Raw genomic sequence first — 54,182 nt, 5'->3', positions numbered from 1 at the left:
GAGTGTAGAGTTCTAGTCTTGTGAAAGCTGCTAATTTATTATAGACTGTTAGGAAATACAAGTTAGTCAGTCATCTTTAAAGTACTGATATAATTAATTACAGGAATAAGCCTTATTTAGGTCCTTGTATATGTTTTCAAAGTCAAACTTAAAACAAATAATGAGAAACAAAGTTTGTCTAATCACACTTACCTAGGCAGCCCTCATACTTCAGAGATCTGCAGAATATGGCATTTAAATAATGATTAAAAAGCTTATTATATTAGACAGAGACTCTGAGAACCTAGTAGTAACCCAAGGTCTCCAACGAAGATTATGGGACACCAGATGTCTCCACCTGGATTACAACGACACTGACCACTGGGTGAGATGCCCCAGTGCAACACCTGCTGCCAGGACCCGGTCCAGACTGTGGACAAACAGCAGGATCTTGGAGAATTGATTGCACCACTTTTTCCTAGACAAAATAAGGTTGGTCTTTTCCATAGGAGGAAAAATATTCACCTTATGGGCCTGGCTAAGACTGTAAGATTGCTGTTCTGGATACTTCTGCCTCCAGTGTTATGGAGACCTGGGTATGACTAACTGTATATGAACTCTTGTTCCTGTCATTTTTTAATAGATTTGGAAACTGTTTGGTCTGTACTCAGATATACTTCATTTATCTTTCTGGGATCTCTGATAGTATTAATGGCTAGGGCAGTTATAATGTCAGTTTAACAGCAAAAGATACCCAGATTCTTCCACAAAGCTATAGCCAACTTTTTATTTCCTTCTAAAGCTACCCATACATGGTTCTCTGGACAGCAGAAAAATATACATGATTCTAACCAAAATCTGTTGTTTTTGCTAGAACCTAAAGGTATTGTTGCGGGAGGTCCTTCTGTTCCTCCAGCCAATAGCTGCTGAGATACCAGTCCATTGGGGCGTGGTCTCTCTCCCTTTAAAAAAGCGACCACTTCCCTTCTCACTCTCTCTTACTTCCTGCTCCGCTTGCAGGGACTAGACTCCCTTCCTGATTGCGCAGAGGGCTGTTGTCTGGGACGGTGATCTGTAAGTTTTTTCCCCTTTAAATAAATAACCATTCTATTAATCATAATTCTAAACTGGTGTGGGATTGTTTTTGACTTACGCCTTCGCCTTCATCTGGCACCCAACGTTTGGTTTTAGGACCCCTCCTTCCCCCGCTCGGCTGCCTGCTGCCAGTTCGACTTGGCGCGAGCCTTCCCTTCCGCAGCTGCGGCCTGTGCCTTGTGGCCTGTGCCTTGCGGCCTGTGCCTTGTGCGTGGAGCCAGCAGTTTAATATAAATTATCACACAGTGGCTTTTCTTGCTGCAGTTCTTTATATTTTCCCTATAGACACCTCAGATTGACTTCAAGTCCCCACATACCCTATCGTTTGCCTCCCCACGTGGATTTAAACACCACAGGCCTGTGTAGTCTCTACCCATGTGGTTTGCTCTTTTCTGAGTGGTTTTCAAATCTCCCTTGCAAGTGCAGCTCTTAAGTGGCGCGAACCAGAGCACGCGGTTGCTGGTTGCTGAAAGCTGCAACCCTTCAGGGTGACTCTGTCACATGGAAGCATACACGGCTTCTGGATTACTCTTCTCTACCCCTGGATTCTGGGTTTATGGTTCTGTGTACGGAATTGATTCAATTACATTTACTTTGTTGAGCAACTTGCATTTCCCAGTTTTTAACAAATACTAGGCGGACTATGAAACAGGACCCCATTTTCGTCGTGACTTGGCAACACCGCCACCTGCTGGATAATAGGTAATATGACAGTTTTCGTTTCCAACATGAATTTTACTATTTTGGTTACCAATACAATGGGTTATATCATGCAAGGTTTATATGACTATGGGGATAACTTAATTTACTGGTTACTAGGCTTCAGTATTCTTTTGCATATTCTATCATTTAGGAAGAATATGGCACTCCTAAGAACCATACAATCTTTACTAGAAACTCATGCAGGTCAGGAGATTCAGGATTCAAAAGAGACAATAATAAAAAAGACTTGAAATGCTTGAAGAAATTATTGGAGCTGGTGAACAGAGTAAGAAGGCACAAGGACAGGACACAATGCCACCACCAGATAGTAGAACTGGCTTACCCAGGATTTTAGCGACATACCCTATACTTAATTCTGACAAAGCGTCAACTTCTAAAGGCTCAAAGGGAGTCAGAGAAGCTAGATGGACAGCAATAGCAATGAATGATCTAAAAGAAATTAAGCAAGCCATTGTTAATTTTGGCTTGCACTCTGCATATGTAAAGGAAATGATAAGGACTTGGGCTTCTAATGCTAGAGCTACCCCCCCCCATGATTTCTATCAGTTAGCATCTGCAGTTTTAGATAATGGACATTCCTTGATGTTTGGAATCTATTTCAGAGAATAATCCAAGCATATGGAACAGCAAGGAAGAGCAAAAGGTGTGGAGGTTTCCCAAGATCAAATTCTTGGTGCAGGAGAATATGCTGATCCACAGGTCCAAGCTCTTTATGACGATGAAGTACTGTGTCTATGTCACCAAGAAGCTTTAAATGCTTGGAATAGGATACAAGATCCAGCAAAAAGGGTTGAATCATATACCAGAATTAGGCAGGGATAGAGAGAACCCTTTATTGACTTTTTGCAAAGATTAATTAAGGCTCTGGACATAGGGGTAACAGACCCAGAAGCTAGACGAATACTTCTTGAATCTCTAGCTTTTGAGAATGCAAACATAGAATGCAAAAAGATAATTGGGCCTTTAAAGTCTAGATCAGCACCTATGGATGAATAGATTCAGCATACAATGAATGTTGAGACGTTTAGCTATAATAATGAATCTTGGGTAGGAGAAGCGATTTCCAAAGCAATGAGGAGACATCAAACTGCCAGATGTTTTAATTGTGGTAAATTAGGACATTTGCAAAGGGATTGCAGGCAAAGAATTTCTAGGAATAATATCTCTTCTGGTAATGACAAAAATAGGAGACCTCGGCCTTCAGGTGTCTGTAGGAGATGCAGTAAAGGACAGCATTGCCCCAACGAATGCAGGTCAACAACAGACAGACAAGGCAACCTGATACCATCGGGAAACTCCTTGAGGGGCATCTTGCAGGCCCCCAAGCCAACAGTGGCCCAGTCATTCCCAGTCACAGTGGAGAACGTGCCTCACCAAGAAAATTAAAAGCTCCAATTTCTGCTGTAAAAAGTAATACTGGTCTAAATGATGAATTACGCGTGGAGGATGAGTAAAAAAAACCCAGTAGGACAGAGTAAACATATATTTTGGCAGACTTCTATTAACGATCAAAGACCAAAACTAAGAGTCTGTATAAATGGCACTATTATTGAAGGCTTATTAGACACAGGTGCAGATGTAAGTATCATTACTCCATAATCTTGGCATCCGAATTGGCCTCTTCAAGAGGTAGATGTTCAGTTCCTGGGAATTGGAACCCTATCTCGTGTAAAACAAAGCACAAGATGGGTTGAATGCATAGGGCCCGAAGGGCAAATAGGAAGACTAAGGCCATATATGGCCAATATTGCCATCAATTTATGGGGCCGTGACCTGCTACAGCAATGGAATACCCAGATTAACATTCCTGTAGTTCCAGGAACTCATAATTCTGGGAAAGATATGATGATGTATTATAGAAAAAGGTCACCAACCATTCAGGCTGTACAAGAACACACAGCAAATACCAAACCATTAGAGGTACCAACAGCCCTACCTTTAAAATGGCTAACTGAGAAGCCAATAATGGATCAAACAGTGGCCTCTAGATGAAGATAAATTACAGGCATTGGAACAGCTGGTGCAAGAGCAACTAGATGCTCACCATATTGAAGAATCATCTAGCCCTTGGAATTCTCCTGTGTTTGTTGTAAAAAAGAAATCTGGTAAATGGAGAATGGTGACAGATTTAAGAGCTGTCAACAAGGTAATTCAACCTATGGGCCCACTACAATCTGGAATTCTTTTGCCTTCTCTGTTACCAAAAGGATGGCCTCTTATAGTTATTGATTTGAAAGATTGTTTTTTCACTATACCATTATAAGAAAAGGATGGAGAAAAATTTGCCTTCATAGTTCCTACTTATAATAATTCTCAGCCTAATAGGAGATGTCAATGGACTGTCCTCCCACAGGATATGCTCAATAGTCCTACATTGTGCCAATATTTTGTAAGTAAACCATTGGAAATAATTCGTAAACAATTCCCCAAGTCCATAATTTATCATTACATGGATGACATCTTGTTATCTGATTCAAATAAAGATACTTTGGAAAAGATGTTTGAAGAAGTAAAGAAAGTCTTGCCTAGGTGGGGATTACAAATTGCCCCTGAAAAGATTCAAAGAGGAAATTCTGTTAATTACCTAGATTACAGAATAGGGTTAGAGAAAATTAAAACGCAAAAGGCACAAATTATGAGAGACCGGTTAAAGACTCTTAATGACTTCCAAAGATTGTTAGGAGACATTTCCAGTCTACGACCAGCTGTTGGGATAACACCTGATCTAATAGTTCATTTAAACAAAACCTTAGATGGTGATAAAGATTTGAATAATCCAAGAAAACTGACAACTGAAGCAGAAAAGGAACTGACAATGATTGAGGAAAAATTACAGGAGGCACATGTGGATAGGGTGAACCGAAATCTTAGCTGCATCCTAGTCATATTGCCTTCCAGAATTTCTCCTACAGGGATTCTAATGCAGAGGGAAGATATTATTTTAGAGTGGATATTTATACCTAATAAACCAAGTAAAAAATCAAAAACTTATGTGGAAAAAGTCTCTGAATTAGTTATAAAAGGTAAGCTGAGACTTCGTCAACTAGCAGGTATAGACCCAGCAGAAATTATAGGTCCTTTTACTACTGAAGAAATAAAAAAGTTATGGGAAGACAATGAACCATGGCAAAGAGCTTGTGCTAATTTTTTTGGAGAAATTAATAGCAACTATCCCAAAAATGGTAGACTTAACCTCATAAAGAGAACTTCTTGGATTCTTCCTAGAATTGCACGTGATGCTCCAATAACTGGGCCCATCCGTTCTATACTGATGCAAATAAGTCAGGGAAAGCAGGTTACAAGTCAGATGAATTGAGTAAGGTGGAACAAAGCCCTTATAATTCTGTCCAGAAGGCAGAATTATATGCCATTCTTATGGTGCTAAGGGATTTTAAAGAACCTCTTAATATAGTTACAAATTCATAATATGCAGAAAGAGTTATCTTGCATATTGAAACCGCTGAATTTATACCAGATGACACAGAGTTGACTTCATTGTTTATCCAGGTACAAGACATAATCAGGAACAGGCTTTGTCCGATGTACATAACACACATCCGGTCCCATACAGGTCTGCCTGGTCCTCTAGCACAAGGCAACGCTGAGATTGATCAATTATTGATTGGAAGCATATTGCAGGCCTCAGAATTTCATAAGAAGCATCATGTCAATAGTAAAGGCCTAAAGAAAGAATTTTCCATTACATGGCAACAAGCTAAGGACATTATAAAGAGATGTCCTACTTGTTCTTTCTATAATCAAACACTGTTGCCTGCAGGGAGTAACCCAAAGGGTACTAAGAGAAATAATCTGGCAGATGGATGTGTTCCACTTTATGGAATTTGGTAAATTAAAATATGTACACCACACCATAGACACGTATTCAGGTTTTCAATGGACTACTGCCCTGAGCTCAGAAAAGGCTGATTCAGTAATCACACATTTATTGGAAGTTATGGCCATCATGGGTATATCTGCACAAATAAAGACAGATAATGGTCCAGCATATGTATCTAAGAAAATGAAACGCTTTTTTGATTATTATAACATAAAACACATTACAGGTATACCAAATAATCCTACAGGTCAGGCAGTTATAGAAAGATCAAAATGTACTATAAAGGATATGCTGAACAAACAGAAAGGGACCGAAAATACCCCCAGAAATAGATTACATAATGCTTTATTAACCTTGAATTTTCTTAACGCTAATGAGAAAGGAACGACAATGGCAGAAAGACATTGGATAATGAAAAAGTCTGCTGAACTAAATCAACCGATTTATTTCAAAGATGTGCTGGCCTCTCAGTGGAAGCCAGGAGACGTGCTACGTTGGGGAAGGGGTTTTGCTCTTGTTTCCACAGGAGAAGAAAAATTGTGGATACCATCAAAATTAATAAAGTTTCGATTTGAAGAGGAGAAACCTCTTGGAAAGGAGAAATGACAACTCATCCACAATGATGATATTCATACAGGTGGTAAGAAAAACATATAGAATGGGGGCAGGGTTCTCTTCTTATCTCTGCAGGAAAACACTCATCTTCAGAAAATTCAAGGGACCCTGGATGTTTGGATACTGACAGTTGGAAAAATACCTGCCCAATAGAAAATATCAAGAAAACTGAATAGTTTGTGTAAGTAAAATATATTAAACCGTATTTCTAAATTTATAGAGCTGGTTTTGAAGTTGGACTCTGGCTCAGTCCCTCTCCAATTGCAAGCCTGTTAGTAAGAGAAAAACCCAGAGTTTCTGGAGTTTCTGTCTCATGTCAAGAGCCATAATATGGGACAGAAAGAAATATGAGTTTAGAAAACATCTTTGCTTTTCTTCATATCTATCATACTTTTCATTGAATATATCTATCATGCCTTTCATTGAATATATATATATATATATATATATATATATATATGTCTATATGATTAATGTTTAAGTTTTTCACAATGAACAATGAGTTTTTCCTGAAGTGACATTTGAAGTTTCCAGGAAGAAGATGGGGCCCCATAACAACAGCTCCACCTGGTTGATATGACGTCATGATACTGAAAGCACTACTACAAGACCTGTTTTGGGTACCAACTGCACAAGACAGTTCCAACTTGGTTAGCTGAAATGGTGCACATCTTATACAACATTTTGGCCAGACCTGCACAAAATACTCAGAGACTATTTGCAATTTTAAAAGACACTGATCTTGAAATTTAACCATCATTTTACTTTCATAGGATCCCCCAAAAAGAACGTCGCCCCCATGACAGCTGGAAATAATTCTAGAGAATGAAGTCCCCTCTCCCAGTAAAGTTTGCCCTTGGGTTTAGGGACATCATTTAGGGGTTGATTATAATTAATATACGGTTGAGGGTTGGGGGAGGAATTTTATAAGCTCAGGAATCATTTTGGAAAAATAAAGAGGGATGATTGATGGAGGAAGGTCATTGAAACTGCTTGGCCCTCATTGGTTAGAAGATAGGTGGGAGGAGTAAACAGAACAGAACACTGGGAGGGAGAGGAAGTGAACTCAGACTCCACAGCTCTCCTCTTGGGAGCAGATGCCTCAGAGAGACGCCATGCTCCCAGCTCCCAGGCAGATGCACGCGATGAAGCTCCGACCCAGGATGGACATAGGCTAGAATCTTCCCGGTAAGTGCACCTAGGGGCGCTACACAGATGATTAGAAATGGGCTAAATTAATATGTGAGAATTAGCCTAGAAGAGGCTAGATAGAAATGGGCCAAGCAGTGATTAAATGAATACAGTTTGTGTGTTGTTATTTCGGGCATAAGCTAGCCAGGCAACTGGGGTGCTGGGGACGCAGCCCCGCCGCCCTTATTTACTACAAATGGTGCCTGACGTGATGGACTAAACCCACTTAAAAAACCTGAGAAGGCTTAAAAATAAGGGAGAGAGAGTTTAACACAGATTTTTGCTGTTTGTTGGTGGCGTGCTGTAGAGAGATTTCCTGATTCGGCAACAACAGCAAAAAAAAACGCTGTGTCATTTTAAAGCGCAGCTTCTTGGGGCTGTGCTGCCAGTGTGAACTCTGGCTTTAAAGCATTTGTGGCACTCTGCTTGCTAGAGGCAAGCAAGCGCTCTCATCTAAGAGAAGCTTCCTGACTCAGCTTTAGCTGCAAAACCCTGCAGCTCATTAAGAGGTCCTGCCACGAAACACTTAAATGGTGTTGACGAAAAGCTGAACGCATGCTTTTCGGTTTTCAGCCGTAGCAGGAAAAAAGCTGCGCCGTTTAAAAATGCCGGCTTTCTGGGCTGTCCTGCCAGGGCAAACTCTGACTCTTTTACGCAGGCGGTTCGTGCGGTTTGCAAGCACAGGCTGCTGAAGCTCGCTTGCTGGCAGTGACCTTGAAATGCCATAGACTTGTGGCAGTAAACATGGCTACAGCCAGTACCTCAGCCATGAGGCTGGAAAGCTAAGGAATGGACTGGATCTAGCTGGCAAAGCCACGGCTTTAGTCCTACTGATATTACTTGGTACATTAAAGACTCATGTGGTCAGAAAAAGAGAGATATACATGTAGTATATATGTAGTTGCTTTCCACTCATGACTTGGCCAAGCTATTTATTATACAAGACCTAAGCTAGTTAGAATAGGATATTTGTATTTATTATATATAATTTTGTAGTAGGTTTAGAACTCTCTTACTTAAACAAAAGGGGGAGGTGTTGCGGGAGGTCCTTCTGCTCCTCCATCCAATAGCCGCTGAGATACCAGCCCATTGGGGCGTGGTCTCTCTCCCTTTAAAAAAGCGACCACTTCCCTTTTCGCTCTCTCTTACTTCCTGCTCCACTTCCAGGGACTAGACTCCCTTCCTGATTGCGCAGAGGGCTGTTATCTGGGACAGTGATCTGTAAGTTTTTTCCCCTTTAAATAAATAACCATTCTATTAATCATAATTCTAAACTGGTGTGGGACTGTTTTTGACTTATGCCTTCTCCTTCAAGGTATGGGTCTATTCTTGCTGTTTACAGATACCCATTATCTGATCTTTTTCTACAGCATGGGTTTTTCTTTAAGTAAATAAAATTTAACTTCTTTTCTTAGTTTAAACTTATTTCAATAGATTCCACTTGGCTGGCAGAAGCATCTAAGCATCAGTTGCTGACTACAATCTGTTCTGAATGGCAGCGAGCCCTGGACTTCCTGAAAGCTGATGTGGACCAGTCCAACTGTTATGAACATTCCCTGTTCCTTCAACAAAATCTGATAAGTGCCTCATTGTCTGAATTCCCTCCCTGCCTTTGGCTAGCCTTTCAACCTGCTTGGGCCCTGATAACAACGCCCCATTATCAGTTTGAAGTAGTTGTGGAAAGGAACACATCGTTTCATGCTCCCTGCTCAAAATAGGTTGAAAGGCTGAGACAAGGGGGCAACTCCCTGGCATGGGGAACAAGATCAACCTATAGTGCCTGTTGATATACCAAAAAAAAAATAATAGCTCCAAAGTTGTCATTAATAGATCTATTAACTTAGGTAGTTCTTAAGTCCCAATAAAACCTCCTTAAAACCACGGCATTCAGGACCCAAGATTGGGTCCTGTCATCAGTGCTTGTGAAGGGGGAAATGTAGGAGCCTGCAACGATAAGCTAAATATGAACAGATCACCCAAAGGAAGTTCTTTACTTCCAACCATTATCACCTGCTGATGTAGGACTCAGCCATCAATAAGTTTAATGGAGGCCTGAGTCTCAGTAGTTTACCCTGAAGCAATACCTGGTTGCAGGAGGAACCACAAGCTGAGATTACCTGAGCACCACCCAGGAACAGACCATCCAAAGGAAATGCCTAATGTTCCAACCATTGTAGATAGGATCACCTGCCAGTACACACTCACCAGGACACCCCTAGACAAATGTCAGTCAATCAGGGGTCCTGAACCTCAGAGACCCCTCACCTCCACCTTTACTACTATAAAAACCAACTCTAACTGAGCTCTGGGCTTTCCAATTATTCCAATACATTGGACATGTGGAAAGACCAAATTTTCAAACATGCATGAAATAAAGATTCTTTGCTTTTACATATGGGACTCAGTCTCCTTGTTGGCTTTTGTGGGACTTCGCAGATTTGAGCATAACAGTGCTTATCCCTCTTATTAGGAAAAGCATTTTCAGAGCATCAGCATGGAGATAGTTACATCATTTTCATAGGGTACATGGGTCTCCAGAACCACTTACAGCAGGGGAAAGGGGGCAGTTTGGTTTTGGTAGATTTGAGACAGTTTATGTTGGTGGTCAATTTGGAGACTCATCTCTGGGCATATTTGTGAGAGGCTTTTTGGATTAGGTTGGGGTGGGAAAACCCACCTTAAATGGGTTGAAGTCCCAGGGGCGGTGAATCAAAAACAAGAGGACTTGGACTGCTTGTCAACAGTGGACTCACTGTGACCTTCCCATCCTGCCACCATGACTTCACCATCATAATGAATGGTTCCTTCTTGAACCATAATCCAAAATAAACCCCTCTTAGCTCCTTGTCAGGTGTTTTGGCAAAGCAATGAGAAAAGTAACTAATATAAAACACAACAGAACAACAGAACAAGTGAGGCAGCCATCTGTGCTTCTTGGGCACCTCAGTGGTGCTGCCAAGCCACATGTGGACCACATTACACAGGCACATGGTGTCATTGCTGAGCTGAAATTCTTAGGGATTAGAGCCCCTATCACCTGTGAGTATTTTGACCTCTTGATCTTAGTGCCATTCTCTACCTGGTTACTAGAGAAGTCACCACACACGGTGGCCTCTTGAAGTAGTTTCAGTCCTGAGAGCTGGGGCACATCTTCAGGTTTCCTTTCACAAGTGACCCTTTTACTGAGAACATGGAAGACCAAGCATCAGAGGAGCACACCCTCACTCACACACCTTGTCTAAAGGACGTAAGCAGGATTTCCATCCTCTGGACCAGGTCAGAATGGGGAGTAGCCCTTTGTATCTTCTGTGATCCAGGCTGCAAGGCAGGTTGTCAGCCAGGGGCACTATGAGGTGTGTAGACAGCACGTAAGGTTATGATCCCTGAGGTTATAGTCTGAATTCTTCCAGGACACAGTGTACACACACACACACACACACACACACACACACACACACACACTGCCCACAGAAGTTGGTAGAGGGCACCAGATCTTTGGAACTTTAGTTAAGGATGGTAGTGAAATGCCACATGGGTGTTGGAAACCTAAATCAGGCTCCCTGCCAGAGCAGTGAGTGCTCTTACCCTCTAGCTACCAGTTAGAAGTTTTATCATTGTCCTCAGTGATCATTGTTGCTAACATTACAGAACACAGCATGTAGTGGAATTTATTTCTATTTTTAATAAATAAAGCTTGCCTGAATATCAGAGAGTAAAAAAGCTCCACTGGTCAGCCTTACAGAACAGGCAGTGGTGACACACACCTTTAATCCCAGTAGCAACACTAGTTGCCATAGAAACCAGGCAGTACATGCCTTTAATCCCAGTGGTGCACACCATTAATCCCAGCCCTAGAGAGGAATATGAGACAGGAGGAGACAGTTCACAGTCTCAGTCTCATTCTGAGATTCCTGGAGGCAGGTTGCCACTTTTGGATCAAGGTAGGGGTAAGAGCCAGTGGCTGACTGCTTTGTTTCTCTGACCTTCACATTGAACCCCAATATCTGTCTCTGAGCTTTTATTAATTGTGTTTTATTTGCTGTCCAATTTGGGGGGCATAATTTCACACACAAAAAAGCCATTTTCCTGAGGCTTTTTAGCCACCAGCCCAGGCCAGACCTGGGATTGGAATTCCAGTTCTAGCAACTGGAACCCAAACCTAGCCACCTGGGTTCAGGAGAAGCACTAGCACTCCCACCCTGCTCCCATCCACCCTGGTTTAGCTTCATTTCCTGCCATGCCCATTCCTGCTGCCACCCTATGGGACACCTACATGGCTTCCCATGCTCCCACCCAGCTTTCTGTGGCTCTGGTGGTCCAGCAGCTTGCCCCCGGCCCCATGTGCATGTGGGTCCCATGGAGCTACTACAGCTTCCCCTGACTCCTGTGGATGATGTGCAACTGCTGCACAGCTGCCCTGACCAGTGTCTCTTTAACAAATTTCTGTTTTGTTTGGTTTTAAATTTGGCTTAGAAATTCACAGGTTTTTCTGGCCCACATTGTTATTACACCTTAAAACTCTCAACTAGACCAGGGTCTTACAGAGGCAAACAATCTGCTAACTGTATTTTTTTTTTTTGTGATTTGTAAACCACTACTAAGATAATTGCAGATAATATCCACATCCAGGAATTAAGTAAACTTTTCATTTCTATTATGGATGGAATTCTAGGAGGGGTATATGACCTTCCTGGGATGTATACCTTCTTAGTCATAGCTGCTATCAGTCTGATAATTCCTATTTTATCTTGAAAGAAATGATTTGATAACAGAGTCTAGAATGAGAAACTTGTAGAAATGATAGAGACTTTATAGACTAGTAGTGAGAAGTTGGCTGAAAGGATTCATACCATTGTAAATAACCATAATTTCACAGGAAAAATTCAATCCATGCCAATGAATTACAAAACCTTACAAAATGGTACTGAGAGATTATCTGAAAGGATTCATATTGTTGAAATTGACAATCAAAACCTGTCAAAAAGTTGTAACAGGCTACCAGATGGACATTCCTTCTAGAAGGCAATCTATATGCCATCTAAACAGTCTCTAAGGATGAAAAAAACATCATTAATGAAAAAATTTAAAAACTTGGAATCACATGTGCAGAATGAGAACTAGAAATTAATTAATTTGATGAAATCATTAGAAATATTAATAAATCAATAGATTCAGTCTTTACAAAAGATAGTAATAAAAAGTTATGAATTGATTGAAGAACTGTTCAGAACTGATAAGCAAGGAGAGGAGGTACAGGCAAAGGATTTAGTATTGCCAGTACCTCTCAGAGTCAGAGATGACTTACCAAGTGTTTTAGTTACGTATCCTATTGCTACCTCTGGAAAGTCAGCAAATACTCAATATCCAAAAGGATACATGGGATATAAATGAGAATCTATATATAAGAAAGATCTAAAAGATATTAAGCAGGCAGCAGTATCTTATGGCATGCATTCACCATACATGAGGGAGTTGGTAAAGACATGGGCTTCAAGAACTAAGGTTACTCCACACGATTGGCTTCCACTAGCCTTAGCTGTACTAGACCATGGTCCTCAGCTTCAGTGGAAGAGTTTTTGGAGGGAAAAGGCTAAGACCCTTGAACATCAAGATAGAGTAAGAAGTTTTGAGGCCTCTCAAGAACAAATTCTTGGTGAGGGCCTTTATGCTGATCCAGATAGTAAAGCTACATTCAATGAACACATGTTGTTCCTATGCTATACAGTTGCCTTGAATGCTTGGGACAATATTCAAGAACTAGAAAAAGAATAGAATTATATACAAAGTTTATACAAGATCCAATAGAACCATTTAATGACTTTGAAAAAATTAACTAAAGTTGTACAAATAAAGGTAGCAGATCCAGAAGCTCGATGAGTAGTCATTGAATCTCTGGCTTTTGAAAATGCTACCTTACTGGCTGGGCTGTGGTGGTGCATGCCTTTAATCCTAGCACTTGGGAGGCAGAGGTAGGTGAATCCCTATGAGTTCCAGGTCAGCTTGGTCTACAAGAACTAGTTCCAAGACAACTAGGACTGTTACACAGGGAAACCCTGTCTCAAAAACAAACAAAACAAAAACAAACAAACAAAAACCCAAAAAGAAAATGTTAACTTAGAATGCAAAAAGATACTTGGACCCTTAAAGGTCAGATGAGTACCAATGGACAAATGGATCCTACACACAGCCAATATTGAGTCCTTTGACTATAACACTGAGGCTTGGGTAGTTGAAGTGGTTTCTAAAAGTATAAAAAGATGTCAACATACCAAATGCTTTAATTGTGGTAGAATAGGCCATCTGAGAAGGTATTATAGACAGGGCATTCCTAGAAATATTTTTTTTTATGGGAATTACCCAAATAGAAGGCCCCAACCTTCTGGGTTATGCAGAAGATGTGGCAAAAGCCAACATGGACCAATGAATGTAAAACAAAAAGAGAGAAACAAGGCAACCAATTATCATTGGGAAACTCCTTGAGGGGCCTTTTGCAGGCCCCCAGGTTGAACATAGTCCAGTCATTCCCAGTCACTGTGGAGGACATGCCTTCCCAGGAAAATTGGAAAATCCAATGTCTGTTATAAAAAAACCATACTGCTTTGAATGACAGAATAACCAAAAATAATAATAGTAAATTCCAACAGAAAATAGAAAATGTATATTTTGGCAAACTTCTATAAATGATCAAAGACCAAAGTATGAATAAATAATATTATAATGAAAGGATTATTAGACATAGGTGGAGATGTGACTATTATTACTCCAGAATCATGACATTCAAATCGGTCTTTTCAGAAGGCAGATGTTTAATTCTTAGGAACTGGAGCCCTATCTCAGGTAAAGCAAAGCACAGATGGGTTGAATACATAGGGTCAGAAGGACAGAGAGGAAGGCTAGGGCCATATGTGGTCAATATAACAGTGAATCTATGGGGTCATGATCTGTTGCAACAATGGAATACCCAGATAAACATTCTCAGAAACAGGCCATAAACCAACTCATGTTTCTGGGGGGGAAGAATTTTATAAGGTACTATAAAAATAAGTCACTGACCATTCAGGTTGTACAAAAACACAGAACAACAACTGGCAAACTCTCAGAGGTACCAATGTTCCTACCTTTAAAATGGTTGACAGAAAAACCTATATAGGTTAAACCTTTAACAATGGAGAAACTGCAGGCTTTAGAACAGCTGGTACAGAAGCAATTAGATGCTCAGCATAGCGAAGAATCAATCAGTCCTTGGAATTCTCCTGTATTTGTTAAAAAGAAATTGGGAAATTGGAAAATGATAACAGATTTAAGAGCTATTAATAAGGTGATTCAATCAATGGCTCCCTACAATATGGAATTTCTTTGCCTTCCCTAATGCCTAAAGAATGGCCTCTTATAGTTTTTCATTTAAAAGATTATTTCTTTACTATACCTTTATAAGAAAAGAACAGAGACAAATTTGTCTTCACAGTGCCTATTTATAATAATTCTGAGCCTGCTAAATGATATCAATAGAAGATTCTCCCAAAAGGAATGTTAAATAGCCCCACCCTGTGCCAATATTTTATAAATCAGCCATTGGAGATGATGCACAGCTGATTTCCTGAATCTATAGTTTACCATTACATGGACTACATTCTTCTATCTGATTCAAATCTAGATAATTTAGAAAGAATATCTGAAGAAGTAAAGAAAGTTTTGCATCATTTGGGATTACAAATAGCTCCTGAAAAAATACAAAGAGGAGATTATACCAATTATCTAGGTTTTAAACTAGGTTTACAGAAAATTAGCACACAAAAAGAGCAAATGAGGAGAGATTGATTGCAGACTCTTGATTACTTTCAAAGATTACTTGGAGACATTTTCAATCTATGACCCACTGCTGGGATAAAACCTTATCAAATAATTTATTTAAACAAAACCTTAGATGGTGAAAAGGACTTAAATAGTCCCAGGGAATTTTCAGTTGATGCTGAGAAAGAATTGACTTTGAATAGAAGGCACATGCCATTCATGTGGATTTGAATCTTAATTTTATTCTGGTCATATTACACTCCAAATATTTCCCTACAGAAAATTTTATACATGGGGAAAATATTATATAAGAATGGATCTTTTTACCACACAAACTAAGTAAAAAATTAAAAATTTATGTGGAAAAGTTCTCTGAATTCATTATAAAAAGAAAATTGAGACTTTGTTCATTAGCAGGAATAGACCCAGCAGAAATTATAGTGCCTTTACTAATGATGAAATTAATAAATTATGGGAAGACGGTGAACAATGCCTGGATTTAGAGAAGGATAGCTACTGTTTAACTCCAAAGCCAGATTTTATTTTTAAGTGAGTCACAACCATCATTATACTGAGAAGTAGGGAGATGTATATGTTTAGGTAGGGAGATTTTGCCCTGCACTGGATATTGGTACCATTAGTCAGATGTCTCTTTGCTTGGTAGTTCTTTCTGGATAGCTACCATCTCTTCTTTAGGCATCTAGATGTCCAAGATCTCTTGACAGTTCAAAGATGGGTACTTTCCTGCAAAGACAAGAACAGAATCCTGCCCCAACCCTTATGAGGTTTCCTTACAACCTGTAGGATTGTCACCTCTGTGGGTGAGCTCTCATTTCTCTTTATCAAAAGGTTTCTCCTTTTCAAACCAAATCTTACTTAATTTTGATGGTATCCATAATTTTTCTTCTCCCGTGGGAAAAAGAACGAAATCCTTTCCCCAACATAGCAGATCTCCTATGCTGGGAAAACCATCTTTGAATTGTCAAGAGATCTTGCACATCTAGATCCTCCTCTAAATCCAGGCATGTTGTTGAAAGAAAAATTTAGAGTTTCTGTCTCATATCAGGAGCTACCTGCTGTGGGACTGAAGGAAAATAAAAATATAGGGACTAAGGCTATCAAAACTCTGCTTCAAAATTCTACTTCTCCTCAAACCTATTTTCTTCTCTATGGTACCTTTTTTTGAATGTATGTCTATTGAAATTCAAACTTTCTGTTTTGATATGAATAATATATGTTTTCCACAATGAACAGTACATCTTCCTACAGTAGTCTTTGAGGTCTCTGGAAAGAAGATGGTGCCCCACAACAATGATTCCACCTGGTCATCTGATGCGATTCAGCTGATAGCACCACTTAAAGATCGGTTTTGGATTATGAACTGCTCAGAACAATTTTGAGGTGGCTAGCTGAGATGATCTAGCCTAGAATGGTGTGGGAAGTCCATCTGTACATGTGTTGCTTTTATTGGTTAATGAATAAATCTGTTTCAGCCAGTGGCTTAGCAGAAATAGAGCTAGGTGGGAAAACTAAACTGAATGCTAGGAGAAAGAAGGCAGAAGCCATGGAGCCATCAGAGGAGAAAGCTGTGAGTTGCCAATCAGAACCTTGCCGGTAGGCTATGATCCTCATGGTAAAATATAAAATAATGGAAATGGGTTAATTCTAGATGCAAGAGCTAGCTAGCAATATGCTTAACTAATTGGCCAAACAGTGATTTAATTAATAGTTTCTGAGTGATTATTTTGGGTCTGAGCAGCTGGGAATGAACAAGCAGCCTCCTACAACACTAGAAGTCTACTCTAGCCAGGACTTGAGGCAAGCCCTGCTCTTTCCCATTATGCATAGACTGAATGATACAGCTATCTCTCCCAGGACTTGACAATTAACCCCAAATTTTCTTTTATGATTCCCTAAAGATACTGTTGCCCCCAGACAACAGAAAGTAAATTTTAGAATATGACATTTCCAAGAGGTCCTTCTGTATTTGCGTTGCTTTCATTGGTTGAATAAAGAAGCTGCCTTGGCCTTTTGATAGGGCAGCAATTAGGTATGTGGAGTAGACAGAACAGGATGCTGGGAAGAAGAGCAGTGTGGCAGATGCCATGAAGTTCCTGCTCAAGACTGACATGGGTTAGAATCTTTCCCGGTAAGCCACAACCTCATGGTGTTACAGAGATTGGTTGAAATGGGTTAGATCAAGATGTGAGTGAGAGTTGGCCAAGAAGAGGCTAGAGATAATGGGCCAGGCAGTAATTTAATTAATACAATTCCTGTGTGGTTATTTCGGGGCTAAGCTAACTGGGCAGCAGGACACAGCCCACTCCTCCTACTACAGAGAGATGCATCCCATTCCTCCTCTTACTACAGTGGGATGGATGTTTTTTTAATAATTCAATGAATTATGGATATTATAGGTATATTAGTATAAAAAGGTATATTATTGAATCTACTCTGAAAAGGAAAAGGGAAGATATAGCTATGATAAGATTTAAAAGTAGATTATTAAATCTACTTTTTAAAAGATAATATTTGTTTTAAATGTTTTACATTGGATTGAACTTTTGTATATCATACACAAATTTTGCATATTGAAACAAATTTGAGATTAATTTTGTTAAAACATACTATATAGATATTTCTAATCTTGTTCAAGGTATTGTACCTATACAGCAGTTCATTTAACAATGTAATGCAAATCTCTAGTCCTTGAAAATTATTATTACCAACTGTTTAAGATAATAAGGAAATGTAGGTTATTAATTAGTCACCTATTATAATTGAACTTGTAGTCATATTAAGTATGTTTTTATATACTTAAGATTTATAAGATTTATTTTATATAGGCAGGTCATCTTCAAAAACTTCAGAGACCTACAGAATATGGCATTTAAGATGTTTTAATAATCTAGGTTTTTCTTTTTTGTGACAATGAGACATGTCTCCTCCTGGCAGCGCCAATCTACTTCAGAGAAGATAACAGGCATCAACAAAACTCCACATGGAGTTTACTTTCTGTGTGGCAAAACTAAGCCACTAGGCATGAAAATGTCCTTGACTAGACTGCTGACAGTATGCTGTCATTATTGGACAAGGAGGACACGAAAGAGAGTGACTGACAAACATTGTCAAGACAAAGAGGGACAGCCCTTCAGAATACCCTGCATCACAGAAAAGTCCATCAGATATGCGAGGCCTGTAGGCCTAAGACGGATGCCCCAATGTTGAAGAGGAACTTTGGGTGAGTGTCCAGGCAATCAACTGTTTCTGTCATTACTCACATTTTTTGAAGTCTCTTGCTTGCAGTTCTGGCTTATTCAATTAATATTATTTCCTTCTTGGGTTTCTGAGGGAGTTATAGTTTACGAGATGTAGAAAGTCAGTTATGATAGAAAGTAAATTAGGTATAAGACTTTGGACTCACCAAGATAGAACAGATATGGAGTATTTTCTCTGAAATTGTCAAAAGTAAACGGACTACACATTGTTGATGTATTTGTTGCTTATATATATATTGTATATAGTTATTGTGCTTATTGTATATAGTTTTTCTTATATTAGGTATAGTCTTCTTTTTTATTTTAGTCAAAAAGTGGAAATGTAGTGACATTTCATTTGTATTTTAATAAATAAAGCTAGCCTAAAGATCCGAGAGTAAAATAGGCCCACTGGTTAGCCTTACAGCCTTACAGACCAGGCAGTGGTAACACACAGTTTTAATCCCAATAGCAACACTAATTGCCATAGAAACCAGGCAGTACATGCATTTAATCCCAGTGATGCACACCTTTAATCCTAGCTATAGAGAAGAATGTAAGACAGGAGCAGACAGCTCTCAGTCTCATTCTGAGATTCCTGGAGGCAGGATCACCATTTTCAGACTGAGGTAGAGGTAAGAGCCAATGTCTGGCTGCTTTGCCTTACTGACCTTCACATCGAACCCCAACATCTGTCTCTGAGCTTTTATTAATCGTGCTTCAACAGTGGGTGCTGTCCTCTTTACTAAATTGACCAAAAGAACCACTTTCCACTTGGGGGAATGGGAACACTTTGTGCTGTATTTTCTACAAAGCTTCCAGTTTCTACAGACAGAACATTGCTTTGATCTCGCTAAGAAGGAATCAGGACTGGGAATAATCAGAGTTTTAGGGAGACACCAAGGCATGCTTTTTCTAGTTGAAACACAAAGAGCAGAGTAGTAGATATGCTTACAGTTCAGTACTATCACACCATAGGCTGGAAGATTCTTAGGGCCATGTGCTGATGCTGGTACTCAGGCATCTGTACTGGCCTGGCCTTGGGGTCCTGACAGGAAGGATCTTCAGCTGCAGCCACTAAGAGCACCTCCTCCTGTGCACATTTGCTAGGTCCCACCTCCCATTTCTGGTCTCTCTCTCTCTCTCTCTCTCTCTCTCTCTCTCTCTCCTGTTGTCCCCAGGTACCTGTATTTATTCCCCTCTCTGGCCTCTTCTCTATCCCATTTTCTACCCCCTCCCTCTCTTCTTCCAGTAAATCTCTTATGTGAACTCTGGTGCATGGCATGACTTCTTCCTGCTGTTTTTTTTTTTCAGTTATAACACATGACAGTTGTATAGAAACACTATTTGTTACTGGGAAGTATAATATTAACTGATACTTTAATAAGTAGCAAAAACAACATTAAAAAAAATGCTAGGGAAAAGAACCAAGTCTTGGTAAGCACATAACTTGGAGGACAGCGTGTGGGTGACTAGATAACAATGTCAGTTTTGAGCGTTTAGTATTGAAGACCATCAGTGTGAAGCTGGGCATGGTGATGCATGCCTTTAATCTTAGGAGGCAAAGACAGGAGGATCTCTGTGAGTTAGAGGTCAACCTGGTCTACATAGAGAGATTCAGGACAACCAGGATTACAGAGAGAGACTCTGTCTCAAACAAACAAACAAACAAACAAACATCCTTTTGAACAGTGGTGATCATAATATTGTATAAAAAGCTGCAAAAATTACTAGGCTCTTCTGCTAGTAAGTGGAAGTCAGGTGACTAGAACCAGCCAAAATGGGCCTAAGGGGTGTATGTAGTGTGTCTGACTTGTCTCCTGCAACCACGGATGTGGCGTCATCGCTGTAGTAGTGATGTGTGGGATGTTAGAAGCGCCAAAGCCTAAAGCTCTTGCAGTAACCAACTATTCTTTACTGAGTTAAGCCACAGAGATTTGTGAACTAAGAATTACCACAGGATGTAACTTTGTCCTTCCTGATTATTGTGCAATATTTTGCTTATGGAGGAGAGTTAGGTTGAGTCAACTGAGTTAATGGAAGCTAAGAGATCCTACCCATCACCTCACATGCTAAATTTGTGTATTGTGAGAATATTTGAAATTTGCTCTTGCTGTAATTTTCAGACATAAGTACCCTGTTGATGACAGGGTAGATTTCTAGAAACCACCCTTTCAGTCTAACCGAAGCTTCACAACCTTTGACCCACATCTCTCTTTCCTTCTCCTCCCTCCGTTTCTACCATCTGCCCTGGGAACCACATTATATGTTCTGTCACTTTATCTGTTAGTTTTAAAGTTCCATAATGTGAGCTCATGCAGTAGTCTTTCTGGGCCTGTTTATCTTATTTCCTATTTATCCTTCAGGCTCATCTGTATTGCTATAAATGATGACATTTCCTTCTTTTTGAAGGGTGAATGGTATTTCATTACACACACACTACATTTTGTTATTCATTCATGGAAATTTAGATTTTTCTATTGTGAATATCATTACAGTAATCATTGGCATGAATATATCTTTTCAATATACTGATATTTTTGAATATGTATCTGTAGTCAGACTTTCTTCGGACTGCTAGTTCCCAAAAAATGACATAGTGATTTCATGTTAAGTATGAAAGCTTGGCTGTAGCTTAGGCTTGTTCCCAACTAGCTCTTAAAACTTAACCCATTTATATTAATCTATGTTCTGCCATATGGCTGTTTACCTTCCCTCCATACTGTATGTCTGATTTCCTCTGCATCTTGCTGGTGAATCCCTGCATCTCTGATTCTTCTCCCTGAAAGTCCCACCTACCCTTTCCTGCCTAGCTATTTACCATTCAGCTCTTTATTAAACCAATCAGAAGGTACCTTAAGCAGGTGAGGTAAAGGAAAGACATCTTCACACAATGTGATCAAATATCCCACAACATGTACCCACAAGCAGGGTTGCTGGATTATATGACAGTTTTATTTAAAATTTTAGGTGGTAAATTTTTCAAAAGCATTTTATGTGTGTGCTTTCTTCCACATGACTTGGTGTGTTTCTGCAGTGGGTGCTGTCCTGTCTACACACATTCCTCTATGGAACCAAAGCATTTGCTCATCCCATTCTGCCCTAGGCAATGAGAGCTGCCTTGCTGGGTTTTGTTCCACTGTTTGGGGTGTAAAGATTCAGAACTTTACGCTAGTTTGGGAAGCTTAGGCTGTCTGTGGTTTAGGCTATGAACTTCTTATGGCTGAATTCAGGGTTCTCCTTATGAAGTCTGCCAGTTATTTCAGTCAGTTCAATGTATGTGGCTGATGTCCTTCATCCCCTTCTTAAACGAAAGCATTAATGTTTCTACTCTTCTTTTTCTTTTGCCAAATTGAGCTTTCTGCCTTTTAATCCTACAAGGTGGAAGAAACTGATTATCACTTTAGAAGCACCACGCACACATTCAATGCTCTTGGTTTGTCATGGAACTGTAGTAGTGAGGTTCTTCACAGTCGTATCTTTGACTTCCTGCTTTATGATTGACAGTTGTGTTTTACTATGTCATCATCTGAATCAATTTTCAATAAAATTATGTGTTAAGTAAATTTTATATACTCTCACATCCCAAAGTGTATTTATTCTTTCTGCTTGTGATTTAGAAAATGTGTACATTTGTTAATAGAAAATTTGGGAGATTTTCTATTGGAGAGATGGTTCAGAGCTTAAGAACACTGGCTGCTTTTCCAGAGGTCCTGAGTTCAGTTCCCAGCAACCACATTGTGGCTCACAGCCATCTGTAATGAGATCTGGTGCCCTCTTCTGGCCTGCAGGCATGCATGAAGGCAGAACACTGTTTCCATAATAATAAAAAAATCTTTAAAAACTGCAGTGGATGGGGTAGACTGGGAAGAGGTAAGGTGGCAGGAGGAAGGATGGGAGGGAAAACTGTGGTTGGAATGTAATCAGAAATTAAGAAAAGGAAAATGTTTCTCTTTTAGCGCTTAAGGCTTTCCTTTTCATCTTTTTACATTAAAATAATGTTTTTTTTTTTAAATTTTCGAGACAGGATCTCATTATGTATGTCTGGCTGTCCTGGAACTCACTCTGTAGACCAGGTAGGTTGGCTTCAAACTTAGAGATCCATCTGCCTCTGCCTCCCAAGTGCTGGGATTAAAGGGGTGCACCACCATGACCTGGTAGTAAAATAATTTTTTAAAGGTATTTGAGTATTTTGTATCTTTCTGTGCCCCACAACTGTGCAGTGCCCAAGGAGGCCAGAAGAGGGCATTGGGTCTGTTGTCACTGGAATTGTAAGATTGGAATCTGCCATCTAGGTACTGAGAACCAAACCTAGGCCCTCTGTAAAAGCAATAAGTGCTCTTGACCACTGAGCCATCTCTCTAATCCCCCAATATCTTATATTATTTTTTAAATTATTAGAACCCTAACCCTAACCCGCGCTGGTGTTGGGAACTGAAACTGGGTCCTCTACAAGAGCAGCCAGTGCTCTTAGCCACTGTCTCTCAAGCCCCATTATTCTCTTGTGATGCTGGTGCATTCTGAGGGTTTGGACAAATGAATGACAGGTGTCAGTCACTGCAGTGTCAAACAGCTGTTTCCTGCCCTATAATCTGTGCTCTCTGATACACATTTCATGTTCACATTCCCTGGGCTTAATAAATTCCTATCTGATTTTTAAGTTATTTTCTTCTACCTCATAGGTGGCTTTATCTCTTGAATCTTGCCCATCTCCTCCCTAAACAAATAGACTCTTAGAGTTGTCACATATAACATGATTTGACTAAAAGTTTACAGGTCACAGAAGGGAACATACCTTTACTAGAGAGACAAAAACCTAACCAGACAGTCTACCCTCTTGTCATAAGGGATTCCTGTACCTGTTGGACAGTGGTGTCTCATAGGGATTATCACCCTGTTATGGGTAAATTCATTTTAGTTGTTTTTAATGTTCATGTGTGTATGTGTGTGTGTTCGTTTAGCAAGCTTATACAGTAATAGAGTTCCATACAACTTTTTGTTATTTGTTCTTAGTGTTATTTATCCTTCCCCAAATTCCCTCTTCTACTGTGCTCACTCATGCTCTATAGTGGTATATTATTTGTATTTTAATAAATAAAGCTTGCCTGAAGATCAGAGGGCAAAGCAACCACACTAGTCAGCCAGGCAGTGGTGTCACACAGCTTTAATCCCAGGACTCGAGAAACAGAGGCAGACAGATCTCTTTGACTTCAAGGTCATCCTGAGCTACATAAGATATATCCAGGTTTTATTATTTGTGCTACAATGCTTACCCAGTTTAACCCTTTATATTCCATTGTTCCTAAGCCTTTTATCCCACTGCATTTCGTCCCCCCACCATGGAAGCTCCGCATGGTCACGTACTAATTTTCTGACCACTGTGGGTATTCCAAATGAAACACTTATCTAAAGGTTCATATTAATTTTAGCATATAAAATAATGACATCATGACAGTCTCACACATACATATCAGGTGGCCCTTGCTTTTGTTTCTTTCCTCCTCTATCTTCCTCATTCCTCTCCATACCTGTCCCCTTCGTCCCCACCAGATATTCCTGCTGCTTTCATTTTTATAGCACAGTTCATTCCTTTTAACAATGTAATAATGGATATAAATATGGAATGCTGAGATGTTATCAATAACTGCAAAGAAACTATAATGACTCCCAAATTGTAGGTGGGATAAGATTAGGAAGTACAAGATAGCTTGGTTAATGATGTGAAGTTTAATGTACTAGCTATAATTTGCTGAGTCAGGCCTTTGGGTGTAGATTTTTTTTTTATTAATTTGTGTTGTATTATCTACTGTGCTAGCATTTTGTATTTCCCCATTGCATTCCAAGCTCTTGTGTCCTCTTGAGGAAGAGACCTGGTCAGTCGTCCTCATCAACTTAGACCATGAAACCCAATATGGACAAGTCAAAGGAACCACCATATACAGGCTGCCCATGCATGTCTCAGCATTGCCAGCGCATGTATTTAATTCATTTTTTTTCCATTCTAAGCTCACCAATGCAGCTGGCATGGACAGAAATGGCCCCAGGTTTTATAACAACACTCAGTGTCTTCCTAGTGCCTATCATGCAGTCAGCAGTTGTGGGTGGACAGACAGATGCTTAAATGACTTCAGTGACACAAACTGTCAAGCCAGGTGGCAGAGCTCTCAAGAGTCTTGGAAACACCCAGGAGAGTCTGGAATACACATCTGGAAGAGTTTTCCCTAGGGGACAGTGTGTCTAGTGAAGGATGCTACACCCACAGCTGCTGCTGCAGATTTTAAACCGTGTTGGCTCTCTGGGAGTTTGAGCTCACAGGCCCATGTCTCCTTCACTAAGAGGAATGAGGGGCTCAGGACCAGGGGTGAAGTGTTCTGTGTTTCCCAGGACACAAGGTATCTACAAGGGATTCTGTGAGCCCCACTTGAGCTAATCTGCCTAGAGACACCCTATAGCCCCATTCACCCCTCTGCCTCCCTCAGCCTTTTGTGGTGCAGGGAAATCTATGCAGCATCTCTCCCAGATTCACTTAAGAAATGAGGCACCCACACATCTGTCTGGGCCCTGGAAATCTGTGGTTCCTGTTCCCTCCCTGCACCCACATATTTGCTCTACTTCAGGTATGTGTACCCTTGTCCTTTCTGGTGCTCTTGTAACCAGCCCCCATTTCCTTTCCTGCCTCGGGAATTCTTATTTTACTGTGAGAACAGAAGAAACACATCTCATCACCTTCACAAACTTAAGCTTTTAATACCACATACTATTTTAATTGACATCTGTATATTTATGAAAGTATAAAATATGGTCATAGCCATGCACCTCATGACAAAGTTTTGGCTAACCATGGGCCATGTATCCAACTGTGGACCAATAGGATCCTGTCATCTCAGCTTGGAGAGTGAACTCTGTCATTGTAGGAGTTCTTCTGCTTCTCCTGCTGCTGTGACAAAAAAACTGACAGTAGGGAGGAAGAGAGGGAGGGATAGAGGAAGTAAAGGGGAGAGGGAAAGGAGGGTTCATAGTATGGGGGGGACACAGTCCATCAAGGCAGAGAAGGCATGGCAGAGGGAACATGTGGTCGATCACATTGCACCCACAGTCAGGAAGCAGGGAGAGATGAAGGATGAAGGCTGGCTTGCTTTCACCTTTGGCCCAGCCCACAAGATGCCACTGTATATATTCAGGTTGGCTCTTGCCACATCAGGTAAAGGTCTCTGGAAATGCCCTCATAGGCACACCAGGAGGTGTGTCACCTGGATGATCCCCAAAACTTTTGAGAACAATTTTAACTTTTGATAACATTTTAAATTTTTTATCACTTTAAAATTCTTTTCATTGGAGTTTATGTAAAATATATTAGATAGGACCCTTTCTATATAGCTCTGGTTTGCCTGTGTAGACCAGGTTGGCCTTAGACTTGTGAGGACTTTCCTGCTCTGTCTCTGGAGTGCTGGGATTACTGGCGTGTGCCCTGTGCCTTGAGATTTTCTTGTAGCATGTATCCACCAAAGCAGATTTCACACTCTACCTCCCTGGTGGTGTGGAAGAGCCTTCTGTCTGTGTGTTGCTTTGATTGGTTAATGAATAAAGAAACTGGTTTGGCATGATAGGGTAGAGGAGCACAAGGTGGACAAAACTAAATAGAATGCTGGGAGAAAATAGGCAGAGTCAGAGAGATGTCATGGAGCCTCTGCTGGAGACAGATATGCTGAAACTTTAGCCACAGCCATGTGGTGATACACAGATAACTAGAAATGGGATAAATTAATATGTAAGAGATTAGCCAACAAGAAGCTAAAGCTAATAGGCTAAGCAGTGATTTAATTAATAAAGTTTCTGTGTGATTATTTCAGGGCTAAGTAGCCAGGAACCAACAAGCAGCCTCCTCCGACAGATTGGCACACAAACGTGGGGAACAACATCCACATAAAAACCTGAGAGGGCTTAAAAAGGATTTCTAGACACTAAAAAACAAAGTTTAGAATCATTTTTTTTTTCTGAATGTGCTTTGCTTGGGGCGGCATGCTGCGGCTCCTTTAAGAGAGGTCTTAATGATTCAGCAGTAGCAACCCTGCAGTTTCAAAATGGCAGTTTCCCAGCCATGGGCTGTGCTGCTAGCACAAACTCTGACTCTTTCGGGAGACCAACCATTTGTGAACAGTGTGCTGTGGCTTGCTTGATGGCAACATGGACCATCTGTGTGCTTGTAAGTAAGGCAGTATGCGTGGCTCTCAGAGGTGCAAGCGGCTCAGCCATGCTGAACTGGGCAGGGCAAGCAGGAAATACCATATATACCTAGTAATGGTACTGCTTAAGTTTTAAAAAAGCTTTCTAAGACAGTAAAGAATTACAGATACACAATAAAGACAAATCCAGACAGAAAAGAGCCCTCAACAAGTCACAGTGTTCGATAAAAGTATGTAGGCTTGGGAGATAGAAAAAAAAAAGAGTATAGAGAGTTGAAAAAGAAGTAAATCGTTTTTAAAAAGTCTTTAAAGAGACGAGTACAGACAGTCATAGGTTAAAGAAATAAATAATAATAAGCCACATAAAGATGAAAAATACACAGAGAGTCTAGATTATGTATACTATTATGTTTTCTTTAAGTTTTTTGACTGTAAAGGAGCTAAGTAACCAACATATTTACTTTAAAGGTTTCTTGACATCAAAATTTGAGTCTAAGGCCATGTTGCTTTGGAAAAGAGGTTCTTCTTTTGTTTCTACAGAGGATGAGAACCTATGGATTGCTTCTAGACTAATATGGTTTGATAGACCACGACCCCCTGAAAGGTCATCATGAACACCCCCAAAAATTACTTTGCCCAATAAACAGCAGGAAGAAGTTTGGACAAAACTATGCCCATATTCCCAAATATTGTTTGTAGATTTAAAGGGGGATATGCTATAGAGATGGATACTTTGCATTGGTATGGATCTTAGTTTATTGATGCAAGTTTTAGGTCAATTTTATTATATGTATATTTCTGCTCTTGATTAAGGTATTGTGCTTGTGCAGTTCATTTAAAAATGTAATGTATAATTAGGAAATATAGGTTAATAGATAATCATATATAATAGTCAAGCTTGTAGTCATGTTAGTTAGATTTTCTAGATGGACATAGATGTATTTTAGATGAATAGATATTTTCAAACCTTTCAAAGACTATAGAATATGGCATTTAAAATGTTTTAAAAAGTTAGGACTTTTTATGACAATGAGACACAGCTGCTCCTGACAGCACCAGTTTCTTCAGGAGGAAGATGGACATCAAACAGGCTCCTTATGGAGTGGGTTAGCCATTTGCAAAACTAAAACTGCTCTTGCCTGAACTGTGTGATGAACTGGACATGCAGAACCCGCAGAGAGATGCCTGCTAAACTTACTTAAAGGTGAGACCATCCTTTGGGGTTCCTGCTTCATGAAAGTCTGCCAAACATTCTGCAGGACACAGAAGAATGTGACTGATGAACTGCCAATATAGCTGGAACTGTCTTTAAAATTTCCTGTTTCGTGGAAAAGTCTGCCAGACACTATGGGCCTATGGGCTGAAGATTGGATGCCCCAACTATACAAAAAACTTTCGGTGACTGTCCAGGTAGTGATATGTCTCTGTCAATTCTAGAGTTTTGGAAGTTGCTTACAATGTACTTCCTGTCTACTTAGGTAATATTGTATCCTTCTGGAGTCTTTGATGTAGTTGAAGAATAGATAGTAGTAACATAGTTTTCCTTAATTATGATAAAAGATAAAGTAGTTATAAATATTGTAACTAATTCTTGCTTGACACCTGCTTTGCTATATGTAATCTTGCTATGTTAAAGTTAAAGCCTTTTTATTTTAAAAAAGAAAAGGGGAAATGATGTGGAAGGTACTTCTATCTGTGTGTTGCTTTTATTGGTTAATGAATAAAGAAACTGGCTTGGACTGACAGGGCAGAGGAGAGCTAGATGGTGAAAACTAAACTGAATTCTGGGAAAAAGAAGGGCGGAGTCAGAGAGAAGCCATGGAGCCTCTGCTGGAGATAGACATGCTGAAACTTTAGCCAGTAAGCCACAGCCACGTGTCGATACACAGATTACTAGAAATGGGATAAATTAATATGTAAGAGATTAGCCAATAAGAACCTAGAGCTAATGGGCCAAGCGTGATTTAATTAATACAGTTTCTGTGTGATTATTTTAGTGCTGAGCAGCTGGGAATCAACAAGCAGCCTCCTCCAACACCATGGTGTCTGACTAGGGACAGATGACAATAGTCAGGGCTGGGAACTAAGGAAGAGAGAAACTTCAACCTTGGCCAAGATTCCTGAGCATTCTGAGGCTATATTTGTTTGTTTCTGTGTCACCAGCATGGCCCCGGATCCAGTAAACTCCAAGATGAAAGACAAAAACAAAACAAAAACCAGCAACTAACTTACAAAAGATGATTTATTGGTTTTGTGGATCTACTGAACCAGGGTCACTGAGATTCTACAGTAGATATGATTTGAAAGATACCAAGAAACAAAACTCAAGTCAGAAGTGAATTCCTAGGTTATGTGAGCTATGAGGGGGAACCTCAAGTGCAAGAGAAAAGCAAAATCACTTCCCCAAGGACACTTGGGGAAGACAACATGATGAATTGGCCCAGGAAACACACTGGCCCAGGTCATCCAGCAGACCACGTCTGCCCTGGAGAGGACCACACACCTGCAACAAAACAGACAGGAGAGGGATGTGTTCCTGAGGTCCTGTGCTGAGGTCCTGATCACACCACTGCACAATTCTCCAGCAATATTCCAACCACATTTTTATCAGTCTCCTCTTCCCCCACTCCCCCTGTGTGCTGGCTTAAGCTCCCACAAACACAAACCCTCACCTTCCTCTCCAGGGTATGGTTTATAATGGTCCTGGGTGTCTGGAGGGGCCACCTGATCTCAGGCCTTGAATGATGAAGATGGTGCCCACCACGATGCCCACGATGCCCACGGACAACCCCAGGGCGCAGACCACAGTCTCCGTCAGCTCTGACATGGGGGCTGGAACCTCAGGTTCTGGAAAAGTGAAGTATTTGGAGTCAGGGGGGAGCATGTCCATGTATAAGCATGTAAGAGGGCCCGTGTGAGGATGGAAGTCAATCCACAGAGACTTTGGGGCTGGGCATGTGGAAGAACATGAAATCTATCACTAGATAGAAGAATAAAAAATGAGTCTGGTCACCAGAGCCAGAAGATGACAGGCTGTTCTAGAGCTGACAAAGAACAAGAACATGCAGAAGCAGGGAGAACCCACACGTACCCCAGTGTTGCAGCACCAGTGCAGAAGCAGGGAGAACCCACACGTACCCCAGTGTTTCAGCACCAGTGCAGAAGCAGGGAGAACCCACACGTACCCCAGTGTTTCAGCACCAATGCAGAAGCAGGGAGAACCCACACGTACCCCAGTGTTGCAGCACCAGTGTAGAAGCAGGGAGAACCCACACGTACCCCAGTGTTTCAGCATCGGCTCCTCCAGGCCCCAGTGCTCCACCTTGCAGTCATAGACATCATCGTCAGAAGGGATGAAGGTGAGGTAAGACATCTTGTGGAAGGAATGGTCATGGCTGGTGATGAAGCTGGTCTCATAAACAGTTTCTGTGACTGACTTGCTGTTTCTCAGCCATGTGATTTTGACCACAGGAGGGAAGATCTTGTCCACGAAGCAGACGAGGGTGTTGGGCTGACCCAGCAACACAGGGGCCTTGGGGAACACAGTCACCTCGGGAATGTCTGGAAAGGAAATGGCTTTGGATGTGAGTGATTGATAGGAGTTTCTCTCCCTGACTTTCTGTACTGTCTGGTGAGCGAGCCCTTGCTGAGCCTCAAGTACATGATGGTCCAACAACCTGACCTTCCCTCCTGCTTGAAGCTAACGTGTGCTGCATCCACTTTATCCTGGTGCCTTTCTCTCTAAGGGTGTTAAGATATCTGCCAGGCCCTCTTCAAAAGATTCAAGAAGTGCATTGTGGGAACAAAGAGCTTTATATTACATGGGATATATGATTTGTGAGAGAGGATGACGGTAATGAGATCTGGACATGCCTTGGAAAGGAGAGTTTTTTTTTTTTAACTTTTATTGATTCTTTGTGAATTTCACATCATGCATTCCAATTCCACTTATCTCCCTGTCCCCTCGCACTCACCCTCTTCCCTGCAACCTCCCTAAAGACAAAATCAAATTTAAAAGAAAATTCAAAAACCAAACCAATCAAAGAACAAAAACAAAAAGAAGACCAATCATGTTGTGGAAGCTGTAGTGTGGCCTGGTGAGTCACACGGTTTACCCTTTTTAGTCCATACATCCTGACTTAAAAGAATTCATTGCTGTGAGTCCTTGGTCTGGTTCCTGGCCTCTGGCTGATGGAGGAAGGTCATTGGCTAATAAAGGAACTGCCCTGGCCCATTTTATTGGTTAGAGGATAGGTGGGAGGAGTAAACAGAACAGAACGCTGGGAGGAAGAGGAAGTGAGCTCAGAGACTCCACAGCTCTCTCGGGAGCAGACGCCTCAGAGAGAGACGCCATGCCCCGCTCCCGGGATGAAGCTCTGACCCAGGATGGACATAGGCTAGAATCTTCCCGGTAAGCGCACCTTGGGGTGCTACACACAGATGATTAGAAATGGGCTAAATTAATATGTGAGAATTAGCCTAGAAGAGAATGGGCCAAGCAGTGATTAAAAGAATACAGTGTCCGTGTAATTATTTTGGGTAAAGCTAGCCGTGGGGGCGGCCGGGTGCTGGGGATGCAGCCCCGCCGCCCTAATTACTACATCTGGCTTCTGCTGTTTGGGATTTGTAGGTTTGTCCCCTGCACATGCTCCAACAGTTCATAGATTCAGTGGATGTTGGTGTAGGCCAACCCTGGTTCTGGGCCTGGGTGGTTGCTGGGTTGGTCAGCTGGCTAGTTTTCCCTCATTGTCACTACCCAGATGAGCTCCGCAGCACTGCCTCAGCTAGCTCACCCAGGACAGCCTACAGCAAGGAGTGGGGACAGTTCTGCTCTCAGGCCTTCAGGTCTGGTCCCCTGCTCATATCACCAGGGCTATCTCTACTGTTTTGCCCAGGCAAGGTGCAGGACCCTCTCTCCTGATTGCTGTAGGGGGCATATGAGGTGGGGTGGGGGGGTCAGCTCTCCTACTCTCACACCCTCAGGACTGGCTCATCTGTGTCCCCAACAACAGGTTCAGTTCTAGTGTGCTGACCAGGTAGGGTGCAGGGTCCATGGTCCTGAGTACTGTAGCTGGTATAGGGCAGGACTAGCTCCCTTACTCTTGTGACCCCAGGGCCAGCTCTCTCACCTGCCACTGGTAGTAATGGGTGAAGGGGGAGGACATCTTCCCCTCACCCATGCTGCCACATGGCAGACAAGGGGGGTGCAAAGTCAACTTTCCTGCCCTCACGCCCTCAGGGATGGCTCACCTGTGTCCCCGAACATAGGGTCAACTCTAGTGTGCTTCCCAGGTAAGGTGCAGGCCTATGGTGAAGGATGAGGTCATCTTTCCTGAGTGGGAAGGGGATGGGATGAGCTCTCCCTTAAGGGGTAGAGCCAGCCTGCCTGCTATAATATCCAGCGAGGGGCAGGACCAACTATTCTAGGGCCAGTGAAGGGTGGGGCTGGCTCAGCACAGCATGTTTCCAAGGATCCCTGGTGCTAACACCAGCCATGAACATCACCATAGACCCCTAGCTGCAGCAGGACCACAGACCCAGACATAACCCTAGGCAGTGGCCTGTACCTGGAAGTCTCCATGACTCCAGGTGGCAGCACTGGCCACTCAGATCAGCATAGCCCCAGGAATGGCCCGGTTCTCAGACTCTGACATGGTCCAAGATGGCTAACAAGACCCTGGTCCTCCACAAAGCCCTTGGTGACAACAGGAGCCCTGGACACCAACTCAGACCCTGGCTGCTGTAGGACCAAGGACCCAGACATGATTCTTGGCAGCTGCCCAGCTTGTGACCATGGCCCCTAGTGGCCATGCAGGCCACCCAGATTGGTATGGCACCCATGACAGCATAGTCCTCAGATACCAACATGGTTCCACCACAAACCCCTGCACAGCCCCCTGTGATAACAAGAACCACAGACACCAACAAAGGCCTCCTTGGCTGCTTGAGGGTCCTGGATCAAGACCTGGCTCTTGGTCATAGCCCAGACATCTCCCTGTACTCAGTGGCAAGCTGCCCATTCCTCATCACCCTCATTTCTCCAGATCTGCTTCTTCCCCAGCCCAAAACCATTCTGCCTTTCCCTCTCTTCCACCTTCCCACCCTGAACTCTCACACCACAATGGTGCCCAACTGCTCAGCACCAGGGCTCTTGGAAGGTCACAGGTGGCACCTGGTTTGGTATTGCCTGTCTCAGCCATAAGGAATGGCATGGATTGTTGCTTTTCCTCAAGGAGAGGGTTTTGTAGAGCAGTGAATAGCATTCCCCACCAGAAGAGGGAGGGAGAAGTGGGACGCTGAGCACGTACCATTGGTAGTTGGCGTAGAATTGGACCTCTTAATCATGATGTCCAAGTTGAATTTTACTGTAGCTATCTGTTGCAGTCCGCCTTGTGGGTCAAAGCTTGTCAGTTGGCCAAACTCAGGAATCCTCCAGACTGTCTCCTTCTTACCCGAGTCCACATAGAACAACTCATCGCCATCAAATTCGAATGTGTACTGGCCGTTGGATCCGTAAGACTGATAGAAGCCTATACCATAGGCGCCGACATGGTCGGCTGGTGAATTGAGATGCATAGCAGAAAAATGGAAAACAAGAAGAAAAAAGAACTATTAAACAAAATGATAGAAAATACTCTTTAAAAATACCATGAACTTCATTTTTTGGCACATTTCCATCACTTTCCTATCACTCTCAGTGTTGGTTATGACATGTGCCACACTATGACAATGGCATAATGTCATGGGTTTGATTTCTGCTATCCTGAGCGCCTCCTTCAGGGTCTGGCACATAATAGCCTAAGCCAAGTAGCTCACAAGTGAGTGGAAGAGGAAAGCCTTGTTCACAAAGATTCAGTCATTCTGCTTGCTCTCTTCTAGGTTTGGGTCTCACTGATCTTTCATAAATTAATAACATATCTGTTACATTTTATTTCCTTTCTTAAAAGGGACACTTTCCATACAGGGATCCCTTCTCACTTTTTAATAAAAGGAAAAGCACATAGAATCCTAAATAAAGAGAATAATAACATCACTACAAAATATATGAAAACTGTTATATTTAAAGTTCCTCCATTGTTAACTGTGGGGATCTACAGGATCTTCTGGAATAAAAGAAATAGAGACTTGGTATGGGATTCACCTCTGTATGCTTTGAATATGTTTTATCACCATTGGTTAATAAATAAACTGTTTTGGACAATGGCTTAGCAGAGTAAAGCCAGGTGGGAAATCTGAACAGAGTCAAAGAGATGTCACATAGCTGCCGAAAGAAGGCATCCAGAACCTTTATGGGTAAGCTACAGCCTCGAGGTGATACACAGATCAAGAGAAATGGGTTAATTTAAGAAAAGAGCTAGATAGAAATAAGTAGCATTGACCAAGCAGCATTGTAGTTAATATTGTTTCTGTGTGATTATTCAGGTCTGGGTGACCAGGAAATGACAGCCAGTCTCCATTTACAGAGACTTAATTGGATTGTATGTTTCTGCCAATCCCTGCCTTCTATTTTTTCCCAAATCAACACTGTCATTCATTTGCAGATTCATGGTGAATTAAAACTTTTTCCTCCAACTGAGCATGTGTGAGATACCAGAGCAAATGGCCGCCAGACAGGCAATTCCACCCAAAAGAGGTCAATAGACACTGTCAAGGCATAGATTTTAGTAATTAGTTTCATCTTTTCTTCCTTCTTCGTTTATTGAGTTTCAGCAATTGTCAGACATGGTGCTGTGTAAGAAGACCAGGCATGGTCTCTGCAGTCACCACGCTTGGTGAATGCTAGGAGAGGTGGGTCAGTAGACAAACAAGTACATGTAAGGTGCTGTGAGTGGCGGTGGGCAGGTCACAGTCTGGCGTTCTGTGCAAGAAACTGCAGTCGGAACTAACTACACCATCCTCTCATGGTCCTGTTGTTTGCAGGGGTCTCTTTTTCCCATAGAAAACAAGGTGGTTGTTTTTTTAATTTGCTGAAACCTCCGCTACTCTGAAGGTGTCTGCTCAGTTGCTTCCGACCACACTAGGACTCCCAGCCCCTCTGCCTCTATATTCACATTCTATTCCTCCTCTGGCTCCTCCCATCCCAGCAAAGTCATCTTGGTTGGTATCACCAGTCCCCTACCCCCGCCCACAACACCACACCTCCCCCTTAAAGCTTTCTTATCCACTAACAATAAATCTTGGTTTAGTTTCCAAATGTGAATGTACACCACATTTGCTTCCGCAGGTCCATGTCCTGGGCCACAAGCATTGCTGAGGACACCACACTGCTTCCTGTCATTACAGTTTGGGCCCCAGCTGCATTCACTGTCCTCAGCAATGGCCTTCCTGCTCCCTGACCTTGGTCCTGCATCCATCGGTAGTCTGCACACTTCCTAGGGACAGGCAGCAGTTTTTCTATTTCAGTGTCCACTTCTTAGCTAGGCAAGTGCTTTTCAAAGGGCAGTACTGAATGATTATTGCTAGTTTTGAGGCCCATGGAGACTCGGAATGACTGACAGGTGATAGAATCGTGTGAAGGTCAGGTCAGGTTCAGCCATGAGCAGGGCTGCATTAGGACCCGTGCACCCATGCATTTAGCTCTGTGGCCTCTCCTTGATGAAAATATTGAAAGTCATATAATATAGGCTGAGTCAAAATCAAAGCACTTTTTAGACCTTGAAATTTCACTTTTTTCCTTGAAAATTCAAAAGAAATGATAATATTTTCACACAGCCCTACAGTTGTGTGGTTCCTCAGAACTGTGCCCACTGTGTCTGCTCACACCTGGTTCAAGCACTCTAGTATGATACTGAAGGAAGAAACTGGGGAGAAAGGAAATAACTCCCTGGAGAAATCTCCCAGGGGAGACTTCTACCCCCCAACAAAACTGAAGTGAGAGCAGCCAGGGTTCACAGGTCGCTCGATCCCTTTCAATTCCTGTTTCAATCATTTGACTTTTCAATTGTATTTTAAAAGCTACTATCAATGTCTGTAAATTGGCACAGAGTTACGGAGGGGTCCTGAGAGAGGGCAAGGATGCACACAGGGAGAGTGGAGAGAGGTGAGCAACATGGGCCATGGGACCTCAGGCTTTTGTATCCTGTGCTTGCCTGTGTTGCTGTTACAGAACTCTGTTAGATAAGGAGTAGCACAGGCCTATATTCCTTAGTTTGTTACAAAAATATGAAATTATGTTTGGAATAGGAACAGGGAAAATTGACATTCACAGGCATTTCCTAACAAATTAAGTAGTAAAAGTCTCTCTATGTAGCCCAGGCTGTCCTTGAACTCAGGATCCTCCTGCTTCGGCACCTAAGCACTGAGTTACCCATGTGCACTCCCAGGCCCAGCTTGGTTTTCACTGTTTTTAAAGCTCATCTACATATTTATTTGCGTTGGTCACTTGTGAGGACACACGAGGAAACCAAGATTCAGGAGGACTGTCCTGTAGGATGGTGGCCCCTTCTCTCACTTCCCAGGGCATGAAGAGTATAGACCCTAGCACAAGGGAAGTATTTTCCGTACAGCTGTATACATGATTCACGGAACAGTTTTCCTTAGATACACTCCAGGAGATGGGTACAATGGGCTCTAGAAACTCTCAGAGTTCATGTATTTTAGTAATGAAAAATCATCCATTCGTGGAAACACCCTCAAGTTTAGAGACAACCCCACCTACCGCAAACCCCTCCACACCTCCCTCACTGGATCCACCATTAGAATCATGGCTTGGTGAGCACAGCTCGTCAGCAGAGCCTCCTGAAGACAAACGGGGCCACACAGTTGCTAGACCGCCTAATACTGAGAATTTGTATCTCAGTCAATTTGTGTCTCTCTCTTCTCTCGATTTCCCATTTCCCGGCTCCAGGCGTCCCTCCACTGTGCAACTCACCCTTAACGTTGAATTCACCCCCACAGGGGCTGAGCGAGGTGGTCAAGGCGAGGATCCCCAGAACCAGAGCTCTGCTGGGCGTCATCTTCTTTGGGTGGTCTCAGCTGCTGCTGTTCTGAGTCCTCAAGAGATGTGAGGATACAGCCAAAGAGGTCTGACTTCAAACCAAACCCCACCAGACCCAATCATAAAATTCCGTCGTGATGACGTCACAGTTGCCAGGAGCAGAGTTTGTAGTGAGAGGCCTGCAGGAGGTGAAGGGGAACTCCAGGACCACAGCAGCCTCTGCTCAGAGTGGACCTGAGGGAATGCCATGGGAAGGAGAAAGTCTCCACATCAGACTTTATCCTGTGTATGAGTGTGCAGCTGGCAAGAGAGGAGGGAAGGTCTGAAAAACCTCAAGGACAGGTGAATTCTTAGATAGTAATGATGTTACTTAAATTTTTGTATCTGGGCTGTATGATCCAGGAAGTCTCCCCTAAATTTACTTTTTTTCCTGTGGCTTCTTCAACCCCAACTCGCAACCATTTCTCAGGCTCACATACATGAGTTAGCTGTTTTTATCTTTTCTTTATTTCTTTTCATAGTGTATATAGAACACTTCAGATTGTGAGTTGACCACCGATCCAAGGGGTCCCCACAAATGGTGGCCAGTCAAAGCCATTGCTCTTTCTATTTGTGTAAACCCTGGTGGGGAGGATCTTTGCTCAGAACCCCTTATGTTTCTAGTCGGAATGCCGAGGCTTTGGGACCCACAGCCTCCATCAAGAATGCAAGATGTTTATCCAGATTTCTCCCGTCTGTTGAGTAATCTTCGTGCTCTGTGTGTTGATGCACTGACCACGTCTAAAGGAAGTTTAGGGACACTGAACACAAAAGGAAGTTCTGGCTAGCTCGATTGCTATTAAAATATTTTTTAATGTAACAATGTTCAGTCAAATGTTGAAAGGTGTTCTTGTAACTTAGAAAGTATTGTTGTTCTCCTAACTGCTGGGTTTTCCAAATTTGTTATCCTTTTATGTGAATATTTCAGATGAATGTGAGGGCTGAGGATTAAAGTCACAGCAACCATTAGGTGTTCTATTCTTTATAGAAGACTGAGTTTTCTGCTTTTGATGGAGGTCACAAGCTCGTGACCATTTAGGATCACTTAGGTTCATTCTGTCCTCGTGAGACTAGTGCGTTAGTCCGTGGTCTTCACAATGGTGAGACTGTGAAGGGGTGAGACAGGGCACTCCAGCTCCTGCCTAGGTGCTGCCTCAGCCTCAGCCTCACTGTGGGCTTGCCTCCTTCTGGGTGAATTGTTTAAGGTAATCACAGAGTTTTCCTACTTGCCCCACTTGTTGATAGGATGAGGGAAAATTCCGTTTAGATAATTTAGGGACCAGATTTAGTGCCTGGGTTACTAAACAGATTTAGTTCCCTGTTGCTCAATCAAACACCACCCAGGTATTCATGAAGGTATTCCGCAGTGTGATTAATCCTGTAATCAATTGATGTTAAGGGATGACCCTGAACAATCGGGATGAGCTGGCCACAGCTGGGAAGTCTTAAGAGCCAGCTGAGGCTCATTTGAAGAAGGGAAGTCACTGTCGCCTCTGCCAGCACAGTTCCCATCTGCCCTCCTGAAGACCACCTGCCCAGTGGCCCTCAGACATGCTGGTTCACCCCCACATCTGTGGAAGCAAATTCCTTGCAACAGCTTTCCTAGTGTGTGTCCCCACCGGCTTTACTGCCTTTGCTATACAGAGAGGCCCCGTGTTTCCCCCGGTGAGCTTTCTTTTGATTTCTCTGCTGATCTTTGCCTGGAGGCATTGACCTACATTATAGATGTTAGCTGACTTCCTGAGGGGCATCCAACAGGACACAGATGGCACACTGAGATGATTCCATCCAAATCAAGCTTGGGGAAGCAACAAGTTTCTTGGAATTACTGATAGGATCACAGGAGAGGAGTTGCTTACAAGCACACGGTGACCCAGAGGCAGATACACATACACACACACACACACACACACACACACACACACGGCCCACCGCAGCATGAAAGCGGCATCCATGAAGTCCCCTGCACAACTTGCAGTCAGCTCCATAGGAAAGCACCCTGTGGAGAAAGGGGCGGGGGGGGGGGGACAAACAAACTGTGGTAAGTCACATCCCCTGCAGCTGGAGTCCCAGGCTGTTGTGAGCTGCTATGTGGCTGCTGGGATCTGACATCCTCTTCTGACCTCCGAGGGTAAGGCATACACATGTGCATATGTAGAAAAATTGGCACACTCGTGTACAAATAAATAAATTTTAAAAATAAAAGCAAAGATGAACACACAAAAGAAAAAAATGTTGGGCACAAGAAGAGAAGCTATGGGGCCAGGGAGCTGGCTCAGGGGTTAAGAGCACTGACTGCTGCTGCAGAGGACCTGGGCCTTCCCAGCACCCACATGGGGCCACAACTGCCTGGAACTCCAGCTCCAGGACATCCCCTGGCCTCGCTTGGCACCACTATGTGTGTGGTGCAGATAAAGTCATGTAGGCACAAACTCATACACGTAAATAAAAACAATGAATAAATCTTTTAAGGGAAATATATGCTATATGATTCCTTTTATTAGAAATCTTAGAGCAGACACACTTACTCTATTATGTAAAACTGGGATAGTGGTCAGATGTGCTAAGTCCTCAGTGCACCCTGTGTGAGGTTCATGAAGAGTATTTCTCTGTTTACTTATGTATACTTGTGTGTCTCTGTATGTGGGTGTATGCCTGCGGGTGCCCGGAGTCCAGAAGAGACTCTGGACCCCTGGACCTGGAGCTGCAGGCAATTGGTGCAGCAGCACCAGGGAGGGTGCAGAACTGAACTCAGGTCCTCTGCGAGAACCGTAAGTGCTCTTAACCCCTGAGCCCTCTCTCCAGCCCCTCATCTCTTTTAAATAAACTTATTGCAGCATATTCCTTGTACATATCATTAGGTTTTGTAAATGCAACTTTAATACAAGTGTGTTGTGTACCTTGACCATGTTCCCCACCCTTCCCACTTTTCTCCTCTGCTATTTTCCCCTAGACAGTATCACTCCTGTCTGCCCCCACACATATGCTTTTTATCTGTATCTAGAAAAATACTATAGGAGCATGAGTTACAAGACTACTTGTCAAAACTTATTGAATAGTATTCTCAAGACCTCTACAAACGTTATCAATACAATAAAAATTTCACAAAGTTTCATAAAACTAGGCCTGGTTTACAAACCATGCAATGAGCAAAATGATATTTTTAAAAGTTTTCCTGCATTAGCTTTTCTTTGATCTTTAAACATCAGAAACATTAGGTTTGTTCATCAGATTTTGCAGCACAAAGAGCTGGTCAGACCTGCAAAGGCCTTCAGCTGGGTGATGGAGGTTAAGAATCCCATGTCTGATTTATCAGGGGTCAGATGACATAGCAAAAACAAAACAAGGCAACAACCTCACCGGGCTGGCCTCAGACATGAAACCTCCTGCTTCAGCTCTCAGAACGTGGGATTACAGGTCCCTAGAGCCTGTGCCTGGCTCTGACGCTAGGAGGTGAAGGATGACGCCACTGCCAGCCTTTTCCTACTTTGTTGAAGGAGGCAGGACTGTGTGGATTAAAATGATTAGTTGGTTTATATATATTTAAGGCCTATTTATCATTCCTGTTGGTTTTCAGATTTATGCTGTTAACTATGGAATTTTTTATTTAACTGATATCGATTTCTATCCGGACCCTGGGCCAGGGCTTCAGCTTTCCATGTATTTCTAACATATTTCCATGTAATATGTTACAAAGTTTTGTTACACATTTCCTAGCTTTTCGTGTATTTCAAATGTATTTTCACAGAATACATTAGCAAACTTTGTTACACATTTCCTATACACCAGCTTTTGCTGGCTTTGTGACATGTTGCCTTTGCACATTGCCCTGTTCCTGTGAGCTCCAACAGCTTCTTCTTCTGGAGACAAGTGATGCTGCCCACACCTGCTCCTCATTGGCTGAAGAGAAAGTGTCCAGTGACAGCTGGTTTCACTTCAGCATAACTTCAGCTGAGGCTCTGGGCAGTGACCCCTGTTGACTTCTGTAATTCACTTCTGCTTCCTTGGTGGCGACGATACAGTGGATGGGGAGTGAGGGTGGGGAGAGAGCAGAGGGCCCAGATAAAGTGCAAAGACACTCTGTTGTCCTGACCCTGTCCTTGGAATTAACTCTTTGTTACAGAGCCATAATTATTATTACTGTTGCAGATACTATAAAACAATGACAAAATGGTCTCCAAATAAGAACAATTAAAAAAACAGAACTCTGAAAAAAATTAAGCAATGCAGTATTGGGGAAGACTAATTATTTTACAAAATCACTCTATCCTTAGACTTGTGTTGAGTGTGGGTGTGTGTAATCACTTTTCATATTGATTCCTAGAAAAACAGCCTCAGCTTCATAAAAATCCGTGTAGATGTTGAATACTTTAAAATTACACGTTTTATTATCTTTAAGAATATAAAATCTTTTTCAATCACCCCAAATTTTAATATTTTAATCATTATATTCCTTATTAAACACATGAATTAAGATTTCTTTCTAGTGTTTAACAGAATAGTCCCCCCTCTTCCAAATAACTAGATGTTCTTTCTATAGTTCATCATAATCTCTTATTTTAGCATTCTTTGGGCAGTTTCTACAATATTTTCTTGTAATAGAAGCCTGGCAAGACAGGAGTACAGTGGCTAAGTTTGGGGTTGGGCAGGGAGGCATGGATGGGATTCAGTGATGGGTGTGTCCTTCTGAGGGCTTTGTCTGTGAGAAAGTTCTACACAGGTGAGGGTCAGCAGGAGTGTGTGGGCACAGGCGCTGCCTTTGAGCTCTGGGTCACAGTTAAGATCTGGAACCTGGTTGGCACACACCATCTGAAGTGGACGGTGTCTGTAAACAAGAACGACTTGAAGTGACCTCTCTTCCAGTGAGGGGAGAGAGATGGAGCCACAGTTAAAAGCATGACTGCTCTTGCAGAGGACCCTAGTTCAGTTCCCAGCACCCACATGGCAGCTCACACCCATCTGTAACTCCAGTTCCAGGGGATCTAACACCCTCTCCTGGCACCGTCAGGCACTGCACACAGATGGTGCACAGTTATACAGCCAGGTAAAACATCCTTACGTGTAACAATAATTAAATAAACAATCTTAAACTACCGATGAGCCCCCAAGTCAACTGCATTGGTCTGAGTCAGATCCCCACAGTTTGAGTCAACCAGGAAGTCTGTGCTGTGTTAACGGTGGAGGTGAGGGCAGGAAATCAGATGTGTTCTGAAAGTGATCACATCCACAGAGAACCAAAGCGCAATGGACAGAACTCCATTCCCACTCAGTACAGAGAACTCCAGTCTCCCAGTGGCTCCTGACCCCTGAGACTTTCTTCCCAGTCACAGCAGTTCTCCTCTGCCAAGATAGTGAGGAAATGAAGGCATTGCAGTGTTACCTGTCAGTCACAATGACCGCAGTGACCAATGACACAGTAGTTAATAATAATGACTGTGATGATGATGACGGCAACTCTCTGTACTTTTACCCTATTAACACCTGCATGTGCCATATGAGGTGGGACCTTAATGTTCTTCCCTTCTCCATTTTACCCAGGGAGCCTAAGATCTGAGTCATGAGCCAGGCAGGCAGTTGTGATGCACCGTGGTCCTGGGGGAATTTACGCCACACTTCCTCTCATGGGCACCACACATGGCAAAGCATCCAGCTGATGCCTCCAGAGAAGTGACTCACAGGAACTGCCACCTCCACCTCCACCCTTGGCCGACTTCCCTTTCTGTGGACTCCTCACGCTCACCCAAGGGCTCCTCTCTCTCAGCTCTGACACAGCATCAGGTGTACGGCTGGGAGCTGCTGTGGTCCAGCTTGGCTCAGCTGTAGACAGTGTGATAGCGTTCTCATAGAGTAGACAGGGAATCAGAGTAGAAATTCAGTCGGATTTGCTTGGAACTATTATGGACTTTGAGACTAACAATAATTTTTTATCTCATCAAGTTACAAAAAAGAGTTCTTGAGTCCAGACCACAGGAGGCAGAGTCGGGGTTTTAGCCCAAGCTGGGTCCAACTAGAACTTTCTGTAGTTGCCCTGAGATTGGAACCTTCCTTCTGGAACTTTCCTTCTCTGGGGAGGAAAGTATATAACCCCAGCAGGGCTGGACGGAGTCTCTCCTGGTGGACAATAAGTCAGTGACATCAGATGGGGGACGCTCATGTCTGTGTCTGCAAGGAATCACAGTAATGTGAGGTCTGTGTGCGATCACGGTGGTGTTGTTTCAGTTCTGAGGACAAGTAGATAAAATATAACAGTAAAGATGGCTAAAGAATTGTAAAAGAACTGGACAGTGGATTTGAGTGCTTAACCCGGGGAATCCCGCAGTCCTGTAGCTGAGAAAGAGATAGAAAATAGACACTGGCGGCCTGGGCACTTCCAGCCCTCATTGGCCCTGACCTGAGGATTCTCAAGGCCCAAAGCTTCATTCCTCGGGCCCAACTCAGACTCCAAATAGGACCAGGACAACACCTCAGTGGGTGAAGGTGCCTGCCACCATGACTGGGTTCTGATTCTGGGACTCATATGGTGGAGGGAGAGACTGACTTCTCTCTTGTCCTCTGACCTCTGCATACACAGAAATGAAAATAAAATCATTATTTTAACTTTATGGATTTTACCTCCATCCAGGTCAGTGATATCTTCCCACTTACTTTTGAGTTTTCTTTTGTAAAATGTCGTTTTTTCACTTCCTCTTGATTATATGCATTTCCTATGAAAATTATTCTTTGCTCCCAGTTGTTAATGGCACCGCTCCCCTCCCTGCCAGCCAGCTCCCAAAGCATGACATGGAGAGTCCTTAAAAGCAGAACAAGCAAATGTAACACATCTTTACATCATTAACAAAGGCAGCAGAAACAAATGTAACACATCTTTACACAGTTACAGCAATCTTCCACAGCATAAACAAGTGTAAAGCATCTTTGCAAAGTTAAATCAACTTTTCACAACACAACCACAGTCATATGATTTTTTGCAGGACACTCACTGGGTTAAGAATCCTATATGACCAACCTTATAACAACGACCCAATAGTGTTCTTCTACAGGATTGCTTGGCTGTTCTGCAATTCTCTGTGAATTTTAGAATCAGCTTAATATCTACTAAGAATTCATTTGAGAAGCTACTGGAGGTTTTATTGATTAGAGATCTTTCATGATATTACTGTGTTAGTAATATGGTCTTAGTGTGTCTTTCTGTTAATTTTTATTTTAACTTCTTTTGATAGCATTCTGTAGTTCTGTAGAGTATTATTTAGTTTAGCACTTTCTCTGTTAAATTTGAAACCATTGTAAGTGGAAACGCTTTCTTGATTTCATTTTTGGGTCATTCATTGGAAGTTCACAGTGCAATTAATTTTAAATTTTATTGAAATTGGTTTTCAGACATTTCCTTTTTCTATAACAATTTCAGTTGTTAAAATAATCAATAGCAATATAATTTTTAAAAATTAGTATTTGCTAATATTTACCTTGTGCCAGGAACCAGCTGGGTGTTAACATAGAGATCACATAATCCAGCTACCAATTTTATTACCACCATGAAGAAACAAGGTCAACACACTAACCAGCCTGACCAGCTATGCCAGTGTAAATATCTTGACCCCAGGTGCAGCGTTCTTCATCCTCTGCTGTATTCACACCCGGGCTGCAGAGGAACTGATGAGGGGGAATATCGGCTTCTATTGGAAGGTAGTGGAGGGGAAGTACTGCATCCAGATGTGGTGAACTCACAACACGAGGGTGCAGAGATCTTTTGTCCAAACACTGACAAACTAATATTTTTTTAAAAATTTATCTTCGTTTTACATGTATGAGTGTTTTGCTTACACATATGTTTGTGTACCACATGCATGTACAGCACAAGGAGACCCGCAGATGGGGCTGTATCTCCTGTCACTGGAGTCTCAGATGGTCGTGAGCTGCCTTGTGGGTTCCTGGAATCAACCCCAGGACCTCTGGAAGAGCAGCCTGTGCTCTTAACCACTGAGCCATCTCTCCACCTCCCAAAATAACATTTTTTTTAATTCCTAGAATTCGAGTTTAGACAGAACTGGGTTTGAACTTTAAAAAAAAAAAACATTTTCTTGGACCACTAAAGATGATTCTTAGTCTCATACCTGGTTAATTAATTAAAAAATATTTATTCAGTGCCAGAAACTGTCATAGGCGCTAAAGATTCAATAGATGACAATAATAATAATAATAATAATAATAATAATAATAATAATAATAATAATAAAGAGTTCATGTGGTGATTAGCTTGGATGGGAGGGCAGGCAGGGCTGGGCTGCCTTGCTAGGGCCCATGGTAACACGACTTCCTCTCACCTTGTCCCATGACAGTCAGGCGTGACCATCGACTTTTCCAGTTCCCACCTCATCCACCCAGGTGCCAATGCAGCCCTAGCAGGGAGCGCTGACATCACAGTCACTTCCTTCCCCGAACACTGACCAGGGACTTCCCACAGATCATGAAGAATGTCTCATGTTCTTCCCACCCCTGCTAATATCACACACAACATCTTCCCTCTCTGCTCAGCTTAGCCATCCAAGCTGTGGTCTCCTGCAGATCTTCCTTCCCCGCTACACCAGCTGGTCAGCGACTCCCCCACCGCCTGTCCATGTCCCTCTCCTGCACTCTTGGTCTTCAAGACCTGCACCAGCTCAGACCTTCATAGCAGTCACATCTGCTGGAGACAAGCGATGCTGCTTCTCTCTATATTCTTATTGGCCGAAGCAATGCCTGCTGTCTGGATGGGAGTTTCCAAAAATGTTTTTCTTTCTTAAAATGCTTCAGTGCAGAAAATGCTGTACTACTTTCCCAAATAGGAAGAGATTAGCCAGAACTGAGTCCCACGAGGTGGATCTGGGTTTGAGGGTGGGGATGTGGGGTCCGCCTTTGGGGAAAAAAGAAAGGCTGGGAGAGGGGGAGGAAGAAGAAGGGAGGAAGGAAGGGAGGAAGGAAGGAAGGAAGGAAGGAAGGGCTGGCAGAGGGGGAGGAAGAGGAAGGGAGGAAGGGAAGAAAGTAGGAAGGAGGAAGGAAGGAAGAAAGGAAGGAAGGAACCAGGTTCCAAAGCTTGTGTGTGACCCAGAGCTCAAAGGTAGCAGCTGTGCCCACACCCCCATGACCCTCACCTCATTAGAACCTTGTCCCAGACAAAGCCCTCAGAAGGGCACACCCATCACTGAGTCCCATTCATGTCTCCCTGCCCAACCCCAAACTCAGCCACCCCACACCTGTCTAGACAGGCTTCCATTACAAGCAAACAGTGCAGAACCTGGGTCCAAACAGTGCTAAACTCAGACATTATAAGGGTATGAAGGGTTATAGAAATGGCATCTGGTTATTGGGGGAATGTATCTAGTAAACCCTTACAAAACATCTGAATTCATGTGTTTAATGAAGAATATGATTATTAAATATTAAAATTTTAGAAATTTTAGGTGACTAAAAAAGATTTCTATGTTCTTAAGGATAAATTATAATGCATATTTTAAAGCATTCAACATCTATATAAATTTTTATAAAGTTGAGGCTGTTTTCCAGGAATCAATATGAAAAGTGATTGTAAACACACACACACACACACACACACACACACACACACTTACACAAATCTAAGGCTAGAGTGATTATGTAAGATAATTAGCCTTCCCCACTACCACATTGCTTAATTTTTTTCAGGGTTCTGTTTTTTTTTTTATTGTCTTACATGGAAACAATTTTTCCATTTGTTATTTTATCCATAACAGTGAAAATAATTATGGCTCTGTAACAAAGAGTTAATTCTAAGGACGGGGTCAGGACAGCAGAGTGACTTTGCAGTGTAGCTGGGCCCTCTGCTCTCTCCCCACCCCTCGCTCCCCATCCAGTGTATCGTCCCCACCAAGGAAGCAGAAGTGAACCATAGAAGCTAGCAGAACTCCTTGCTAAGAGCCTCAGCTGAAGTTATGCTGAAGTGAAACCGGCTGGCCCTGGACGCATTCTCTTCAGCCAATGAGGAGCAGGTGTGGGCAGCATCATTTGTCTCCAGAAGAAGAAGCTGTTGGAACTCAAAGGAACAGGTCCTCTGTACAAAAGCAGCCATGTCAGGAAACCAGCAAAAGCGGGTTTATAGGAAGCACACAACACACAACAAAACTTTCTAATGTGCTCAGTGAGATGTGCAAAGCTGAAGCCCTGGCCCAGGGTCCAGATAGAAATTGATATCAGTCAAATAAATGAAATTCCATAATTAACAGCTTAAATCTGAAAACCAATAGGAAGGATAAGCAGGCCTTAAATTATGTAAAAAAAAATAACTGAGTATACTAATCCAAGTAGTGAAGGCTATATAGATTTGGTTGTCTTTATGTTTTGCTTTGTTTTTTGAGATAAGGTTTCACTGTGTAGCCCTGAGTGTCCTGCAGAGATCCACCTGCCTCTGCCTCCCGAGTGCTGGGATTAAAGGTGTGTGCTCCCACTGCCCTGTTCGTCATTCTCTATGCAGCAGAACCTGATAAATAAACCTCACGTGTCTCTGATATTCAGAGATCAAAGAAAAGCAAATGCAGGGAAACTTTAAAATGCTATAGTTTTCTCATTCCATAGTTTGTAGAGTAGACCTAGCTTTATGCATCTTCATGAAATTTTTATTATTTTGATAACATCTGTACAGGTCTTAAAAACAGTACTCAGTAAGTTTTGATAAGTAATTACACTCATAACTCAGACCCCTATCAAGATGAGGTTTCTAGACACACATGTGTGCAAAAATCATGTGTGCAAACTTCTGGTGCTGTCAGTCTCTTTCCTGTACAGCCAGTGGCTGAAGCAGTGCATTCGTCTGCACAAAGACACTGTTACAATAGCCTGATGGCCGGTCAGCTCTAGAGACAAGGTAAAATCTCTGGGGAAGATGAAAGGAGAGAAACAGAGGGTGAGTGAGGCTCATCTCTAGCCTTCTGACTATCAGCAGAAAGTGCAGGAAAGGTGTAGGGAACGAAACCCATTGGTCCCGTGAGGCAATCACCTCGTTCAGTCTCCGTAACAACCCTGCAAGTCCCACTACACAGTGTGAAGTTCATAGGAAGAGGAAAAGCACATCCTGATATCTAAAAGCATGGTGTGGTGGCTCACGCTGGTGATCCCTGCACGTAGGAAGATTACTGGGAGTTCATGGTCACTCAGGGCTACAGAGTTAGACTGTGTCTCAAGGGAAAAGGAAAAACAATGAGGATATTTATAGTGCTTTTCATTTTGTCACATAAATTAATTTTTAATGTGTTGGTGCTGCAAACATTTTTCAGGGCAGTGTCCTCACAGGTGTGACTGGGGTCAGCAAATCTTGTTTCCTGGGACCCCAGAGCCCTGTAAATGCCCTGTGATGACACAGAGAGCTACAATGGTTTTTTAAAAATTTATTTGTAAAGCAGGAGTACAGATTTGGGTTTTTAAGAGCCGGCAAAGTTGTTTTACCATGTATAAACTAAAGAACAATAAAGATTTTAAATAAATAAATAGCAATAAATCTTTTTAAACTGTAGCTCTGTGTGCTGGAGAGATACTCAGTATGTAGAGTGCTATAATAGAATGCAGGAAGCTCTGAGTTCGGTTCTCCAGTGTTGGGTGAACCAAGAGTGTTAGCACACACCTGCCAGCCCAGCTCTGTGGAGGGGAGAGCAGGAGAATCAGAAGTTCAAGGCTAATCTTGCCCACATAGTGAGTTTGAGGCCAGCCTGGGACACCTGTCTCAAACAAACAAACAAACAAACAACAAAAACCTAGGAAAATGAATATGTTTCAAGTCAACTAAAGGACCAGATGGTGACAAAGAAGAACCAGCCAGGAAACATCCAGGTCCCAGGGTAGTTATAAGGCGACGGTGTCACAGGTGGAATGGACTTTTTGGATTTACTGAGTGGCCACTACTCTCATAATTGTGCTTGAAAATATAACTTGAAGGCTAGAGAAAGATGAGCCTTCTGAGATAGGGCATTCCTTCCTTCCTCCCTTCCTCTTTTTCCCCCTCTCCTGGCTCCCCCCCCCCCCAAAGGCTGCTCCCAAGGCCCCGTCCTCAAACCCAGAATCCACCTCATGGGACTCAGTTCTGGCCAATCTCTTCCTATTTGGGAAAGTAGTACAGCATTTTCTGTACTGATGCATTTTAAGAAAGAAAAACATTTTTGGAAACTCCCATCCAGACAGCAGACTTCCCTTTAACCAATAGGAATATAGAGAGAAGCAGCATCACTTGTCTCCAGCAGATGTGACTGCTATGAAGTTCTGAATTGGTGCAGGTCTTGAAGACCAAGTGTGCAGGAGAGGGACATGGACAGGTGGTGGGGGAATCGCTAGGCAGCTGGTGTAGTGGGGAAGAAAGATCTGCAGGAGACCACAGCTTGGGTCGCGAATCTGAGCCGAGAGGGAGGATGTTGTGTGTGATATTAGCAGAGGTGGGAAGAACATGGGACATTCTTCATGCACCTGTGGGAAGTCCCTGGTCAGTGTTCGGGGAAGGAAGTGATTGTGATGTCAGCGCTCCCTGCTAGGGCTACATTGGCACCTGGGTGGATGAGGTGGGAACTGGAAAAGTCTATGGTCACACCTGACTGTCATGGGACAAGGTGAGGGGAAGTCGTGTTACCATGGGCCCTAGCAAGGTAGCCCAGCCCTGCCTGCCCTCCCATCCCAGCCACTCACCACATGAATTCTTGACTATTTTTCGGTCATCTATTGAATCTTTAGCACCTATGACACTTCCTGGCAGTGAATAAATATTTTTAATTAATTAACCAGGTATGACACAAGAATCATCTTTAGTGATCCAAGGAAATGTTTTTTATAGTTCAAATGCAGTTCAACCTAAACTCAAATTCAAGAAATTTTTTTTTAAAAAAAAGTTAGTTTGGGAGCTGAAGAGATGGCTCAGTGGTTAAGAGCACAGGCTGCTCTTCGAGAGGACCTGGGGTTGATTCCAGGAGCCCACACAGCAGCTCACAACCATCTGTGACTCCAGTGACAGGAGATTCAACTGCCTCTGTGGGCCTCCTTGTGCTGTACATGCATGTGGTACACAAACATCCATACAGCCAAAATACTCATACATGTAAAATGAAAATAAATTTTTAAAAATATTATTTTGTTGGAGAGTCTGGACAAAAGTCTTGTGAACCTTCATGCTGTGAGTTCACCATATCTGGATGCAGTGCTTCCCCTCCGCTCCCTTCCAATAGAAGCCGATTTTCCCCCTCATCTGTTCCTCTGCAGCCCGGGTGTAATTACAGCAGAGAATGGAAGAATGCTACACCCGGGGTCAAGATGTTTACACTTGGCATCGCTGGTCAGGCTACTTAGTGTGTTGACCTTGTTTCTTCATGGCTGTAATAAAATGGTGGGTTGAAATACATGATCTCCATAATAATACCCACTTGGTTCCTGGCACAAGGTAAATATTAGCAAACACTAATTTTTAATTATATTGCTATTGATCATTTTAACAACTGAAATTGTCATAGAAAAAGGAAATGTCTGAAAACCAATTTCAATAAAATTTAAAATTAATTGCACTGTGCACTTCCAATGAATGACCCAAAAATGAAATCAAGAAAGCGTTTCCACTTACAATGGTTTCAAATTTAACAGAGGAAGTGCTAAACTAAATAATACTCTAAGAGCTGCAGAATGCTATTAAAAGAAGTTTAAAAATTAACAGAAAAACACATTTATCTTACAGACTCGTCTACTTAATGAGAACATTTTAATACTGCCTGCAGCTGAGCGAAGCTGGACCACAGCAGCCCCCAGCCGTGCACCTGACGCTGTGTCAGAGCTGAGAGAGGAGCCCTTGGGTGCGCATGAGGAGTCCACAGAAAAGGGAAGTCGGCCAAGGGTGTAGGTGGCGGTTCCTGTGGAGTAACATCTCTGGAGGAATGGGCTGGATGCTTTGCCATGTGTGGTGCCCACGAGAGGAAGTGTGGCATAAACTCCCCCAGGACCACGGTTCATCCCAACTGCCTGCCTGGAGCATCACTCAGATCTTGGGCTCCCTGGGTAAAATGGAGAAGGGAAGAACATTAAGGTTCCACCACATGTGCCGCATGAAGGTGTTAACAGAGTAAAAGCACAGAGAGTCGCTGTCATCATCATCATCACAGTCATTATTATTAATTACTGCGTCATTGGCCACTGCAGTCATTGTGACTGACAGGTAACACTGCAATGCCTTCGTTTCCTCACTGTCTTGGCAGAGGAGAACTTCTGTCTCTGGGAAGAAAGTCTCAGGAGTCAGGAGCCACTGGGAGACTGGAGTTCTCTGTACTGAGTGGGAATGGAGGGTTGTCCCACACATGGCAGAGCATCCAGCTGATTCCTCCAGAGGAGTGACTCACAGGAACCACCACCTATACCCTGCAAAGGGCTCCTCTCTCTCAGCTCTGACACAGCATCAGGTGCACAGCTGGGGGCTCCTGTGGTCCAGTGTCACTCGGCTGCAGGCAGTGTGATAGCATTCTCATTAAGTAGACAAGGAATCAGAATAGAAATTCAGTTGGGATCTTTCGGCGCCAGGAGACCCAGCATTGGGGTGAGTTTCTGGCCCACGGCGCCAGCCTGGGACGGGGAGCTCGGGGGTTTCTTGGCCCCCTGTCCTGCTTGGGCTCTCTGCAGGGCCTCTACTCCCCGGGTGCTGCCTCTTTCTTCCTGGCCCACCCAGCTTCCGTCCAGAGCCCTCCCCACTTCGCCCCCACTGCCCTCTTTTGGCGCGTGGCATTGCCCAGCCCAGCCTATCTGGGCGCTGGGTCCGAGTACCCGGGGCTCCCGGGCGGGCAGCAGTTCCTTTGTTTCTGTGGCCTGCCTGCACCAAGCGGGGTAGGCGCTTTGTCTGCGAGCTGCCCAACCAGCACGGAGGCCTGATCTTTCGGCGCCAGGAGACCCAGCATTGGGAGAGCCAACATTGGGGAGAGACAGCGTTTGGTAGACAAGGAGACCTAATCCGGTAAAAGAAGATCCATAGGGAGCATTTGGAAGAAGAGATGGGCCGACGTCAAGGGAAGAATTCGCCCAACAAGCTGAAAAGCAACATGAAGCTACCAGAAACAAGCGACCTCACAACGGGAGGACAAGAACCCCTAAATCAAGAGGAAGGAGAAAAGATTGACTTCATGAAAGTGATTGACACCCTTAAACAGCATGTAAAAAACGCCCTTATAGAAATGGATGAGAAATATAACAGAAAGTTTGAAGAATTGAATAAATCAGTGAATGATACCCTAGAAAACCAAGGAAAAACAATCAAACAGATAATGGAAACAGTTCAAGACCTGAAAACTGAAATGGAGGCAAAGAAGAAAACACAAACAGAGGGCCGTCTGGACATGGAAAATCTAGGTAAACGAATAGAGACTACAGAAACAAGCATAACCAGCAGAAGACAAGAGATAGAAGAAAGACTCTCGGATTCTGAAGATACCATAGAGAAAATAAACACACTGATCAAAGAAAACAGCAAGTCCAACAAACTCTCATCACAAAACATTCAGGAAATATGGGACACAATAAAAAGACCAAACCTAAGAATAATAGGAGTAGAAGAAGGAGAAGAAGGGCAGCTCAATGGTCCAGAAAATATATTTAATAAAATTATAGAAGAAAACTTTCCCAACCTAAGGAAAGATTTTCCTATGAAGGTGCAAGAAGCATACAGAACACCGAATAGGCTGGATCAAAAAAAAACATCCCCTCGCCATATAATTATCAAAACACAAAGCATACAGAATAAGGAAAGAATATTAAGAGCTGCAAAGGAAAAAGGCCAAATTACTTATAAAGGTAAACCTATCAGACTTACACCTGACTTCTCCATGGAAACCATGAAAGCCAGAAGGTCCTGGATAGATGTACTGCAGAAACTGAGAGACCATGGGTGCAAGCCCAGGTTACTATACCCAGCCAAGCTTTCATTCACTATAAATGGAGAAAATAAAATTTTCCAGGATAAAAACAAATTTAAACAATACGCAGCCACAAATCCAGCCTTACAGAAAGTAATTGAAGGAAAATCACTAACCAAGGAGTCCAACAATGACCACAATAACTCAGACATCTAGAGACCCTTCACCAACACAAAACAAAGAAGGGAAACACACAAACTCTACGACTAAAAAAAAATGACCGGAGTTAACAACCACTGGTCATTAATATCACTTAATGTCAATGGACTCAACTCACCTATAAAAAGGCACAGGCTAAGAGATTGGATAAGAAAACAGGATCCAACATTCTGCTGTTTACAAGAAACACACCTCAACCACAAAGACAGGCACCTACTCAGAGTAAAGGGCTGGGAAAAGGCCTATCAAGCAAATGGACCTAAGAAACAGGCAGGTGTGGCCATACTAATCTCTAACAAAGTTGACTTTAAACTTAAATCAATAAGAAGAGATGGAGAGGGGCATTTTATACTCATAACAGGAACAGTTCATCAGGATGAAGTCTCAATCCTGAACATCTATGCCCCTAATATAAAAGCACCCACGTACATAAAAGAAACATTGCTAAAATTCAAGGCAGCCATCAAACCGCACACACTAATAGTAGGAGACTTCAACACTCCTCTCTCACCAATGGACAGGTCAATCAGACAGGAACCTAACAGAGAAATAAGAGAATTAATGGAGGTAATGAATCAAATGGACTTAACAGACATCTATAGAACATTCCATCCAAAGAGGAAAGAATATACCTTCTTCTCTGCAGCTCATGGAACCTTCTCGAAAATCGACCACATAGTCGGTAACAAAGCAAACATCCACAGTTACAAAAAAATATTAGTAACCACCTGTGTCTTATCATCACCATGGATTAAAGTTAGAATTCAACAATAATGCTACCCCCAGAAAGCATACAAAGTCATGGAAACTGAACAGTCAACTATTGAACCATACCTGGATTAAGGAAGAAATAAAGAAAGAAATTAAAGTCTTCCTGGAATTCAATGAAAATAAAGAAACAACATACTCAAACTTATGGGACACTATGAAAGCAGTCCTAAGAGGAAAGTTCATAGCACTAAGTGCCCACTTAAAGAAAACAGAGAAAGCTCACATTGGAGACTTAACAGCCCACCTGAAAGCTCTAGAAAAAAAAGAAGCAGACTCACCTAGGAGGAGTAGAAGACTGGAAATAATCAAAATGAGGGCTGAAATCAACAAAATAGAAACACAGAAAACAATACAAAAAATCAATGAAACAAAAAGCTGGTTCCTGGAGAAAATCAACAAGATTGACAAACCACTATCCAAGCTAATCAAACGGCAGAGAGAGAATTTGCAAATTAATAAGATCAGAAATGAAAAGGGGGACATAACCACAGACACAGAGGAAATTCAGAGAATAATTAGATCTTACTACAAAAGCCTATATGCCACAAAATTGGAAAATGTAAAGGAAATGGATACTTTTTTAGATAAATATCATATACCAAAGTTAAATCAGGACCTGGTGAACAATCTAAATAGACCTGTTAGTCGCGAAGAATTAGAAGAGGTTATCAAAAACCTCCC

At 42.4% G+C, this 54,182-nt stretch overlaps 1 protein-coding gene across 1 annotated transcript; it reads right to left on the bottom strand.

Moving 5' to 3' along the window:
- Nucleotides 1-28,896: 28,896 nt before the first annotated feature.
- LOC121435302 (H-2 class II histocompatibility antigen, I-E alpha chain-like) lies at nucleotides 28,897-36,661 on the bottom strand. Its single transcript, XM_041634536.1, has 5 exons — nucleotides 36,544-36,661; nucleotides 32,981-33,229; nucleotides 29,952-30,233; nucleotides 29,345-29,519; nucleotides 28,897-29,175 (listed from the first exon to the last, which is right to left on the bottom strand). Exons 1-4 carry the CDS (start codon nucleotides 36,626-36,628, stop codon nucleotides 29,365-29,367), a joined length of 771 nt encoding a protein of 256 aa, XP_041490470.1. The 5' UTR covers nucleotides 36,629-36,661; the 3' UTR covers nucleotides 28,897-29,175; nucleotides 29,345-29,364.
- Between the last annotated feature and the right edge of the window lie 17,521 nt (nucleotides 36,662-54,182).

The sequence above is a fragment of the Microtus oregoni genome, unplaced genomic scaffold, assembly GCF_018167655.1.
Source record: "Microtus oregoni isolate MIOR12 unplaced genomic scaffold, Mior012 000046F_ref0000063, whole genome shotgun sequence".
Classification (NCBI taxonomy): domain Eukaryota; kingdom Metazoa; phylum Chordata; class Mammalia; order Rodentia; family Cricetidae; genus Microtus; species Microtus oregoni.
This window is presented reverse-complemented; position numbering and strand designations above follow the sequence as displayed.

Excerpts from the sequence above, each read along its gene's own strand:
- LOC121435302 (XM_041634536.1), bottom strand. The coding sequence starts at position 36,628 with ATGACGCCCAGCAGAGCTCTGGTTCTGGGGATCCTCGCCTTGACCACC. Across the intron at positions 30,234-32,980 it reads TTCTACGCCAACTACCAATG|ACATTCCCGAGGTGACTGTG; the intron begins GTACGTGCTCAG and ends TTTCCTTTCCAG. Across the intron at positions 29,520-29,951 it reads GCCGATGCTGAAACACTGGG|AACCTGAGGTTCCAGCCCCC; the intron begins GTACGTGTGGGT and ends TCACTTTTCCAG.